This window comes from Anoplopoma fimbria, chromosome 3, assembly GCF_027596085.1.
Source record: "Anoplopoma fimbria isolate UVic2021 breed Golden Eagle Sablefish chromosome 3, Afim_UVic_2022, whole genome shotgun sequence".
NCBI classification, from domain to species: Eukaryota; Metazoa; Chordata; class Actinopteri; order Perciformes; family Anoplopomatidae; genus Anoplopoma; species Anoplopoma fimbria.
The window spans coordinates 20,257,366-20,329,454 of record NC_072451.1 but is presented as its reverse complement, the minus strand read 5'-3'; the positions used below and the strand labels follow the sequence as shown (position 1 = coordinate 20,329,454).

General features: G+C 38.9%; 1 protein-coding gene across 1 annotated transcript; it reads left to right on the top strand.

The window, feature by feature from the left end:
• The first annotated feature begins 29,627 nt into the window (after positions 1-29,627).
• On the top strand, positions 29,628-71,776 carry st6galnac5a (ST6 (alpha-N-acetyl-neuraminyl-2,3-beta-galactosyl-1,3)-N-acetylgalactosaminide alpha-2,6-sialyltransferase 5a). The gene is made up of 5 exons (XM_054596510.1): positions 29,628-29,704; positions 30,533-30,742; positions 57,888-58,300; positions 65,938-66,045; positions 71,518-71,776. The coding sequence occupies exons 1-5, from the start codon at positions 29,690-29,692 to the stop codon at positions 71,774-71,776; spliced, it is 1,005 nt and encodes a 334-aa protein (XP_054452485.1). The 5' UTR covers positions 29,628-29,689.
• The last annotated feature ends 313 nt before the right edge of the window (positions 71,777-72,089 follow it).

The window sequence follows — 72,089 nt, the reverse complement described above, 5'->3', positions numbered from 1 at the left end:
AGGAAGATCTCATCTGTCTCTGTTTTCCAGACCGAGTAAGGTACCTGAGAACTTACAAAGAATGACCTACAGCTCAGGAGCCGTTGTAAGTCCCCCTATCTGACAGGAACTTCAGCAAAATGTAAAGCCGCCCTATTTTACATTCCAGCCGGTGGAGCTCGGTGTATGACCGTTACACAGTCCGGGCCATGGTTCAGATTTCCTCTGGGACGACACGTGTTTCGAGAAGTATGCAGTATCCCAGCAGTGCGAGCAGCCAGGGATCAATGTATTCACCTCACGATGTATGTAGAGCAGAAACGTCTTACTGTATTATTTCTCCTGTTCAGGAAGCCCCAAGATAACATCTGGGCCTCGGGAAAAGTTAGAAATTACACTTCTTTCTGTTCCCTTGGGAAAACAGCCCTTGATATTGAATTCATACAGTATGCCATGCATGTTACATGATTAACGTACATCTTTTATACATTACCACTCAGCCTGTGATTGTGCAGTCACGTGGCAGCTCTCCACCTACTGTACAGTATATCCACCATTAATTGTAAAACGCTTCACACCGAGGTGAACATTTTAAGTCCTGTTTAGTTGTCCAATGATTTTCACATGTGTTATGGTGCATTGTTTGATTTAAATTGTTTACTCACATCCTTCTATTTTTTTTTTAATGGTTGCTTTATTTTTTCTTTTGTTGATTCAGTGGTTTGTGTGCATCTTTATTTTTTCTGCTGCAGGTCTTGTGTTGCCAGTATTTTCTGCTGCTTCAGGCTTTGGTTATTTTCCGATCAACATACACTCCAATGTTCTCATCCAGAACACAATGGAAGAATACCCACAGATGTATTATACAGGATATTATGGAGAACCCGCCCTTATATAGGCTCCCATGAATCATCTGCGGCTCACTGGAAGCGGACTGCAGACACGTTCGCTATGAATAAGTAACGCTATGAATAAAAGTGTGAGCAGAGTGGGAGGCCAAATATACTTTTAATTTTCAGGGATGCATTTTTTTCAAGAGAATTTGTTTTAACTTTAAGGGAATGCATTGACATTTTAGGGAAGAAAAATCTAGATTATTGACTGTCTTTCCTGGGAGTTTGATGATAAGTTTGATGATAACGCTCTCAAGTCTGGACAGTAAAATGAAGCTACAGCCTGCAGCTGGCTAGCTTAGCTTAGCACAAAGACTGGAAACAGGGGGAACAGCTGACCTTGCTCTGTCGAAAAGTAACAAACCCCCCCTCTAAAGCGCTCTATTTCACTTGATGTATCCTGTTTGTTTAATTCTGTGTGTGGTTATATGCTAGGCTTTGTCTTGGCTCTGAGCCACTAGCTTCTGTGAATCGATGCAATCTCTGTTAGTATTTCTTTCATCCGCCTTACTGACAAAAAACTAAATGCGTTTCTCGAGTTTACCTTCCATATTTTAAAACACACATACAGTTCCTGTAAGACAATAAAATATTTGTGATTTTAACAAAGTTAAACAACAATTTCTAAGTGAGCACAGAGGAAACTACAGCTCCCATTAAAATGAAAAGAGCGTTTTGTTTTCTTTAGCTGTTATCTGGCACCACATCCTCTCTGTCTGAACGAACCACGACTTCTCGACCCACTCATGGACTCACCTGTGGTGAAGTTAAGCTCTTATATGGCTGTTGTACATGTAGAGCTTATGGGAAATTGTTATATATAAAATTAATATTTTTACTACCACTAGATATATGAAGAAAGCCGCACCACCTACTGTTCTGAAAGGCTCTGTTCCAAGGCTGGACTCCTAGTTCTTACATTTGTTATAAATTGAATTTTGAATGAGGATTTCTTCCTTCTGGAACAGAACTGCAAGTTCTGGTAATTTTGCTCTAATATTTCCCATAAAAACGGTGAATTGCACCTTTTACTTTAAGATTTTGTCCTGGTTAAACAAACAAGATATACAGCACATGTAAATTAGCGATCCAGAATAGTTGTTACCCCGTTTCCAGTCTTTTTCTTTGCAAAAACGCAAAATGTTATTCCTGAAATACTCGCCCTGAATTCTTGTTAATTTCTGATTCTGTCCCCTTTGTTTTGTATCCCAGCTTGAACTTATTTTAAATCACTTCAAGCTTTCATATTATGAGCAGTGAAGTTTGTTTGGAAACTGTTTCATTAATCCCCTCTTACCTGAAGCAGACTACTTTCTTTGTACCTTGCTGAACATATGCAAATGGTATTTTTAACTAAAAACCACACTGCTTGTCTTCAGCTGCTCTGCAGCACAAGTGGCAGTGGAATGAGCTCCGATTGTTCGCTTGTATAATGCGAAGTTGAGAATCAAATTGAAGGTCCTTTTCCTTAAAAGAGAGCTCGCTTTAAAAAAAAAAAAAAACCGTGATTAAAACGTCTCGGTCTGAAGGTCTGAGGAACAAAGATGTGAATTTCATTATTCCTCGCCGTTTAAAATGCTCTCATTATTTTTGGCTTTCTTCTGCTGTAATCAGTCGAGATAATTGCCGTCTGTTTTGGAGTTGAGAGTTCGGATTTCGTTGTCTCACCTCTTCAGTTTGCACCATTTTTCCCTCCTGACTGTTGTACTTGTTGCCATTTTCCCAAATGCCTCAAGTGCTTTCTTACAATGAAAATTCATTTATTTTCTCTTTCCCCCTGTGCACGTCTTACAATTATTTTTTGTGTTCCTTTTTTTATTTTCAGGTCAAGTGTCCTTGTGAAATGTGTAACTTTGGGTTTGTGCTGAGTTACATCGAATGTAATATAACACTAAGGTTGTTAATATGAGGGTTGTTTTTGCTAACACACTCCTTTTTATTGGTGGTAAAATAACATTCAAATGCTGCATGGAGTACTGAAGGTTATTGAAATGTATATTTCGTTAAAGAAGAAAGAAGTAGTCATTATATGTATTGTTCTGTCATTTGCTGTCTACATATTAGCTAAAATAAGATATATTGTGAATGTTCTTAATTTTACCAACGTGTCCTCTGTGTCTTTTATTCTCTGTGGGGATTAAAGAAAACCTAAAAACCCTGTGACATGATTAAAGTCCTTTCTAAACAAAACAAGCTGCATCGGAATGTCTGAAACCTGCTGAAATGTGTTCATGTTATATGAATGAAGCTCGATCTAAACTGTCATCTCAAATCTGGCGTCTCATGAGATTTTTAAAACATCAGCGGAGGAGCACAGTTGTGCTGAGTTAAGTCAGGGAGCATGAGAGTTTCTTATGTAACCTCTGCATGAATAAAGAACACGTTTTAAATAATAATGCTCACATTCATGGTTTTTATGCTACAGTAATGAATATATTATCAAGATAGAACATTAAAGAGACCGATTATAACAATTCAGTTGAAAAGCAAAGCAGCAGTCTGAGATGTCCTGACTTTTTTTCTACTTAAGCTCAAAAACACACAGCGTCTATCTTCATATATCACTCATTTCCAACAACAAATGCGTTTTGATACAAACTTAATGCTGCCTGGATAATGTTTTTATCAACATTAGTGTGTCTGAAAAACATTCACTGACAACTTATTTAAATATATTTCATATAATATCTGCAACTAAAACATAATTAATGCTGTTATGGTTATGTTTAGCTTTAACACAAAGCTCTTGGTTAAGATTGGGGAGATAGAGGTCTTGTTAAAAAAGTGACAAGAGCTGTTTGAACTTTTTTCTACTTTAACATAAAATACAATCTTACGGTTGTCTTTACTAAAGAGTTTTTGTACCCTAAACATAATGTGACGAGGTAAATCAGGTATCCTGTGTTAAAATCTTGCACTTTTTCTCTGCTGCACAAAATGTTTTCTTCAAAAGACATCAGGAAAACGCATGTTGTAGAACAAAAGTATAGAATTTAGGAGTCAGGGTGGGTCGTCTCCAAGCTCACATACTCGACAAGTAGAAAAATATATTTAACTGTTTTCAAAGGCTGAGAAATACTCCTCGTGATGAGTAAACTGACTTTTATGTGCAAATATGTCCTCTCTCATTTGGAAAACACTAATCTCTAACTGTCATGCTGTTCCCAAGATGATGCCAAGTCTTGCCTTTTGTGGTATTTTTCAAAATGTTCCACGGCACAAAGTAAGCTTGGATAATGTTGTTATATACAACTCTCCTTTTGGCTTTCATTTAGTTGATTGACAGTTTGAGTTGCTTTCTTCCTGAGCTGACCAACAACAACACAACATCTCCAGCCCTGCAGGAGGGATTCAGTTAGAGCAGCAGAGTCACATCGGTCCAAACATGATCATTTATTTCTGCTTCATTCAGCTCTCAGCCTCGGAAAATTGTGCCAGTTGTATCTTATAAGATAGTAAACCAAGGTGTCGGGCATCACTGAGCTGATCAGATAAAATCTGTCGGCTCTTCAGAACCAGAATCAGGCTTATTATTAAGAAGGTTTTCACATACTGGGAATTTGTCTTGGTGTTTTGGTGCATAACAATACACATAGTAACAGCAGATAAAAGATAAAGCAAATACTGCAAACGGTTAAACACAAAAATGGAATATAAAAAATATGAGAAATATGGACAATAATTAAAAAAAAAGACCGGAAAAGCTATAGCAAATAACTGCAGAGTGCCTGGCTGGGTGGAGCTGTAGGTGGGTGCTCGCATTGTGATCAATGGTAGTAAAGGACGAGATGTAATTTGCACAAGCTAAAACACCAACAGAGAAACAACGAGCAGTTTGGTAAATGGAAAAAATAAAAATAATTTTTCAGTATCTTACCTTAAAGAAAGAGAAACAATCAGTTACCTTGACTGTGTTAGACCTCAATTAAATTCCAGCCCAGCCCCATATTTACTTGAATATTTTTTTCTTTCCGCCTTTTTTGGGGGTTGTTCCACTGGCAGCCGGCATGGGTAAGTGTTTTCTGTTATGTGCACAGTTTAACTGAGCAAGGTCAACGAGACAACTGGAATCTTTTCAATTCATTGTTTGCAAATTTGTTCTTGCACAACGTTTGACCTCTGGAACATGTTTGCAGGAGGATGTGCTCTCCAGATGGTGCACTCTCGTAGCTTAGGGACACATGCGGTGGTAATTATAAACCGTAAGGAAGAAAAGATATAAGGAATGTTTGCTCTCTATAGCCCTACACTGTCATGTTTGAAGCACACTTCTGTTACTTTTCAGATAAATAAAAACTCCTAGCCGACATATCCATGAAGTAAAGAAATTATAATAATACATTGGCATACTGACATATACTTTAAGCTTGAAATATAAAAGCCTTGGCTCAATTTTCAGTCAGTCTTTTCGCAAAAAAAGTCGTAGATGATAAAAGTCGGCAAAATGTTTTTGTTTTGTTGTCAGTCGATGCTGTTATTACACAAAAGTAATGTACATTCATTTCTTGTTTACTAACTGTAAAAACAGTTCATTATAACAATAAATATATACATACTGTTTATTAGAATTATGTTGTAGATGAGAGAATCTGACACTGAAGCCATAGCAACAGGTTGCAAGGCTCTGATCCCCTCACATGTAAAATAACAATTAAGCGTTTTGAAATATACAAAACGATTTCCCAAAATGTCAAACATTTCATGGATGGATGAAAGGTGTTAGCTAAATGCCTAATTAACAGCGTTCATAAGCTGGCAGTGATTATTATGGTTTCACAGGAAGTAATGCTGATTCTCTCATTTTTCAGGCTTCTTAGAGTAGCCCACTGTGCTGTTCTCTGTAACGTTTTATCATTCATGTCATTTTCTAGCCTACAAGTATCCCAATTAAATCATGAATCCATAATAACTTCTTGTCCATCCATGAATTATATCTGTACAAATCACCATTTGCCTCACAAGACCGTTTGTACCCTGAACGATGTTTTAATAATGATTGAACCCAATTATTCTTGTTTCTGACATTACATTCAGTCCAAGTAATCTGCCCTCTTAAAGGACAATACATCTTACATCTGCCTCATGTTTTACTGGTCTGGTTGCTAACTAAAGACCACTTTATTGTTTGTTGACAGATGCAGCCAATTATCAGGTGTATGTGTGGGATACATCAAGTCCAAACACATCGTACCACCTTCCCCGGAGCTATGATCTGTAGAGCTGTGTACGAGGTTCAAACTGTGTTTTTGTTTGTTTGTTTGCGCCTTTGAACGTTTGCAACCCTGTTTCCACTCATTTGCATGTTGTACGAGGACTATGGACGAAAATTGAGCACTAACATCATGCTATTTAGACTCTGTCCTGCCCACTATTCGCTTCACTTGCCAGATCCTGTTAATTTGTGTATTTCACTGGTTTCAAAGTGTCCAACCAGTCCAGAAATTGTGTCCGCTCTTCCCGTTTGTAGCAGAAATTAATGAGAGGATTCATGTGGGAGTGAGCAGCCAGTCCTATTTTTCTTCCTTGTCTGCTAACTCTTTAAATTACCTACAACATTGTAAAAGTCCATGAAAGATGGAGGAGGGCATTGTGTTTTAATTAATTCCATACAGGCTTCTTAAAAGCTCTTTAACAATACACCCCTGTAGTCACTCTGGTGCCTCATTAATGACTTGCATGGAGCAGACATCACTTTGATCGCCACGATTTTACACCCACCTCCCTAAAGAAATATGAGTGTTACACTAATTGCCTCATGTTTATATTGATTACATCCACCTCCTCCAGTAGTCGCTCATCCTCCCATCTTCAGTTTCTCGGAGCATATCGAGCCTGTCAGGAATCAGTACGTTGGAAGGATAAAGTGTACGGGCTGGCACTAAATGTCAACAATTTTCTGATTATCTGAGGCAACAGAAAACATTCGACTGTGACTAATGAGCAGCCGTAGCTCTGACAAAACAAATGTCTGTACGGTCGTGGAAAGCTACAGTTTGTATTTGTACTCCCTGGAAATTTTCTACAACAATTTAAGCACTTTAATAGCAAGAAATAAGTGTTTTTCGCATAGACTTGAATTAGATTGTGTAGTTTACATAACCACAAGCTAAATAATGTTTCATTTAATGTCCCTGTTTACAACCGTCTCTTCCCATCCTTTCATCAACCTCGATGAAATCAAAGTTTATAACATCCTACGTTCTCTATGGGCCTGGAGGTAATTGAATTGCTCTAAAAGGTCTTATCTCTGGAAAGCCTCCCTTCGCTCATCACAATCAATCACCACCCCATCTGATGCCTATTTATATTCCTCGAAATACATCTGCCAAAGGTTTTATTTATTTATTTTCAGTGCATTTTCAGTTTTTATGCTGATGACGTCCTGGTTTGTGTGACAGCCGACAGAAGTGATTGAGGGCTCTGTCAAATCCACTGCCGGGGGGTGTCAGTTGCTTTCAAGTTGCATGAGGATCAAGGTGAGTGCACTCAGTGACTGGGAAGGTTTTAAATTCATACAGTTGCACACACAGTCTCCCCTGGGAGCTTCCCAGTACACCCACAAACAGCAAAATCCTCCAGTGTTACATGGGGTCATGTCAGAGTTAGAATCTGAGATGTCTGGTGTCAAAAGAGGTGATTGATTGGTCTGTTCATAGTTAATTGAACATCTGTCTTTTGCAAGGTCGACCTTTGATTATACGCCATTTAACAGCCGATGTCATCAAAAATATGCAGCATATGTTGGCAACAGAAGTATTTTGCCCCAGCCATCCAGACCAGTTAGCAACCTTTAAACATTGACGTCATAAAGTCGCTTTCTCCCTCTGTGTGTGTTGCTATCAGAGCTTTTTCTTGCTTTGTTGTTGGTTTGTTGTTTCCCCCTCAGGTAAACTCTTTGGTTGGTTCACAATGTCTTTTTTAATTTATTTATTCACAAACAAAAACAAAAGATACACAATTAATCATCATACAAACGAGTCCTGCCATTTCAAACCCGTCCAAATCAGTATGCTAAATCAGCTCTTTAACAATGCACCCCTTAAACAATATCAGTCATATCATCATATCAACATTAATACTTTCCTTACATTTTCACTGTACTTTGATCTTACAGCACAGGTAACATGCAATGTTATTAATGTAGAACAGCACTGACAGAAAAATGTACTTGACAAATATTAATTTAAATTACTTTTCTTCCTTCCTTCCCTTTTTTTCTCCTCTACCTTCCTTTTTATTTCATAGTGACATTAAGTACTTTTCCACTGTCGCCAATGTTTTAGCATATTCCATCTCATTATTTTGCAGTCTGAAAGCTACCACTACCGCTACAACTTAATAATTTCATTTGTTTCAATGATCCATTTCTTCTGAGTTAGTGTATTGAAAGCGATCCAGTTTTTTTATTTTTTTTATGTCTTTTGTGCAACAGAAGGGCTGCCTTGAGTTTTCCATACATCACTCCAAGAAATATCTTCCTCTATTTTATGGAGGTCCATGATCGCATTTATCACACAACATATTTTGACTATATTTGAATTGATCATGTTAAAAAGTCTGTTTTTAAATTTCTGTGTCAGTGTTCAGTTTGTGTATGGGACTATTATTTTTTAATATAATGCTCTAGAGTAATGTAATTGAAGTATTCACTTTTTAAGTATTATGTGTGGCGATAAATTCATTAAATGTTTTGAGACAGTTATTAGAAAGTACTTATTAGTTGGAGGGTTAGCTTAGGGATTTTGTTTATTCCATTACTGTTGTTTTTTAATTCTGCGGTTTTGGATAATTTATTCAGGTAGCAGTTTTAATTGCGAGGACCTTTGTGCATGATTTCAAGGTTTGTAAGTTTTTAAACCATTAATAACCAGAAAAAAAACAATACAGCACACAACCTGTAAAACTCTATCCGACAATCAGAGAGCACATGTTATTCCCAACACTGGACAGTTACATAATGCATTAAGTGGGACAAAAACTGCAACCATTATTTCAGTTCTAACATAGTAACAGAGAATACGTGTGCTCTTTTTCCAATATAGCATTTGCTCCATTTATATCTTCCACCCAACACAACGCTCTGATAAACAGAACAAGCGAAAGAACCACAGATAATGGTCAAGGTAATTTGCAGTGATTGCTTTAAGGGCAGTATCCCTGATCTTTCTACTGTAGGTTTAAAGAAATATGACCCAAAAGTACCCAACGGAGCACGAAAATTATTAATATCCATAGTCCACCTGGTCAGGGCAAAACATGAATAGAAGAAAAAGGTACAAAATACAACAAACCCACGATGAGACTCTCAGAACCATTCATTGCAATTTGGTTTTGCATGATTTACTCTTTCCTTTTTATAGACATTTTGTTTCAATGTTTAAGCTTGGTAACATTTTATAGGGTGGATAATAAAGAAAGAAGTATGGTAGCTGTAGTCAAACTAGACATCCTTAAGGGTGAACATCTTGCCTTTTCCTCCTGCCATATGGAGGTTGAGATTATTTTACAAATCTTCAAACCAGGATTTTTGTATCGTGACAGGTAACATCCGAATGTGACTGACAGTAGGAAGGTTCACTTCTTACTTCTTTGATGTTAGAAACAGTACAAGATTTCCGCCTGTCAACTGAGGACCAGCTCAAGAAGCAGCTTGAGGGAGGAGCCTTTTCGGAGGCTTTATCATTCCTTATTCACAGCAGTGATTAAGCCAAGTGTGTTTTGCAAGATGGAGACACAAGACCTGGCGCGCAACCCACAGGGAACCCCTCATGTGCTCACAGTCTTTACAATCCTTTTTTGTATGTGAAAGAATCAGTAAGTGAATATTAAAAGTTCTGTTATTTGGTATTTTTTATGACAAGCCTTTTACAAGCTGGCACTAATCACATTTAGTATTTTGTGTATTTGTTTGTAACCGGTGAATAAATACTTCCTGCTGATGTTTGGTGCTGAAAACCTCCTCAAAGATGCTTGAAAGGTAGGATGCACCCTTCAAGCCTGAGATCACTGAAGAGGCAAAAAAAACACTTGACTTCATCAGCTGAGGTCGTGCCCCTTATGAAAGCAGCTCCAACACGATGACACTTAAAACAGTAAGCATACATGTGATTCACACTATTTAAAAGTTTATAAGTGCTTATTTAAACAGATCCTGTGTGTGTGTGTGTGTGTGTGTGTGTGTGTGTGTGTGTGTGTGTGTGTGTGTGTGTGTGTGTGTGTGTGTGTGTGTGTGTGTGTGTGTGTGTGTGTGTGTGTGTGTGTGTGTCTTTTATTGCCTCCCTGCTTCTGCTTCTCCATCTCTCACCAACTCCAGGTTCATTGATGCTGAGGACAAACTCGAGGTAACAAACAAATGTAAAATTTTGTTCTGCAGCTTTTCATGTCTGGACTATTGGGACTCGTGACTTACACTGACCCAACATCCTGGGAATTATAAGATGTTTAATGCTCCGTAATGTAATTCGGTGTGGAGCTATTTAAACGTACGCATCATTGAACAGAAAACTGTGATGGGTAGGCTTTCATGCTCCACTCCTATGAAATAGTCTCATTACGGTCTCATTGTGATATTTCGTGCGTTTCAGTCATGCAGCAGCATTGATGACCACCTTAGGGGGTGACAGGGTCAGCAGCTGTCCCTCCTTTGCTGTATGGCAAAGAACAGAACTGACATTTACAACATCGTAGTGGACAAACAGCTCATCCCCTGTTATCCAACCAGCTACCCAGCTGCATTTGATGAACAGTTTAAATCCTACTTCATGTTCAATCTGTCTTATGAAGAGGCCCCGGCCCAGATATAGATCTTTGTGCAGACAACCGTTTATAACGTTAATGTTGGAACAGCAACTGAGACCCCTGGAGTTTGTGACCTGCAGGCAAAACTGAAAGTAAGCAATGTGAATTTCACGGTAGTTTGATGTTTCATTTCTCAGGCCTTGAACATGAACAGCCAGTCACCGGTATCTCGGTATTAAAAAATGTGTGGTTTCTATCACAGCTCAAGGTTGAAGCTTATCTGGGCACAAGTGTTACATTTTCTTTGGCTTCAAAACAAAGGGATGCTACTCCAAGGATGTTTAAGTGTTGCCCATGCAGGCCTTACTGTTAACTAATATAAAGGTGCAGTGTGTAGGATTTATGAGCATGTAGCTGTGAGGTTGCTTTCGCTAAAGCCAGTGTTTGGTTTGTACTATAGAAACATGGCGGTCCAACATGGCCGACCTTATGAAGAAGACCTGCTCCCTTTGTAAATATTAACGGCTCACTCGAAGCAAAAGAAAACACAATGATTCTTAGTTTCAGGTGATTAGTCACTCATGAAAACTCAGTTATATTCCATATCTGTCCATAGATCCCCTTATATTCATGATGTCAAACAGCAGTTTGCAACAGGCCAGCACATTTAACAGTTAACATTTTAGCATAATACATTTTGTGCCGGATTCTAAGTGCAGTGAATCATTTAAGTGCAAACACATAAACATTAAACAATAATACACAATTCCACAAGTCTACAATATATACAGATTAGGTGACCTTATGTCCTCATACGATAGAAGTTGGATCTTGAACACCTGCGTGGTGATGAATTGATTGGCTTTAGGTTTAAAAAACGTGATCCTGAAGCTTGATGACTATTACACACTGGTTCCTGTGCCAAATGTAGGAACTGGAAACTCTATTTGTTCGACTGTTAAATCTAAATCTAAATCTTAATACTTTTTCCACCATTCCCTAAACTGATGATCAGTTGCTTTGGTCTCCGGCACCGCAGCAGCCATTTTTGAGGCAGTGAAGAGCATTTCTTGTACAGTAGAAATATATTAACTAGCAGCAGTCCAACTTCATAGACCAGTTGTGCTCACCATTATACTACAGCCTCCAATCATCAGAGTGATGAGTATGATTTTACAGGCAGCGAGAGGAGATGTTCACAGTGCATTTGCAGCCATGCCAGGCAGCTGAAGACATGAAAGATTTCACTGACTCTGCTCCCCAACTTGGTGAAATTTTGGAACTCATTGACAGTTTGATGAATACTTACTGCGCTGGAAATGTGCCATACAGCAGCTTATTTTAGTCCTGAAGCAAAGTGAAATTGCTGTGCGGCCCCACACAGCCGTTGTTCTCCTCCTAACCAAACATTTTAGGAACACAGTTAGAATTTCTGTCTTAGAAACCCAGCGTGTATGTCGAGCAGTTTGCTTGTCTCTGAGGCAACACTGCACTCTCTGGGGATTCTCGCACTGCAGAGACAGAGATGCTTTCAAAAGCCTCCTGAAAATGAGATCTGTCCAAACCAATCACATACTGCGAAAGACTACTTCCACAAAAAGACCTGTGCAGAAAGATGAAAGGATTCGTGGTTCTTCAACAGCGAGGCTTGTCTATCTGTAATGTCGCTCTGTACAGACATCTGGAAACTCATGAACTGTGATCCTGAACAACACAACGCAGGAAATGAGGCTGGTGATTGACAGTGGCTTGTTTTGGTGCTATTTTAAGGGTCGATTCACCCAAAATGCAAAACATATTTCTCTTTTCTTTTTCTTTTTTTTAAACATATATCTATTGGTTTTATACATTTAACACAATTTACATACATAAATGACCCTTCCCCCAACCTGAACATATGGCAGTATATAAAATAACAATAAATAATACAAATATCACTTGGAAATAAATAATGGCTAAATTATGAGTTAAAACATAAATTCAAGAAGGACCAAGATTAACAATGAAAATATTAATTTAGTTGAAATAAATGAATAAATGAAAATAACGTAAATAAAATAGTCACAAACATGGAGCAGAGTACAGCACACATTCCTCCCATCAGATTAGTAACTTCACATTTCCAATGCCTCTTCAATGTCACCATTTTTAACAAATTCCAAAAACATCTCCCAGATATTGTAAAACTGAGAAGCTTTCTTCCTAACTATATACGTTAGTTTCTCAAGAGCCAAACCTGATGTTAAGTTTTTCAGCCAGTGGCCTAGAGAGGGGCAACGAACATTCTTCCAACACAGAGCGATTGAGCGCCTGGCCTGTAGTAGACATAAGTCAACCATTTTTCTTTCTCTATTAGAAAGAGAACAATTGACTGGATACATGCTTAATATACAGAGCGTAGGGCTTAGAGGTATTGGAGAAGAGGTAATTTGAGAAATATATTGTATCACCGATCTCCAAAATCTTTGAATCTCCTCACATTCCCACAAACAGTGATATAAAGTCCCTTGATGAATATTACACTTATAGCATCGGTCAGGAATATTAGGATCAAATTTGTTTAACTTCACAGGGGTGATGTACGTTCTCATTATCCAATTATATTGTATTAATCTCAGACGTGTGTTAATGGTTTGTGTATGTACCTTTGAACATATTATACCCCAATCTTCCACTAAAATGTCCTCTTGTAAGTCTTGTATCCACTCCTGTCTCTTACTCTCAGAGTTGTCTTTATGGTTTTCCACCAATATATTATATAATTGAGTAACCAGCCCTTTGCTGAAACAAGTTTTTGTAGAAAATATCTCCAGTGTGGACATTGGAGGTTGTTGCATTGAATTCTTTAAGCATTTCAGAATAAAACTTCTAAGTTGTAGATACTTAAAGAAGTGTTTCTGTGGTACGTCATATTTGGCTTTCAGCTCGTCAAACGACATTAGAGTGTTGTCCCTATAGAGATCTAGTAGTTTAACTATGCCCTTGCTTAACCATGCTTTAAACCCCATGTCATTCTTAGCCGGGCTAAAGTGTTCATTGCCCCAAATAGGTGAGAAACAGGACAACACTGGGAAATCTCCCAGATATTTATGCACTTCATGCCAGACAACAATGGTATTTTTCACAAAGTTAACTGTGTTTTTCTTAGTTTCTTAAGGGGAGCAGAGTATAAAAAGCTATCCAGCATCAAACCCTTTGAAGACAACAATTCAATTTGTAACCAGGGCTGAGCATCCACTTTAGAAAACCAAAACATTGCAGCCCTCAATTGTGCAGACCAGTAGTACCACTGTAAGTTTGGTAGTTGTAACCCTCCCCTATCATGAAGGCAAATATAAAATAAAAGAGAGAGTCTAAGTCTTGGCTTCCTGTTGTTCCAAATAAAGTTTGAAAGCAGCTTTCTCACTTTAGGAAAAAATGAAGGTGGAGGAGCTAATGGGATTGATTGAAAAATGTATAAAAGCTTAGGCAATATATTCATCTTAATTATATTTATTCTTCCCAGTATAGATAGAGGCAATGTTGTCCATCTATGGACATCTTCTGACAGGTTGGCTAGCATGGGCTCATAGTTAGTTGCACTAAGGGTGTTTATCTTTGGTGTTATTTTAATACCCAGATAATTAAAGCCGTCTATAGCGTTTACAAATGGGTGGGATATTGTTGGTTTTCTTCTCTCTTGTTCATTTAGAAACATAATAGAAGATTTATCTTTGTTCACCTTAAAACCAGAGAAGCTACCAAACTGGCTGATCAACTTTAAGAGGGATGGTACTGATTTTACAAGATCTGATAAAAACACAATGGTATCATCTGCAAACAATGCTATATGATGCTCCAGATCCCCTGTCTTAATACCACAAATTGAAGGGTGTGATCTTATTGCTATTGGTTCCAATGCTATTACAAAAAGTAAAGGTGAAATTGGTGAGCCTTGTCTCGTGCCTCGAAAGAGCTTAAACGGTTGAGAAATCAAATTATTAGTAGATACTACTGCAGATGAATCAACAAACAGAATTTCAACCCATCTACGAAAGTAGTCACCGAACCCAAAACGCCTAAGCACCTCTAGTAGAAAGGGCCATTCGACTCTGTCAAATGCCTTCTCCGCGTCAAGTGACAAGATGGCAGTGTCAGGGGCCCCTTCACATACATGAACTATGTTGAGAACTCTCCTCACATTGTGGAACCCCTGACGATTTTTAATAAAGCCATTTTGGTCTGTGTGTATCATGGGAGGTAGGGCGCTCTCAAGTCTCATAGCCAAGGCTTTAGCAATGATCTTTGTGTCAGAGTTCAAAAGTGAGATTGGTCTGTGGGAGCCACATTCTGTTGGCGGTTTACCTGGCTTTAAAATAAGCGTGATCAAGGCACTTCGTAGCGAAGGGGGAAGGATTCTGCATACATATGTAACAATGGGGCTATTAATTTTTCTTTAAATAATTTGTAAATGTCTATTGGGAGCCCATCGGGGCCTGGCGCCTTCCCGCCTTTCATGTTAAGAATGGCGTTAGAAACATCCTCTAAGTTCAGATCTTTATCTAGCTCAAGTTTTGTATCTTCAGGGATACAGGGAATGTCCAGTCTATCTAGGAAACTGTTCTGATTTCCCAAATTTATTGGATAGTCTGATTGATAGAGGGTCTTATAGAACGAAACAAAAGTATTGTTAATTTCCCATTGATCTGTAGTTATTTCCCCCTGTTCATTCCTAATTGCATTTATGGCTCTTTCTGAGTTAAGTTTTTTTATTTGCCAGGCTAACAATTTACCGGGTTTTTCACCCTGGTCGTAAAAAGTTTGCTTAAGTCTTATTAGACTGTTCTCAGCTTTTAGTGTGGAGAGCTCCTCATATGCAAATAATTCTTGTTTAGTTTCTACCGAATTATCAATGCTACTCACTCTCTCTAACTCTCTGATTTTTGAGTCCAACTTGTTCATTTTCTGTTTGAATTTATTAAATTTGGAACTAGTGAAACTAATCATTTGCCCTCTAATATATGCTTTAAAAGCCTCCCACCTGATGGCCACAGATGTTTGGTCTGTATTTATTGCAAAGTAAATGTCTATATGCTCCCCCACAACTTTTATGAAATCAGAATCCTGTAACCATTTAGGGTGTAAGCGCCAACTAGAGGAACCTTTGGTTAATTGTGAATCGTTATAAAATAGTGAGGTGGGGGCATGATCTGATAAAACAATGCTATCATAAATGCAGTTAGTTATATTGGGTAGTAGAGAAGTAGAGATTAGAAAATAATCTATGCGAGAGTAGGTTTTAAATGATGAGGAGTAACATGAGTATTCCATTTTATTGGGGTTTTGAATCCTCCAAGGGTCGCAGAGGTTCAGATCTTTTATGAACTGTTGTATTTTCTTTCTACTTTGAGAATGAGCGGTGTCCAACCCAGATGAACGATCAAGCCTTGGGTCAAGAGTGCAGTTAAAATCACCTGTCATCAATACTTTACCTGAAAGGGAGGCAATCCGTAAAAATAATTTCTCAAAAAATGAGGGATTGTCATCATTTGGTCCATAGATATTAACCAAATTAATGTCCTCTCTCAAAAGAGTGCCCTGTACCACCAAATATCTACCAGCTGTATCAAAAATAGTATTATTCACTTGAAATGGCACAGACTTGCGAATTAACACCATAACCCCTCTAGTGTGAGAGGAGAAACAAGATGCTAGTACCTGGCCTGGCCATCTCCTTCGCACCTTCAGTAAGTCCTCTCTAAGTAGATGAGTCTCTTGGATAAAAGCAATAGATGAATCAAGCTGCTTTAGCCTAGTAATAACCTCAATTTAGTCATTTTAACCCTCCCCCTTACATTCCAAGAAGTGAACTTTAGATTTTTGTTTGTAGTAATCTTAAACTAATGTTAAACCAGATTGTACAGATATTGTCTGCTCTATATTGTAGCAAACCTGTTGCTTCGTTGTGGGAATTACAGTGTGCCATTGTACAAAAGTTATATTGTAAAAACACAGACATACATGAAAAAAAAAGAAATTCTGCCATAAACAAATCCCCTTAGCCACCAACACGAACAGGACAGCCTCACGTACCCTCCCCCCCCTCCCCCTTACATTGGGATGTAGTTAAGTGCACAAAGTGATCCAGTGCAAGCAAGGGAGCAGTTAAACCAAACTAAGCTGTCGGTGTGCTAAAAATAAACAACATCAAAAAGAGACTTCTGTGTCTCCTGGCAAAAAAGAAATAAAGAATAAAAATAAAAAGGGCTAGTTTTCACGGCCGAACAATTATGAAGTATTCAAAGTATCCTCTCTTACAGTGTAGGTCTAGTGCTTCAAAGACAAGCTACAGCTACTACGGTGAACCTCTCTGTTAATCTAAATGAAAAATATCAGCCCTCATGAGAAAAGCTAACATCATAATAACTAGGTATATGTAAAACAGAGCAAAACAACAATAATGAGGTAAAAAACAAAACGTTACCCTTTACATCTGTAGGTTACACCTATAGGCACCAGGCCAACCAATGTCACTTCTTACATGGTGCTTGACATTAATGGAAACCTCCACAGTTCCATGTTTAGCTCCTCTGTGCGTCTTCTGTGCGTTGTATGTCCTGAACGAAGCTCTCAGCGTCTGCTGGGGAGTCAAACTCACGCATTTGTCCATTAATTGTCAGACGGAGCCTGGCTGGGTACACTATTCCATAGCGAATGTTCAGGGATCTCAGTTGTTGCTTTACCCCGTCGAAACGCCTCCTCTGCCGGTGCAGCTCCGCCGATAAGTCCGGGAAGAACATGACCTCCTGTCCTCCGCACAGAACTTTGCCCTTGGCCCTGGCTGCTCGCATTGCTCGGACTGTATCTTGAAAGTTCAAAAACTTCACAATAAGGACTCTCGGTGAGGAGGTTCTTCCAGACTGGGCCCGACCGGGGAGTCTGTGTGCTCTCTCGATGACAGGTGGAGCAGGAAAGACTGCAGGCCCCAGTGCTTCAGGTAGCCATTTCTCGAGGAAAGCAATTGCGTTATTATTTTCCACTTTTTCGGGCAAGTTAACCAGCCTGAGGTTGGATCTCCGCAAGCGGTTCTCGAGCTCGTCCAGCTTGTTTGTGAGGAGAGCCACTCGTTTAAGCAGCGCTTCGGTCCTGCCTTTCTCTGAGTTGACTGTGTCCTCGACCTCGCTAATACGTTTCTCTGCCTCATCCATGCGACCGGAGAAGTCCCGCACATCCCTCTGAACATCTTGAATTGCCTTCAGGTTTCCATCAATCTTTGTGGCAATATAATTTCTTATCATGTCGAGCTTTTGAATGACATCCACGTTATGAACCGTTTCAGCAGTCGCCCCTTCTGCCTGGAGGGTAGCGTTATCGTTACCTGTGGAGCTATCCAGGCTGATAGCTTGGCTGTTAGCATCCAACTCGTCATCCTCCTCAACTGGGAAAAAGTTTGCTTTAGCGGTATTCTTTGCCTTTTTCAACGGCATATTAACGATTATGTACACTGCAGAGTTATTACAAACGACTGGTGTTCGTGTCCGTGCTCTTAAAGGATAATGTACAGGAATCTATTCGAAAATCGCCAGGAGCTCACAAAAAGACATGTGCCTAGTTCACCGCCATAACCACGCCCCTCCATATTTCTCATTTACTTCAAATGGTATGAAGCCATTCAAATAGTTTTGGTTTTTAGAGACAGTGTTACATTTACGGATTCAGTTCTGAGAAGTATTAATTTTAACTACTTTATACTGAAGAAATAGTAACAAGGAAAACTGTCTGTCTGTCTGTGAATAGTCACACCGTTCCTGGAAAGAAATGCAACTGTTGAATTTTTCAAATGCAATATTTGACTAATTAAATTCTGTATTATTATACCAAAGTTAAACTTCAGAACTCATAGACTTATGTTTGATGAAGACAGCTGTACGTTCTTTCATTTAATGTAGGAATGTTCTTTTGTCTCTCCAGTTTTTAGAAACACAAGTTGTCAAAAGTACTGGCAAGTGTGTTGGCATAAGCCACTGCCAAAATCTTCACGGCCATGTTTATTAAAAGACAGATTTCTCCTATCACAGAGTATATTTAAAAAAAATCCCTGCAGGAATAACGTCATTTCTCTGATCTTACTAAAACTGTCACAAGTATATATTTTTAAAGAAATCAGTTTTATTACGTTAAACATTCTTGGTGAAGTTTGGGTTTGAAAAAGAATTAAGGTAAAGTCATGGTTGGCGGTCATTTTTATAAACCAGTGGTATTTGCCCAGCTTTATTCTGTTATCTGTTCTTCAAGGATTTACTGTTAGATGGTGTCTTGTGTTGTCTTTGTGCGTTGGAAAAGCTGATGAAAAACTTCAATCACAGATGAATTTTATTCACCTCTATTGTATCCAATTGGGTGTCAAATAAAACCAAACATATTTGCATGACTAGATATTACTACAGCAATGTTAAAAAAGGAAAATTGTATGTAAATTGGTTTCCAGATTTAAAAAAGAACAAAAAATGTATACCATCGGCCCAAATCACATATTGCTTTTCCCACTAACCGTGAAGTTACAGACAGAGATGGTGGACTTTACGCAGGCCAAGCTTTTGTCTTCACTTATGGCGAACCTTCTGCCATTAAAAAGAAGAAATTAGTAAAGAGCTGCACTCTTTACTAAAATCAAATTACAGGATTTCTGTTGATGAACACCCTAACAATTAAAAACAAACCACTGAGTGATCCCTTTTTGAAGATCCAATTAAATTTAACATTTACAAAAAGGACCGAAAACAATGCATGACACATTTCAGTACGATATATTCCTGAAAGAATAACTGTCATCTTAAAAAGCAGCACTAACTTGGCTTCTGCACTCTCAGACAGCTTTACAAATGATTTTCAGACTTCCTAGTTTTCAGTCCTTCACTCCTGACCTCCAATAGCTCCCTCACCACCTAGGAAGCCTTCCCCAGCATCTGGCCCACTTGCTCCCCCCCTGTGAGTGCGAACATGTCGGGGCAGACTAGTGGGCCTCCCTCCGGGCCCGGATGATGAGACAGTGCATTTACATTAGCCTAGTGAAGCAGGAGCAGTGGCGCCGTGCCAGCTCTGAAGCAGAAAGGCATGCAGCCAGAGCATCTGGTGGGTTTGTGCTAACGTCGGCCTGGTCTGCCTTCACACAGACTCACCGACGACGCACAGGCAGGCAGACAAACTGGCACACAGTCAGATCATAAAGTCAGATAAACAGTCATATTCAGGAAGTTAATTAGCCATTACTCATTCAGCCAAACCGTTTGTCAGCCAAAGAGAGAGGCAGACTTCTGGCCTGCACCTTAGTCAGTTATAACCAGGGAATGGAGTTAGAGAGGAGGGGACGGCTTCATTTATGGAAGTCTGGCCTCCAATTTCTTGGCTTGGACCGCAAAGAGACCAGGTTGTTTTGTTCACAGGGAAATTAGGGCGGAGAGAAAGTCACTCATTGTTGAAATTACCTTGGAAACAACCTAAAATCTGCCTCCCAGCCCCCAACCATCAAGAGAAGAATTTTCCTTGGATTTCAGAGTGACTTTCAATAAAGATTCAAATGGAAGGGGCTGGAAGGGACATCAGCAGAGCAGCACTTTTCAAGAGGCACTTAGGTACCCTTAATGTGAATTTCCATTAGTTGGAATGGCGGATGGGCACGTTAATGGCAGTGAGCACTGCAACATTTTTGGAAGGTTCCATTACAACTAGCTTTACAATAACAGAGAGTGGGAATAATGCAGTTCTTTACCTGAATTGGGCTAAAAATGGTTGTTCACTATAGCTGAAACAAGCAATAAAAGTAAAGCACCAATTAGCATTTATTACACTGCAAAACGCAGAACAGAGCAAAAAAGAAATTGACTGCGGATAATGTAGAGCAGCTGCTTGTGAACCCTCATCACAGGTTAGGGCTCTTCTTTTCACACAAACATAACATGTAACAGGGCAGATACTACAGCATTCAAGCCTTATTGTAGTTTGCAACATCCTTCTCATATACACAAAAAAGTAAATAGAAGAACATATACAGAACAATCCAAAACAAAAGCAATGCTAGAGTATTACTATTATTAGCTTCTTGAGAACATGGTGAGACCTTATCCTTCTCCTGTCCAAAAATGTTAACTGCATGATGACTCTAAAGACCACTGATTCTGCACGGTCAGTTTACTCATCATGGTTGTTAGCTTGTGAAAACAGTTGTATTATGTCTTCTGTGGCTCTGCAGGACCTTTTAGAGTCTGTCTGTGTAACAAACAAGAGGTGTGGTGATTGAAAGAAGTGGCTCTTTAGGATGAAATATCGGGTCTAACAAAAGGAGCTATTTTGAGTTGCATCATGGGGAATGTCTGAGGCAGTGTTTTTGTTTGAGCTCTGCTTGGTAACAGACAGATAGAATTTGTGGCTGAGATGACAACAAAAGAAAAGGGGCGTAAATAAGCGTATCTACCTGGACGCCATGTTTCCGTCACTGCCGATAGGAGCAGACATATGACTCACTGTAGAGTCATATGTCTGGAGAATAATGCCGTTTGTAAACATGTAATACAAAAGCAAGATTTTAGTGGGTGGTGGTGAGTATTTCTCCAGTGTGAAAAGGGTTATATATAGAATAACATACAAGCCATTGATGTGGAGGGAGGACACTGATGCATCGCCACCGAGCTGCTTTTCTGTTTGGCAAAATGCTTCTGTCTTACCTCCACCACAACAAACCACCGGGTCTCCCTCTGTACTCGTGGCCCAGTCACCCCTGAAACTAGATTCCCTCTTCCATCATGCCTGAAGGAACAATTTAATTAAAAGCCAGCTCAGAGCAAAGGACACCCATCACCCTATTCTTGACGTGTCCACAGTCAACAAACATGGAGAGCAAATAAATCCTCTTGTGGACAAAGTCCCAGTCCTGCTACACTAACTGTAAATACACACCAAGTGAACAGATTGTGGAGTAATGACTGTAATTCACTGGGTAAAGGGGCAGGATTAAATATTGTTTGGGCTTCGAGTCATTTTCATAAGAATGATCGTGATGATTGACGTTAGTTAATTGAATCCCGTCCTGGAAATCTTTTCTGTTTTCTAATTTAGTCCAACCTGAATGGGCTTCACTTCATTCATTTTTTTGTCCCATCTGGTAATACAATCCATTCATTTTCTTCTATAATGACCTGTCAGCTGTTATTATCACGTTAACAATGTGTTTATTACACAGAGAGCCAAGCTCACATTCCTGCAGAGATTGAAGTGGTCGAACTTTAACTGTGCGTCTCAGTTTCAAATACCACAGGGTCCAACTAACTGTGCAAGAATCCTGCAAGTACATCAACTTAAAAATCAAAAATTCTTATCTACTTCACATGCTACATTTAGAGACAATAAGCCCAAGAGATTATTTATTTTATGTTATTTGTGGGCTAAGGTTGAGTTTGAACAGAAGAGCTTTCAGCCTGGCACAAAAGATTTGTAGAGTTACTGCTGTCCTGATGTCAATGAGGAGTTGGCTCCATCTTTGTGGAGCCAGCAAACAGTCGAGACTTTGTCAAGTGATAGCCAGGCCCGTTTCGTAGTGAGGGAGTAGCAAGTCAATTGGCAGAGCGTAGTGGACGGGCAGAGGTGTACAGTTTGACCATGTCCTGGATGTAGGATGAGCCTTAGCCACCACAGCACAGTAGGCAAGTACCAGTGAATCAGATTCTGCAGCCACTGGCAGCCAGTGAAGGGTACAGAGGAGCAGGGTAGCGTGGGAGATCAAAGTTAAAGGACCATTTTTAAAGATTTAAGTCCTAGTTAAAGGGAAACTTTGCCAATCTGCCAAAAAGTTGTATATGTGACATAACTTGAGGCATGTACATTGGAAATACAAATTTAAAAATGTGAATTTCTTTTACTGCTTTTTCTAGGACATTTTCTATCATAAAAAAAAAAAGTAGTTCCATTTGCATGTACCCAAAGACTAAATATAGTATTTTAATAAAACGGCTGTATCTCAGAAACTAAAAGGAGTACAATCAATGAACTCATAACAGGTTGAATATCATAATAAAATATGCACACGTATGCAATGTAAAAAAAAGAATGTGGAAGGTATTCAATAAAGACTTTAGACCAATCAGAACAAATGCTTTAGCATTTTCCCTAATCATACTAAAGATAGTATTGGGCACAAATGGGTTAAATTACTTTTATTAACACCTGTGTTAGGGGACATTTGGAAAAATACAGATTCTAAGGAGCTATGTATTACTTCCTACATTATGTACATATCCTCATTTTCATTTTCATTGGGTGAAGCCCGAAAATGCTGTGTACTTTACTTTAGTGGTGACCATGTTTTAGGCATTATAAGTCGGTTCCCTCTCCCCATCTGGCAGCCATTGTTTCATTTTATCACAATATGAAAATCAATTAGCCGACCAAAAACCTTTTATATTAGCTTGAGTTGTATAATCCATCACAGTGAATATGTTGCCTCCATTAATTTGGTGGGAGTTACATCTTTCTTTGTGTGGAAAATGCAAGTGTAGTCTCGACTGAAGTAAGAAGCCTGCCCTTTATAACCTCTTAATGGCAATGTAACTTTTTCTTGTCTGTTAAGGCAACAAGCTGTAAATGCATCAATGGTAAATTATCACCTAATTAAGTTGTTGTTTTGGCTAAGAGCCCAAATCGTAAATGTTATCTGGCCATTATCTGGCTACTAGATAATTCTACTTTCTTCACCAGCTGGCTAATATTTTATAAATGAAAAAAATCATGAAACAGTTGCCTGACACATCTGGAAATGAGAACAATGAAAGTGAATCAAAACAGTCTGCAGACATGTGAAACCAAAACAAGAACTGAAAGATGCTAAAAATGCACATGAGCTGCACAGTCAGTCAATACTTGTCTTTGGGTTCATCCCTTTCAGAATGAACCCCTTATTCAGATGAATTATTAATTATTTAAGCTTTAAGTTTATAAATAAATACAGACTTGGGGTTATGTGTGATGGATTCAGGCAAGTTTTTAAGCATCTTCTAACTGCCACAAAAATAAACTAAACAGATGGTGATATATGGAATAATTTGAGAGCAGTGGCTGCTTGGAGGAAAATATATATTTTTTTAATTCAAAAGACGCCATAATAATTAGCAAATTGCTTATCAGTAATGTAAATTGTATGCAGGTTACAGTAAATGTGCTTGGTGGTTCTAAAGTGGTAATTTATATCTCACTTCAGTTCTCTAGAGAAACATGCAGATATTTTCTGATAGAATAGGAATAAGAAAAGGAATTCCTGCTTGTATTTCGTAGTAATGTGATAATTGAACTATCTAGCAAAAAAGTCTCCCATCTCCCATCTTTTTGTATGCAGCGTTGCTTGTTCACCCCGAACAGGACAGCCAGTGAGCCTGCATTAAAACGGGCCTCCTCATCATTTCTCACTGGGCCCAGGGGGTAATGAACGGGGTGAATTGGATGTACTCTCTAATTATGAAAAGGACAAAAAGCCAGTCAGATTCCCTTGTCAAGGTCCCCCTGCTACAGCACCATCGTGAGCAGCTTTCACTCATAAATCAGATCTGCAGAGGATTAGAGAGAGCATAAAAAGGGAGAAATATAGCACCATGAGGACCCTAGACAATCAACCATGTAACGGGCTACGACAGGCAATAAGTAGGTGGCTGAGACCTCCTGTGTGTTATAGCCATCGTAAACACCTGCTGATCAGCATCCACCATCGTCCACGAGCTCAGCAGCAGCAGCCATCTTTCACAGTGCTCTGAGAGTGTCATCACCTCAATGTTACGAGGCCCATTAACATCGATCAACACGCTGCTGGGGCTGCTGGCATGTCAGGTTGCTTGTGTGGTGATTGGATTTTTAAATTTGTATGACTGCTCACGGACTAACTGTCATGGTAAGAGTATAGAGCGCTGAGCCGCCCACGCAGCAGTGATCTGCACTGGCCCCTCATGAATACTCACAGTGAAACTTATGAAAAAAATGACGTTGAGTTAAAGTTCACTAAAACCGTAGTTATTTTGTGCACATTTTTTTCTGAATGCTATCCCCTCAGGTCTTTGTGTGTTTGAAAAGTAGTTCTAAAGATAGATTACTCCAGCAGAATTACAAGCACAGAATTTTAACAGTGTAAAAAAACAGGATTATTACTCTAACTCTGACTTCTCTGTCTCTGGTTTTATTGAGTTTATTTGGTTTTACCACAAACTCACACTGGAGGTTTGATCCTTTTATCTTACAACAGACTCATGTTTAATGTATAAACACCAGCATGCCATTTGAGCTGTAGTAACCAAAGAACTGCCTTTCATTTAAATTCCTTTTGAAGTATCAAATACCACAATAAACCACACTTATCATTGAATGTAGAACCATTAAGTAAAGCTGTTCGCAGCCACCTCATATTCATATTATTTAGAAAATGTGGATTCATTTCCATTTTCAAATTTCATCCCTTACTCTTGTTGAGGGACTTTAGATAAAAATAACGCAGTCTATTAACTCAGGGGGAATTAAAGCGCTGGTGTTGCCATGTAAAAGTGCTTGTTGAACTTTTGGTACACTTTCATTCTGTTTCTCAAGAGGAACTATAAACATTAAAAAACAAGCTGAGTTCTCTTTAAGGTCCTTTACTGAGTGGTCTGGTCATTGTGTAGCTGGAGCATATTGCAGTTTTATGTCACAAATACCTAAAAGATCTAAAAGAAATCCTGTTATTGCCTATTTGCAAGATTTTTTAAAATATACCCACTAAAGCTCAGAGAGATCCACATGCCCTTTCGCTGCCCTTCAGTAAGTGCACACTTCAAAGACGGCCTTTCTTTGAAACGTTTTTCTAGTGTGTTGTTGTTGTTGTTGTTGTTGTTCCAATCTTCCAACCTTACACTGTGTTATCGCACATTATTCTCCTGTGACTCTGATGGGGACACAGATGTGGATTATTGCTTCTGGGATGTCCCTCTTGCATCTCCCATGAGAACCTTTTTTTCAGAAGCAGATTATGCACACACTGCAAATGAGGCTGAAACATGCAGCAGATCCACTCCAGTTTTAATGCATTGTTATATGAGGGTTTAACTGTCCATTGTGTGGTGGATTGATGTGCGGACACCACAGTCAAGGCAACCAGAGGAGATACATAGTAATGATATTGTTATATGAGCTATTTAAAGGATAAATCTGTAGATATTATGTGTTTTCTATTAATATGGCGTATTCCTGTGAGCAATAGAGCTCTATTAAGGTTAAATTATTCTTCCTTCAATAACACAATCACAACCACAGTTTTTTATGATTCAATCCCACAGATATTATCCATTTTGACAAGGGAAAAAAAACTCAGGCAAGCGTAAAAACTTTCAATCGCAGTTAAGGAAGTTTTATCGAGTTTTGCCGTTTCGATACAGCTTTTCTAATACGCGCATAGAAATATGCGCATTTTAAACAAGTCTATTGTTGGCAACTTGGTGAGTTTGTAGTTGGTTTAGCAACTTTTGGAGCTAGTGCTGCTGGCTAATTTCATTGGAAAAGAGTTGGCAACACCTAGTTGGGCTTTTTGGTTGGATACTTTCAAAATCTAGCTAACTCTTACTGGTTTTCCTAATGTTGCCGGACATTCCCCAGCTTCAAAATCAACAACAAAACAAGCAAACATTGTAATTGAAAGTAATTTTTCCAGAATCATCCACTATCAATCCATCTTGATCTGTCACATCTGCTAAAAAACTGTTATTAGCTGTTTAAGGAAATGATATAGCCTTTTAAAATAATTGAACTTCTAATTTGTGACCTACATTAAGTGCTTTATTTTTTGGCCACTTAGGGGCAGCAGAAACAAGCTGTTAACACAACTGACATATAATCACCTCATAAAGTTATAGTTAGAGTTCTAAACATCCAGGAGTGATGGAGCAATATTATCATTTGTTTTCTGGTCACCTGATGAATGTATTCATGAACATTGACCTTTCAACTCTGTTTTGCTCGATGCTCAACCTTCTTCCACAGCTAGTTTCTAGGCTGCTGTTTAGTGCTGAGCAGGTTCTGTTCAGTGGGTTTCAAGAGCTTTTTCTCTGAAAACAGCAGTTGAGCTAATGAGAGCAGTGAGAATGTACCTAAATAGGCACTTTTGAGGCCGTAAAACGTTAACAATGATCTAAAAGACGCTGAAAGAGCGCTAAGGAGGGCTACAAAGTGATACTTGATAGTTCTCAATGTTTCCTTGTTCTGGTTTGGACATGAGCCTTTAATTGATAGTTTTCAGCTATAGTTTGAATTTACAACTGCTTATGTAAACCTTCCTACGAATTTCTTCGTCTATGAACCGGAAAACTTTTTCCAAAATATTTTTTCTTATCCACTGATGACCTGGTTAAGGTGAAACATGCTTTTATGTCATCTTTAAAAAAAAGTACTTCTCCATACTTCTGTCTGAGTCAGAATTCCCTCTCCCCTCTCCATTTAGTACAGACTGCAGCAACAAGACTTCTAACTCAATCTACAAGACGTGACTGTATTTCTTCTGTTTTTAGCTTTGCTGAGCAAGTCGATTTTAGACTCATCATTTTTAACATTTCATTGATCACCTTTAAAGTCTTGTGCTGGACGTGGCAAACATCTCATGTTAAATCCCATCACTCTTTTACAAACATGCTGTTACCTCATTCTTGTTCTTCACTCACTCTGCATACTGGTTATTTTATGTTTCTGGTTTCACTATTTCTTACAAACTTGGTACATTTTTCTATGTGGTTAATTACGTGTATGTACTGTAGATGCAGAGACACAAAGGGAGTTGAGATTTGACTTGGACTTGCAAAAAATGACTTGAGCATCTCTGTGTTTATGAATATACAGATTCTGAACATGTTTATGTATGCTGAATATGTTTGGGTTTGTACTGAATGTATGGATGTCTACTCCTGCGTAGATATTTATGCATGTTTATCTGAGTTTATGTACTGTATACATGTATTTCTGTTGATTACTAACAGTATTAATGTAAAATGATTTCCCTGGTATTTTATGTTTATGTTTTCAGGGACCGCATCACTATGTTTGTTGGGAAATTTGATCAATTGGTAACTGGTAATTAATAATTTTCTAATAAATTCCTATGAAGTTTCCTCAAAATAACTATGTCATTTGGCACTAATTATGTTCAAATTTTGCACCTCTAAATTAATGGACCATGTCTACAGGCGAGCATTCAGTTCCACGTAAGCTGTTCTTTGAAGGAGCCTCTTCTGGAAATCAACAAATGCTTTTCAACTCTTCTTCTTTGTAAATGAACTAAAATACTAGTATTATTACTCTTTTCCTCAACAATTTGAAGCAAATCGCATAGTTATTTCTAAATAGTTTTCTAGAAATGAAAAGGAAGTAACAGACCTGTAAAGCAAAGTGTTATAAAACTAGTTACTGTATAATAAATATATTGAACTAGGTATATTTTCTAAAATTGCTTTTTGCAGAACTATAAGGTGCTGTCTCAACAGTTGTTCTGATTGCCCATCAGAAAGTCTCTGTGCATGTCCCTGCAGTGTTTTGGTTTGGTAGTTGTATCTCTCTGCAGCTCTGTGAAACCCTTTGAACTTTGTTTTGAAAAGTATTCTGTAGCTTATATAAAGTGTATTAATATGTATGCAGAAATGCTGTTGCAACTGCTTGAAACATTAAGTTCCCAACTTTCAGGACTCCACACAGAGAAAAAAGAGCTAAAAATTGTTATATATTGTGCTACACGTTTACTTATAGAGGACTTTAATACACAGACACAGTAGGCAACAGCACACACAGCATGGATATGTACACTACAAAGACACCAACAATGAAAACAGGAGCAGCACAGACTCAGCATCAGAGCTTCATGCTGCATTAAACCAACACTGAAAACTATTCACTTTGCGTTTGTTTTGAAGTGGAAATCCATGATGTTTATTCAGGTAATGTACTGTCTCATTTTAAGGTTCAATTTAAAAAGGAAATAATTGCTTTTATATTTTTGCCTTTAAGAATGCATTTTACATAAAAAAGGAAGAATTATTAAAAAAAAGAAAAAGCATGAGTACAATATACCTCAGGGGTGTTCAAACAAACCTTATTTATCCAGCCCTTTTTAATTTATGAAACAATATCAGACAAAATGAGAGAATTAAACGTGCATTGAATAAAGGAGAAAGCCCGACAGAACCAAGAAGAACTGGATCAAAAACTGTTGACTGATGCATTAACAGCAGTGATGGTTGGAAGTTAAAAATATTTTTTTACAAGTGAAAGTAATGTATTGAAAAAAGGTGTGTGCAAAAATGTACTTAGAAATATGAAACGTAAAAAGACTGCATAAGTGCATAAAACTGTGAGTGTTATATTGATAGATCATTATCACTGGTGAAGTGTAAGCAGCATTATACTTTTAGTTACAATATTCCCTGAAATGTGAAATGTAGTAGTGTAGAATATGAAGTGGTCTGAAATGGAAATACTCAAGTAGTCAAGTTGAAGTACCTTAAATGTGTATAGAAGTGCATTACTGGAGTAAAATACCTGGTTCCATCCCACCTCTCTGATTAACAGAGGCCCAGTGTTTGCTCTCCAGGATATAATCGCTGCTCTTTAACTCCTCTCGCATTCATGAACCACCTCACTCTTTACGCAGCAGACGTCAGAGGATGACATGGCGTGGGTTCACTGTACTCCAGAGTAATCCGAGCAGAGATTTACATCAAATACTGCTCAGCACGAAATAACCGTTAAACAAAAAACGGCCTTATCACCCTCTTGCAGGTAGTCTCTTTTAATTAACTGCGCTGCGTCTCTCCACTCATCAGCCCCTTTGGAACTCGGGGGGCTTTAAGACCCAGCAGAGGTGCAGTAGTGAACATCTGTCCCCTCGTTTCTCCCACACTATGAATCGCGCCTGGGCTCCGGTCTGGAGACACACAGGCGGCAGCAGGCGGACTGGCTGAGCGCGGACAGAGTGGAGTGGATCCGGGATGCGAACAGATGCCGCTGGACGATGAGAGAAAGTGGAGACAGACGCACTGAGCCATAAGACAGCGCGCCGCAAAATGAAGACCCCTATGGTGAGGGTTTGTCTGCCGCGCAGCACTACATGCAGTTGTTTGTATTGGCTTTTACATCCAGTATTGTTCAGTGAAGTGCACTCCAATTGCCGTAACGCTGCTGTGTGCACTGTGTCGGATCAAAAGATTAGGATATGAACAATGGACATCCAGCTGTGCGCTCTGTTTGGCTCTAAGCTCCGGCTTTTCTTATAATAAATACTACAGCGCGCCGGGTGTTTGCTTTTCCTGCGCTTAATGCAGTTGCATAAATCTAAAAAAAAAAAAAAAAAAAAAAAAAAAGTGCATGATGTTTTCTTTTGTGCTTTAATATTTCTTGTATTAATGCATGTTGCGAAATAGAAAAAAAATGATAGAATAATGATGCACACAATTAAAACAAAACAAACCAAAAGTGTCACTATCTGCTTACCTTGTGCGTCTGTGATTGCATATGGTGAGTCATAAACCTGGGAGCTCAAACTGGTGCACCTGTTCACTTATAGGGTCATGATATTGATATGAACTTTACTTTATCGTGTATTGTAACCGTGGAGATGCATTCAAATGTATGCATGCAAAGTAAGTAAAGATTACCACTAACTTTTGTCGATGTCACCATTCAGCATGTGCCCTTAAATTAATTAATGAATTAATTTTTTTTTCTGTTGTTGTTGTTGTTGTTGTTGTTGTTGTTGTTGTTGTTGTTGTTGTTGTTGTTTTTTAAAAGTTTTGCTCGCACCTGACATGACTTCCAGGAAGTTGGGGTCGTGTTGACAAAGCAATGATGGTGCAGGCCGCTGCTACAGGAATAATTAGACAGCATCTGTTTTTGTATCTCTGTGTCAGCGCCATGGGATAGCCGTGCTCCTCGTGCTCCTCCTGTGCGCGAGCTTGTTCCTCGTGTACAACGGCAGCTTCAACGGCGCTTCCAGGGACGCTAACGACACGCGCATCCGACAGCATGAACAGCTGCGGGGGCCCACCGAAGCCCCCGTCAGGGTGGCCAAGCCTCACCCCCCGGTCCTCCAGGGATACAGCGGCATCATCGACCATAAGGTAAGCAGATGTGTTTGTGTGCGTCTCCGTGAATGCAGGGAGGAGGCGGATGAATGGCATCAAATGCTAAATGTCTAATACGCTGCAGAGCTGGAGCCAAAGTGAAGCCAGATCCACTTTCCCCCCTTTTTAGATACTCATTTGTGCAGTGCATCTTCACTATCTCTTCCTAACACACACACACACACACACACACACACACACACACACACACACACACACACACACACAACCTCTCCTCCCGTCTAATGACCAGCAGACATCTCTCTGCACAGCTCTTTAAGGAGAGTTTCACCACTCTGTCATTTATCACAATTTTCTCCAGCACAGTGTTGCGCCACACTCAATACCCACCTGTCGTTACTAATAACAGTTTAGGCCACAAATGTAATTCCCTGGCTGCATTCTTGCGCTGTAATTGGTAAACCCAGGAGACCCGCAGTGATGTGAACCCTGACGTCACAGCAAGGGGTGTATTGACTTCCATCGATTTACCAAAGCCAGGAGAAAACAATCAATGGGAGTACTGGGGAGTGAAGGTGCTGCAAGTAAAGGCTTATTTTTAATGCAACATGCAAGATGGCGAGCTTCTCTGCAGGCAATTTGGTTGATGGGCTGTTGGGCGGTTTGTGTACCGGTCTGCACCGATGAGCCAAATGATGGATGCAACAGTTCTCCAACCGTTGGATTTGAGATGTTTAAGATTTAAAGAAATGGAGAGTTTTGGTCAGACTCATTTACAGATTATGAGACAATGAGCCCCAGACTGTAAGGGTCACAAAATGAATCAGTTTTTTGTGTCTTTGCTGTAGTTTTGTGTCGCTCTTTGTGGTCAATTTATGTCAGTTTGTTTTGCATCTCTATGGATTCATTTAGCATTTATTTTACAGTTGGTTTGCATCTCTGTAGTCTTTTCGTGTATTTTTTGTCGTTTTGTGTTACGTCATTGTCCTTTTGGATCTCTCTGGGTTCGTTTTTGATTCCCTCTGTAGTCTTTTGGGTCTCTTTGTAGTTGTTGTGCGTCACTGTAGTCATTTTGTGCCTCTTGTAGCAAGTTTGTTTTTTATTTGTAGTCGTTTTACATCTTTCTGGAAATATTTCGTTTCATTAAAGATGTTTTGCATCGCTGTAGGGATTTTGTGTCTCTTTGTAGTAAATTTGCTAATACATTTTGCTTTTCTTTGTAGTTTTACATCTCTTTGTTGTCATTTCGTGGACTTTTTGCCAAGAAAGGTTAACAGTTACTTTAACCTGGGGCCCAGGAGCCTTTTACCTGGAGCCTGTGTCCTGGAGGTCCATTCAGTAATCCATCTATGGCAGGACTGGTAACACTTTGAATGACAGGGCTAATTAGTGCTGCTATTTTTCAAGAAAAACATGCTGAAAACATGCATTAAATCATCAGATTATGTCACAGTTTGATTTGCATATGAGTAATTTGACAGCATGTCCCCGCTCAAGAGGCTGTTGCTGTTTGGAAGAGACAAATAAGCAGCATGAACATGTATCTGCTCGACAGATTTAGGAAGTAATTGTTTGTGAATGTCAGATAAAGTAGCCCGGTCGGGAGATGAACTTTTGCTAAATTAAACACCAGGGGCTTTGAAGAGGCACGTACTCTTTTGACATAGTAATGAAGTTTGGCAACAGAAGGTGGAACTATTATTCATTTAAAGAATTCTCATTGGTGCAGAAACCAGCAAAAGTGGAAACCTCTAATGTTGATGACTGTGAAAAGTTTAATCAGGAGAAACGCTGTTCGTCTGTCAACTTAAGTTTGCCTTCTGAGTCTCTTGGCTCCGTCTGTAGGAAATGCATGCTGGTGATGTGCACTGTTCACTTTATGTATGACACCCTGTACTTAACTATACACACACACACACATGTTCTTCATCATGTTTTTGTAGTTTTTGCCACCATTTAATCAAAGTACATAGGCATTTGAGCATTAGTTTGGCATTTCAACGTAATTTTAAAGCTGTACTCAGTGGATTTGGGGATGTCAGTGAAGGGCATCAACACAAGCCGTCAGAAAATTATACACATTGTAGCCAAATCCACCATTTGGCATTTATTACAGTTTGTTACAAACATTTATAGATTTTGCAGATTTTGATTCAATGTTGACCTTTACCGTACTGTTCTCACTGCTTCTGTATTTTAACCTGTCTATATCTATCTAAAAGCTGAGTTTTAGACCTTGAAAGTGAGGATGCTTTTAAAAATATAGTTTAAGGCATTTTATATCTTACAGAGACAGCATATAGATAAACTGAGGGGGGAGAGAGACGAGGAATGAAATGCAGCAAAGGTCCCCAGCTGGATGAAAACCGGGACTCTGTGGTTCATGGTCAGCACCTTCTCCCCTCGGCAACCAGAGCACCCTGAAATATTTATTCTTGAGGCTTAAAACTTTATTAGGTTGGGATTGGGTCAGGTATGTAGCTGTGAAGGTTAGAATAGTTACTTTTTGTGTCCACACAGCCATGGAGGTCATGACATTAATCACCATACCAACCATGATGTGTGAACATGATATGCTATATATATATATATATCCTGTGAAGAATTTGGTTAAGATATTTGGTTGAAGCTGATGTTTTTCGCAGCCTGTTTGTCACTCAAGTTACATTAATGGACTGGTGGGTAGTACGGGTCCTGTGTCGAGATCTCAGTAATTATGTGATCTGTGACTCTGTTTATGAGTGGCGTGTGGGTGATGGACTTGGTGTGAGACAGAATTTTTTTTTATTTTTTAATCCAGTTAATATTTGTTGGGGCCAATACACCAGAGGCTGTTTCAGCTTTTGGTCTTAGAATCAGAATTAATGCAGAGCTAAGTCTCGCAGTTCTTTCAGAATTTGATCGGCGCACAAATAAATTTGAAACGAGTCATTCATATTTTAAGACAGCTGACGGGGCTCACAGCAGCATCTGTTTTCTCACTGCCTGAAATGCCAATATTCAATGACAGTGTACGTTTTGATTTGATGAGGATTTGTCTGTAATGCGTCAGTAAACCCAGCTTTGGATGAGAATTGATTTTCCCCCTCTGACGGGAGCAGCCGAGCACCATGAGTAAACCACCAATTTATTTTTCTCTTGGCAATAAACGTATTGACATTTTAGCGACAAGGGACATCAATTAGGGCCACGGCTCCACTGAACATCATTTATGCTTCTTCAAACCTTCTATTACATCCCCCTTGACATTCAGCCTCTGCAAGCTTCAATCAATACTTTATGATTCGAATGCACTTCGCGGCTATGGCATGTGGAAGTGCATAATACAGTTCAACCTTCAAATACTTTGCATTCAGTTTTTCTGAGGCATTGTGTTTGACAACATGGATGAACTTTCTCAGTGCATATCGAGAAGTGAAAAAGCATTTGTTCTCCTGCAGTGCTGAATGATTGGTGCTTTGAAAAAAAATAATTTGACATGAACATTTGTCTTTTTCATCTTTGCCTGCTGCCCTCTCTGCCATATTGATCTTTCCAAGATATCAGCTGGCTGGCGTGCAGGGTTCAGTGCCAGTCGGCCTTTGACCATTTCACTTTATCTTCCTCCAGAGTATTAAAATCATCACAACCCAGAAAACATTTTGAAGCCTTTAAGTTTTTTGTGGACTTTTGGCCAAGATGCTGAAGCTTTTGCAACATTGTTTTTTCTCCTCATCGGGCTATGAACTGAAATATTAAGATTTTTTTGTAAGTTACATACATTATTTATGCATTTGAAATCCATTTAAATCCTTTGTACCAAGTATTTTCAATGCAATATGTTTGATTTTAGGTCGGATTGAAGGGTAATTTATTTCCAGTTATGTAGCAGCATTGGTTGGCCTGGACATTTGCTGTGAAGACTGTAGGAGGAGGGACGAGATAAGCGAGCAAAGAAAGAAACTTGGGAAGAAGATGAAAAGGGAAAGAAACTCTTGAAGAGTAAGGCAAAGAGAATGAGAGAAGAGGACAAAACCAGGAAAGGGTAAGGATGGAGAGAAGGATAAAAGAGAATACAGGACCCGGGAATGGTTCAGACTGCCAGAATGAGACAAGAGATTGAAGGAGGCAGAATATGAGAGTGAAAGATAGAGTTAGATCCCATGGGGGTTCCTTTCTTACAGCAGGATCCTGAGTTTTATTTTTCTCAGTGAGGAGGGGGAGGAGGAGGAGGAGGACAGGAAATCACTCTCATCCGTCTCTCTGTGGAGATAGAAGGAAGAGGTGGCGTAACCATCTCCCTCTGATTGCCTCCCTGACACCGCTATCATGCAGATTCCCAACTGATATCATGCGAGACAGGTGGAGGCGAAGTAATGGAGGAGGGTTTGATGCAGACGAGGGGAGATTTATCAAACCCTGATGTCACGCTGGAAAGCCATGAACTTGGCTGAGTTGAAGCGTCTAACAAGACACAAGATGTTTCCATATGATTTAAGTTGAACATTTGGTTTCTAAAGGGAGCAATATACGACATTCAGAGCATTGAGGATGGAGTCGCTCTTCTTCCTTGCGTGTTGTTATCGGAGCGTCTCTGTGCTTTTGTTTTTGCCGGGCTGGCCGTGCATGCTGTAAGTACTATTTGTGCATGTGAGCGTGCCCCACTGGTTAGCGCACGACCACCGCTCTGCAATGCTCTCATATGGTGGTTACAGATTATATCACCAGCCCAACCGACAGTGTTGTCGCAAAAGCATACCAATCTCAGGTTCTTCCTCAGATAACAGTTAGCTCTGTTAGCACGTTCTCCGTTGTTTGTACTGCGCTGTTTGCACTGCGCTGTTTGCACTGTTAGCTACGAGCCACCGCCCATGATGAGAGGCAATAAAATGCTCACAATCTTGTATTATGCACTTTTAACAAACAAGACAAAGAGTTCTCCACAGATTTAGCATTGTACTCTAACTAGTCGGATTCACGAGGGATGGTTAGAAGAAAAAAAGATATATAGTGATAAAGCAGAACGAGAGATTTTGAGTTTTTGCTCCATGCATTCCTCTTCTGCAGTGACATGTCATTGATCACCCAATACACTACATATCTGTCACACTGTAATGCACCTCTAATGAAATGCATTTCAGGTTGACGCAACTTCAATTTTGTTGTGCTTGCATAATGACAATTAAGTTCTTGATTGTTGCTCATGTATAGCAGTTACTATTCACCAAGTTCATCATCTTTGTTTAGCGAGTTAGTATTCTACTTACTGGGATATCGTTAGTTTTGCGGGTATTTAGTTGTAAAGAAAAGTATTTGACAAATCGTAACTTTTAACTGATGATGGCACATGGTGAGTCAGTGGATCACCAATGTCTTAAGGATTCATCCTCTTAGGTGCGTTAATGTCGGATCCAAATTTTGTGCCAATTCATTTGGTAGATGTAGATGAGCTATTTAAGTGAAAAGGTGAAAATGTAGACATGTTTGCAGCTCTTGTTTAAAAAGTCAGGTGTTCACTAAAGTTTGTATGATTTATCTTTCAGATGAATCATAATGTATTGTTTATGTATGTTTGTCCCAAAATGTAATGGCAATCATCCAATAGTTGAAATAAAACAATTTCAGTCTGGATCAGAGCTGTTGTGCATCCGCAAAAAAACAAAACACTGAGATGACACGAGAAATGTACAAAACAGATATTATTCTGCACAAACTCTGGACAGAGTTGGTGTGAGACATATCTGGGCTCTGACTAGGAACACTGCTTGAAGGCATAAGCCAAGGAGAACAAAGCCATCTTTGCCAAGGAGGCATGACATCCCTCTCCGAACCACAGCTTTACTGACAGCTGGAGAAGTGAGAAGTTTAATATTTCATCTCAGACAGCCACATTCTTCTACGCTTTTCTCTAAGGAACAAAGCCATTTTTCACCGTTCATTAGGATTCTGCTTTGCAATCAGCCAGCTGGATAGCGAGACAAAAAAATCCCCAATTAGACTGTTAGGCCAAAGACTTCTTGGGCAAACATGGCTTGTTACAGTGGTGGAAGAAGTATTCAGATAATTTACTTAAGTAAATATTATGTTTCTGGATTGATATTAATGGATTGATATTACTTCTGCATTGTGTATGTTGCATTTTACTGCTGTAGATGTTTAACGTTGAGCTTCTTAATGTACTGTTGGGTAATTTAATCTACAGCAATGCATCATATTCTCTGTAATCATCATATGTTTTTAGCGTCGCTGTCCTGTGAGAGCCACGTATCTCTAAAAAGTCAACGCTTCATGAGCTCAGAAACACAGCTCTGTTGTTAGCTTTGTGACAATTCATTTTTCCAGCTGATCAAAGATGGTTTATAAAAAGCTTATTAACTTAAATTGTAAATCAAGACATCTCGAGATAAATGGTTTTTCATTGGACAGCAAAAGAATCGAAAACTGTGATCTGAAAAGCTGTCAGATAAATTTAGTGAAGTAAAATATGTGCTTTGTGAGATATAATGGAGTGGAAGTAGCAGGACATTTAATAATAAATAAGTAACTTTGTATTTGTACTTAGGCAAAGTACTTGAACAATTGTACTAAGTTTAATTCCATCACTGGTTTGTGAGGTCTGCAGGGCGCTGTGCATGTATGTGTCTTTGGGTTTTTTACAATTTGGAGTTTTAAATTACAACGCAAACTTTACCTAACATTAGCCACAGATAACCACTATTTTTATGCAGAGGCCTTGTTAGAAAACTGAAAATGCTCCGTCTCGACTAAGAGAAGAGAATAGTGGTTTTGTTATGCCACAGTGGTCCCAATTGGGGTATAGTCTTGGTTTTCAACTTATCTCCAGTGCATTCTGCTACCGCCAAACATAACACAGCTTCAGGCTCTCTCCAATGCGGGCCTGGAAAGCAATTATGGATGAAGAGTGGGACGGGGAGGAGGGCGCTGCCTCTCGATAAGCATTCCCTCGACGGGGTAATCTCACACTCTGTGCCTTTTGGCATTCTTTGGTTAAGGAATCACTGGTGAAGTCATACATTTTCAACATAAAGGAAGTGGAGGGAAATTTCTTGAGACGTGTGTCATGAGCTGAATGGTGATTTCAAGCCTTTGCATGTTTTAACCTTTGGCGCTCGGTAAGCTGTAGCCTGTGGGGTACTCTCCTTATATGGCCCCTGAGAGACCTGTGAAGGATCTGAAAAGGTTAAACTATGATAAATGAATGATACATTTAGGCACAACGTCGGGAGATAGATGACAAGACGCCGCCGGCATCCGCTTCATTGAGGGCAAATGCAAAGAGACGACTGGCAGGAAGCATCCAATAAAACAAAATTTCTTTGCTTCTCCTTCTTCGTGCTCCACAGACCTACGAGGCGATCTACATCATTTGCTCTTTAGATGTGATTAATGAGCATGTCTTACAAGGTGAAGTGAAGAATAATCAAACTGTAACTTACATTTTGGCATAATCTCTTTCTGTATGCCGTGAGTGTCCCCCAACCCCCAAGATTAGAAACATATTGGATACCAAGGATACCAATGTGTTTCTAACCTAACATACTGGATACCAACGTTATTAATTACAGAGGCCTGGGGTTTCCCAAAAACAATGAGCTGCTTGGGCAACAAAAGAGCAAAGGATGAGCAGAGTTACAGTTGGCAATGTTTTCTTATAAACAAGAAATAATGAGTGAAAGATGTAGAAGAAAACACTACTGTAAGCGACTGAAGTGTTTTGCTGATTTGACATTAAATCGTTGCATGCACCAAGTTATCTGCCTTCAGTCGTAACAGTCCCAATTACAGAGCGCACTATGATGTATATCCCATCACGAGGAGACCGTGTCATGGTTGTTCATCCAAGATTCTTTGGTCTCCCGCTCTCACTGACGAGCCGGCTGATTACACCTCAGGAGTAAGCATTTTTTCCCCAGACATCATCCTGCACTGCTTCCGCCTCCTCTTCTTTTCTCTCTGCTGGAGGGACTCTACATTAATTCAGGTGATATCAACAGCAGGATGTTTCATGGGACCCCAAGTCTCTGTAGTGTAAAACAGGTACTGTAGAAACTCCGGATACTCTCTCAGAGCAATTTCAGACGATGCGTTGTCTCCTACACTGGAAAAGTCACAATATACATCCAAACGGGTAAACAAATGAAATGAGAAAAATCTGAATAAATGAGTGTAGAAACAAATGCAGATTCTTGACGGCTCCCTGAATGGTTTAATGAGTATGAACTTTATTTGAATTGTGTGCTGTGGCCTTCATAGTCATCAGATCCCAACCCAATTGGACACCTATGGGAGGTTAAAGTGTAACATGTTTGACAGCACCATCTTTGAAACACCACATGAGGGAATCTGTGTAGAAGGAATAGTGTTTCTCCCTCCAGTAGACTTCAGACACTCGTTGATTCTTTGCCAAGGAGCAGTTAAGCTGTAGGCTCGCAGTTGCTTGACAATATTACTGATACCCCATTTACACTTTGCTACTTTGCAAGTCTTGGTTAGATCACATGGCTATCATATCTCAATCAAGCAAAGTGTTTATAGCAGGTTGAGTTAAACGGACACATTCTGCTGAGAGTCACCAGTTAACACAGTCAATCATTAACCTGAAACACCTATTGGTCTGAAACAGTTGTGATCCTGTCAGAATTCTGTACATAACTTGGGTGTACATTTTCTAACTCATCTGGTTGGCTGGGGCACACATCCCTTCAATTGCCACATCTGCTGCAGTAATAAGTAGTCTATTAAATGTAATCAGGTTAAATATCCAGATACATGTCTAAATACTATCTGGATACAAGACACATCTTAATGCAAGATGAAAAGGCGTTCTTTGTAGCCAGATGTTGAAAAGGTCTTAATGCATACGTCTCTTCAAGATGCACACGTTGTCTTTAGTCCTTCTCAAGTGTAACAATATCAGTAAGAAACTTAGCCACACACATGTGTGAATGAAAGCATATTAAACTGCACCTGGATGTAATCAGGATATGGGGCGCTTTAAATGTGCGGTGAAGATGGGATGGTGGAGATGAGTATGATTCCAATGTTATGTCATCAAGACAGTTTTGAAATTTGAGTAGGGGTTGTGTCAAAACGTACAATAAACAAAGTTGAATATGTTTTTTTCCTTTATTTTGTCCACTGTGTTTTTTTTTCAAGAGAAGCTAACTTTGAAAAGGCTTTCAAAAGCTGGTCCTTGTAGCGGGAGGGAGCGATAATATTAATATTTTATTATTATTTTAAGTCCCATTATCATTATTATTGTTACTGATACCATTAATGCTTTAACCATCATTATTATTCTATTATATCCACTGCTGCTGTTATTATTAGTAGTCGTAATGTTTTCCTCATTATTCTGCTCACTAACTCTATTATGTTATTCACACTATACACATGGCATCTATTGCACTTCTCTCCATCCTGGGAGAGGGATCCTTCCTCCTTTTTTTCCCTCCCCGTTAAATGTTTTCTTTGGGGAGTTGTTCTTGTTCCAATGCAAGCGTCCTGCTATAGAGGATGTCGTATGTATACAGAATGTAAAGCTCTCTGAGGCAAATTTGTGATTTTGGGCTCTACAAAATAAACAGAATTTAATTTAATTCAAAAAGTATAAAGTAAACCGGCTTCAAAATATGATACTTAATTTGCACATAGCACACCTGTAGAAAGAGCCATCTCCAGGTGATTCCTAAACATGGAGCGAATGTGAGTCTGCAGTAATCTGTCCTGGTAGTTCTGTCTCTCCTCTGATCGCCTGCTGTCTCCACTGCTGCCACAGCACAGTTGTTTGTGTGGTTCTGCAGTGAACATAGAGGAAGGTAGTAATTTGAAGAGTGTGGAGGATAGAATTTGTCCGAACAGCCTCCCACACACCGTGTCAGTCACTGTGGAAAAGCGGGCGTGACTGTTGTTTTTATTTGTTTCAGAAAGTATATTTCCGCCTGCAGATACAGCAGCACCTCTCTCACCCCCATCTTCCTGGAGAGTTGTGGAGGATTGTAAACATCGCAGTGTTCGCCTCAGATTTAAACTGCATTGAGATCTTGGACAAGCCTCTGTGGCAAGTGGGTCACAGTGACATGTAGGTCAACAGTGCAAGTTTCCATGATTGTCAGTACGCCTAAAATGTTTTTTAGGCGTACTGACAAGTGGCGAGTAGTTGATGTGGAGTAACCTTCACCTTCTCAACTCAATCTCATCAAAAGAGCTCCTCATCTCCCGCCGTAAAATAAAGAATGGATATAGATGTGAAGTAGAAGGAAAATTGTTTCTTCCAACAATACCCTCATTGTAACTCCTGGATAATCTATAACCTTAGTTTTATGACCGCAAGTTTTAAATCTGTCTTTTTGGCATGACAGATGGGTCTTAATACTACAATAACCATAAGCCTCGGCTGCCGTTGGGGTTGTATCTAAAGTCTCTAAAGTCTCCCTGATGTTTATATGAACACAATCTCGTGCCTTCGACTTTTTATCGAAGATATTTTCTCATGCAGTTGTTCATCTTTTGGACTGATGATCTGACGAGGAGAGTTTAATATCGATTTAAGCCGTAGAAGAGCTATAAATCACGTAACATTGGTCATGGGACTAATGCATGGGACTTGTATAAATGGAGACAGGGATGCCATTAATAAAACAATTTAAAAAGTATTCTGTTTAAAGTTTCAGCTGAGCCACAAGAAATCTAAAACTCTCACCACACTCTTTTCCACTACTTCCACTAACACGTTGATGTTCTATAAAAAGATTAGGAGATTAATTTTAATACTGTACACAGTCAGGGGACACATACAGTATCTAAAAAAAATACTTCATGACAGTTCTGGTTGTTATTTTTGTCTACGTCTGAATCAGACAGGGTATGTCACAGCTGCTCAAAAATGCATTGCCTAGAAAAATATTGTTGGTGAGTACTTGTTCTGTGGTCTGTTTTGCTTCTGCAAAAGGTTAATTAACCTGCAATGAAAAAATAACAAATAAATTGGAGCCCAAAAGCTTCTTTGTAGAATCAATTATTTGCGATAATAAGCTTAATATCAAGTGTGATTTGTGTTCATTAAGAGCCAGCAGGCAGGTTGCTTTTTAAAACAGGTTGCTCAAACTTTCATGTAATAAATTAAATTCAATTAATTGTTTGTCAAAACAATCTGATAAAAACTGAAATTGTTTCCTCATTAAAACTTTTGTAACAGCACTTGATTATCTTTTTATTCATCAGCAGGGATTCACTTTTTATTCATGGAGGAAATCTTTTGAAACTTCTTCCCCTTCTCAAGCTGCAGTTATTTGCAGTAGAGATGAACAAAAGGAACTATGAGTGAAGTTGCTTCAACGCTTGTCATCACTCAGTTGTTTCAATCAAAGCGCTATTCTTTGGTTAATAGAAGTGGTCCCTAAATACCTAAATTTCCTCCACATCACTGTCATGCTTTGAAACTCAAAAAAGTTAAGCTTCAAATCTTATCACTGAGCTTGGAAGAAAAGTTGTGGAATAAAAAAGCTTTTAACACTGAAAATGCTCACTTTTGCAGGTGAAGAATAATGACATAAAGTCATTTGACTAAAGGTAATAATATGAACAGAATTTAACAGATGCAGGGGCTCATTCCAGAAATGCTAAAGAGTATCTGTCTATTTATGAGCTGAAGATGACTCCATTTCCTCGGCTCGTAATCACAGTGTTAATTCTGTCCTCCATCATCATCTCGTTAATAATGCAACGAAAGCCTTGATGATGATGATAGCATCAGATGCTCGGCTAATAACCGAGAGGAACATTATCAGCTAAAGCAAAGGCGTTAATACCAGTTTTAATGCTTCTAACAAACTTCTGCCGCAGAGCCGAGGGGTAATTTGAGTATTTTTTCATTTCATGCTACTTTAAACTTCTACTTCACTACATTTATCTGACAGGTGTAGCATAGTTGCTTTTCAGATTGAGAATTATATATGAATATAAAATACAATGCAGTGTTATAGATTAAACCAGTAGTTTCAAAAACGCTGTGTCTATCTGGGCGCTTGGTCAAATGTTTCACAACAACATTACAGTTCAAATAAAGAGTTATTTCCCTCTAAACTTCTCACATTGAGTTATTTGTCTGAAGCTAAACAAGGAAATAGTATTCAATGTTTCACTAAGGAGTAAATATTTGAGAAAGCTCTGAATAATGAACGGCGATTTGTGAACCTGAACTTTGTTATTTTCATCTTTTCCCCTTCGAATGTATCTTGGGCCATAACCCATGTTGGGAACCAATAGATTAAACTTTTTAATCAAGTAATTAGTTTCACCTAAGTAGATACAATGCTGTAAAATGCTGCATAATCATTGATCATTATCAGTATACAGGATATTTTTCTGCAAAATGAGCATTTTTACTTCGACACTTTAGTGCATTTTGCTGATAATACCTCTTTTGCTTGACTTTTAAATTAAATACTTTTATATTGTTGTGTTGGTACTTTAAATGTAGTAAATGATCGGGGTACTGTGCGACGCTCACCTTTCCTTCAGTGTGCAGTAACGTGAAAAAGGACGATCAGCGCTCATTAGGAGATAAAACGTTGTGGGAGCAGCTCCGCGACAAAAGGCTGTTAGCATGCATGCGCACATTGTTTGTGTTTTTTTGAATTCCTGCTAGGCAGAATACACCCAGGATTAGACTAATGAGCCCGGTGTTTGTGGGGGAGGCTCATCACCTTGGTGAAAAACTGAGAAAACAACCTCCAAACAGCCATTTACCGATGTGAGGAATTATTTATCTCATTGTGAAGCTCAACCCGTGTGTATGTAACGCTCATTTGAATATTTCCAATCACCAGGTTTGGTTATTATCACATATCAGGTGTGCACCCATTAAGTAAATGAAAAAGGCATTACCTTGGCAATAAACATTAGCGATGTGATTCATTTCATTAGTGAGTCCTTGGGAATCCAGCTGAAAAAAACATCAGCAATCAAAATTATAGATAGATAGATAGATATTTTTTATTTCTGTGTCATGCACAAAAACGTGCCCAACCCTCATGGGTTTACAAGACACCAACAGTACAGCTGCAGTGGATCCACATCTCATCAGGTCACATTTGATTACAAAAGAACAGGTTGCTTCACCGCTCAATCTTAAACAAAACATTCTGCCTTCTCTCCCAGGCCTGGCAAATAAAAACTGCTACAAAGAAGGTTCCTTTCCTAAAACACAACTCAAGTTTTTCATCCCTTATGTCCTCGTAAACAGGACAGTAAAACAAAAAGTGCACCTCATTTTCAATTTCCCCGAGCTCACACAACAAACAGATTCTGTCCTCCTCTGGAGTGGAATGAAACCTACTGGTCTCTAGGGCTAGTGGTAATGTTCCTGAGCGTAACTGTGCACATAGGGATCTTTGTTTTTTGTTTAAATTGTACTTAACATAAAGTTCTGAATTATAGTTGTTCTTTATGAGACAATAAGTTCGTAACTTTGGTTTACACCATATGTCAACTGACCATTTTTCTTCATGCATAAGAAACAGTTTGGTCCTAATATCCTGAATATAACAAAGTATCCTGTTCTGAAAAATGAAAGACAGGTCAATCATATAAAACAGAGATTTCAAACCCTTAGCCCAGGGATGGCCATGCAAAATGTCCCAATGAAATATCTTTTTTGTAAGTCTCTGATCAGACATGTTCACAAGTCTATTCCAAAGTCGAAGCGTCGTATTAGTCGTTGCACTTACTGTATTCATTACATTACATTACATTACAGTCATTTAGCAGACGCTTTTATCCAAAGCGACTTACAGGAAGTGTATTCAACATAGGTATCAAGAGAACTACTAGTCACCAGAAGTCATAAGTGCATCTCCTTTCTTAAACAAGCATCTTAAAGCATAAACCAGAGCAAAAGTATAGTGCAGAGGCAAATTACTACGAAAACAATAATTGCAACAGACTAATATTGACTAATAATACGAATACAATAAGTGCTACAAACTACTACGAATAGGATAAGTGCAGTAAACGAATACGAATTCAATAAGTGCAGCGAACTGATACGAATACAGTAAGTGCAACAACTGATACGAATGCAATAAGTGCTACGAGGAAGGCTCAGGGTAGTACTTCATGAAGAGGTGAGTTTTCAGCCTGCGCCGAAAGATGGGCAGCGACTCTGCTGTCCTGACGTCAGTGGGGAGTTCATTCCACCACTGAGGGGCCAGGACAGAAAAAGCTGTGACCGGGTGGATCGGCCGCAGGGACCTCTGAGCGACGGGGCAACCAATCGCCCCGAGGCAGCAGAGCGAAGTGGTCGGGCGGGGGTGTAGGGCTTGACCAAGTGTATTCGTATCAGTTCGCTGCACTTATTGAATTCGTATTCGTTTACTGCACTTATCCTATTCGTAGTAGTTTGTAGCACTTATTATATTCGTATTAGTCGTATTAGTCTGTTGCAATTATTGTTTTCGTAGTAATTTGCCTCTGCACTATACTTTTGCTCTGGTTTATGCTTTAATGCTTTGTTTAAGAAAGGAGATGCACTTATGACTTCTGGTGACTAGTAGTTCTCTTGAATACCTATGTTGAATACACTTCCTGTAAGTCGCTTTGGATAAAAGCGTCTGCTAAATGACTGTAATGTAATGTAATGTAATGTGAATCACAGTTATAATGACATACCATTTTAACATCTTCCCCAACTCCACACTACTTTTTATCGAAGATATTTTCTCATGCAGTTGTTCATCTTTTGGACTGATGATCTGACGAGGAGAGTTTAATATCGATTTAAGCCGTAGAAGAGCTATAAATCACGTAACATTGGTCATGGGACTAATGCATGGGACTTGTATAAATGGAGACAGGGATGCCATTAATAAAACAATTTAAAAAGTATTCTGTTTAAAGTTTCAGCTGAGCCACAAGAAATCTAAAACTCTCACCACACTCTTTTCCACCACAAGTCAAAAGGTTTAGAAACCACTGAATAAATCTATAACGGTGTGTTGTATTTTTTAAGCTCATCAAGGTTTTATGAAAGCTTCTTTAGTCAGTAAAGTAAACAGTTAAGGCTGTCGGATAAATGTAGAGTAAAAGTGTAACACTTCCCTCTGAAGTGTCATATAGTGTAGTTGAAAGTATTTATACTATAGTACTCAAGTACTCTACTTAAGTACAGTACTTGAGTACATGTAATTAGTTACTTTCCACACAAGCACAAAGAGATCTACTCTATCACGTGTCCTGCTTGCAAATATGAAATCTGTGGCCTCCCAGGAGATTCTTCTACTTGAAGAGTGTTGTCACTGGCAGCTGGTGTTTTAAACACTCTCTCACACTTCTACACACACACACACACACACACACACACACACACACACACACACACACACACACACACACACACACACACACACACACACACACACACACACACACACACACACACACACACACACACACACACCCTTTTTGGTAACTGTCTCTCATCATCCTCTGATCCAGCACATAATGGACAAACTCCAACTAGAATATTTAGCATTGAAAATGTTTTCAGAGGGAAGCAGCGCTTTCCTCCACATCGGTACTGTAGTAATGCCGATGTATTATTGATGTCTTCTTTTTGTTTTTCTTTGGCTTGTCGTTATTTTGTGAGAACACAACAGTAATTGCTCCTTTGGGATTTATCTTGACGGGATTTATTACACTGGCACTCCAAGATTTAACAGCCGGTCTCCAGTCTGGAAGAAGAAGTATCTTGCGTTGGTGTAAAAATTGTCTGTTTGCCCTTGTTCACAAATAACAAACTGTCAAACTCATCTCAAGTTTGACAGTTAACAGTTCGCCTGAGTTCCATATTTAAATTTCCTCCCACTGTCCCTCACAGAGCATATACTCTACTTCACGCTAGGATTATACTGCACCTTTTATCTTTCAGTTTCATTTTCAACTCACTATATCTTGTGTCGAAAAAGAGACTTTTGCAGTGCAGGGTTGGACGTGATGTGAACGTGAAATAGTGGCGCACACCGTGTGCTCACTCCTCCGAGCCATTACTCTCACCAGAATTCTCTTAACAAGATCATCTTCTCGTTATCAAATCAGTCCACTGTTTACCACTCGGCTCGTGCCAACACCATGGCCCATAATTCCCAACAACTGATCTGAGAGAATAAGGGGAACATATCAGCCTGCCACATCAATAAACGGTGTTACGATGAAGGCACCCGCGAGTTCACCTGTGAAAAATGTGAAAAATCTTCCACAAATGCAGACGTCAGGTGTCTGTAAGCGCTCAGCAGGAGAAATCCTGCAGATGTTTTAATGATGTTTTCGAGGCCACAGCTTCGCATAATGACCTTATCAGAAATCATGACTTCAATGCGCCTGTGAAGCGAGTGTGCATTTCTAACTTTTCCGTCATCAAAAGATGCCCCTGAAATCCCTCTTATGTCTCTCTGAAGGCCCTGCCCCAGTTTTGTTGGTCTCCAAAGTGCTTCGTTCTCTGACAGCCACTCCTTTTTCTTGCTCCTCTTTTTCAACTATCAGATTGCCTTTCATTTTCCTCCCTTCCTCAGCCCGCCTCTGTCACGTCCTCCCCCTCTCTCTTTGTCTTTTTTTGCCTCCCTCTCTCCTCCTAATGTCCTTCTGTCATTTCCTCCTGGCTTTCTCCCTCCTCCATCTTCTCCACTCGCCACCTCCTGCTAGATATCAGAGCCCAGAGAGTGAGAGATTCTTTGGCCTGGTAAATTGCACCTCATGTTTTGTATTCATGCCAAGGCAATCATTCCTACGGGGATGTGTCTGTGTGTGGTCCTCACAGCTGTAGCTCTCTCCTCCTCTATCTGGGTGGAGGTTATGGGGACAAACAGTGGCTACACCATTGTATAGTCTGCACCAGTGACTAGCAGGCTGATATGGAGCCAATTAAGGCAAAGGAGTGTGGTATGTAACAAGGCGCAACCCGATTGTCTCCACACTCCCACTGCCTTGACACATCGGCTGCCTGGGCCTGGTCTCTGTAGCAGCTCATACTAATAGAAACTCGCTGCAAGTGTTTCTCTTCTTCGGGTCAACCTCCCCGGGCGAGGTGAGGAAGAAGAGGAGGAGGTGAGGTTCAAGTGTTATCAGGGAGAAAAGAGAGAGAAAAGAAACAAGGTGCAGCATTCTTCTTTTCACCTTCTCGGCGCGGGTGGTGAGGAGAGTTAAGGTTTAATGACACAGAGTCTTGCCTTCAGGGCAGAGTCGGGCTGTCCGTCTATCTCATGATCTGCAGAGGTGTTTGCTGTTTGGGATACAAGCACATTTTAGATTGGGCTGGCCTCGCAGCAGAGTAGAGCGTGAGACAGAAAACGGAGCTACGGATTCAGTGTGGGTGGACACAAACAACAACACCTGTATAATAAATAATAAAATGCAACTCAGTGTAGTACAAGTCTTTCCACTGTGGTGTTCTTGTCACAGAAATTATGCTACAACTTTGTGGTCAACTTTAAGGAGAAAAATTGTGTTCCTGGATTTTTCTATATTCTGCATGTGTAGTTGTGTCAACCTCCTGCATATAGTATCTTAAAACAGCGGTTCCTTCATGTTTCGGCTTGTGACCACTTCATATGAAGCAAAGTCTTCTTATGAGCTCTCGTCATAAGTTGCATGTCTAGAAAGTTGTGAGCAGTTCAATCAACATGTTCACTAATTTCACTTGAATCATTTGAGAGGCCAAGAAGTTTAACACGATTATGTTGCATGAAAAGATGCAAATATTAGAGAAATTTAATATAGCAAACTTGTTTTTTGTTACCTGCCTGATAAATCATCTCATGTAGAGGTCCTGACCTCCATGTTGGAAAGTTTGGTCAGGGAAACATTGCTGTTTACATGCACAAAATATTTCGTTCTATACCCTTATTGTAAAAAAGAAAATATTGCTATTCACCTGTTTACATGGCTAATGATAATGAATGTTCTACTAATATTTCCGTTTACATGCAGCTGTGCATACTCCCAGCCTCCTCATTTTATTCCTTCAAACACCTTTAAATATGTGTGCATATCCAAAAACCTGTAGGTATCCAAGTTTTGGATAATGTTTAATAGTAGACGTGTTTTTTTCTGCCGACCAGGAATGTATCATTTTCTCTTAGGAGTGCAACTCTACCTGAGCCAAGCAACCTTTTGGCTAGTTAATATGTCTACAACGCGCAAAGTTGACCATTAACAGGCAAGAAGTTGTGTGTCGAAATCTGTGGTAAAAACCCCTGATTGATACACACATTACAAATGCAGCTGTAGACAGGTCTAAAAAATGCTCCTGAAACCTGCATAATGTCAGAATATTCCACACGACTTAATCAGAAAATGCTACATTTAGATTAAGGCCAAATACGTAATATCCAAACAGAATATGTGAGTAATAAATAAATATTGAGCACAGCAACTGAGTGTAAACGGTGTATTTGAGCAATTCTGCAGATTATTAATAATAATAATCAATCCTTTATTAGTCCCACAATGGGGAAATTACAATTCTCTGCATTTAACCCATCCCGGAGGAGCAGTGGGCTGCTAAGAAGCACCCGGGGAGCAACTTGGGGTTAGGTGTCTTGCTCAAGGATACCTCGGCATGTTGACTGTAGAGGGGTTCAAACCACCGACCTTGTGGTTGCGGGACAAGCGCTCCACCTCGTGTGCCACAGCCGCGTGATATTGTACTAAACAGTGTTGTGGTACTTACAATGTTGACTTCTCCATCTCAAAACACAGTGCCTGAGTGTTTCTGTTGGAAACTGAAAAAATGTAACATTCACTTGAATTTGTCCTGGTACATGGTTAGATGAGAACCAATGAGAGATGGAGCGAAGACTCACCGGTGTAATGCGACCAGACCTTGACATGTTTTGTAGCTTTCTCCATAAAACATGTGTTATTGTTGTTTTATTCTTATTACCTGCACAACGTTGAGAGGTTGCTTGTCATGAAAAATGTAACCACAGGTTGTTTTGAGTATTTTATCAAACAACAAATAGTCTAGTTTTTGTACTCTCAAAGCTCTACTGTCTACTGAGAGGCTGGGAGCCAAAGTTGCCATCTTCCTTATTGTCGATTCTTGCTACCTCCACAGGCTTGATGCATGTAGGAAAACTACATGTGAAACCTTTCCAAACCAAAGTGATATTAATCCTTAGCTTGATTCACTTTTTTAAACTGATTTAACAGCCAACACTCAGCTTTGGCTCCCTCATAGAGAGGATGCTTCATGAGAGCAAATCTGTTGCTTTAGTTCAATTGATTTAGGACTCGTCTTCAATTAGTCTGTGGGAAGTCACTCGCCTCTTTGCTAAATAAATAGTGGCTGCCATTTTCCACTTAAGAATTGATTCAGTTTAATTGACGCCAGGTAACCATTAAGTTTGCACTGCCATTAACAGTTACATCGTATCTGTTTTTGTTCACACACTGTTTTAAAACTTTATCCTGATTAAAGTATTCTCTCCCACTCAGGCTACAACAGTTCTCTATTATATGCTTTAAAATAAAAAAATGAACAAAAACAGCATGAGGTTCTGGCTTCCACTCGTAGTACTGCTGAACTGTCCCTTACATTTGGGAGTCATTACTGATTTTTTTCTGGTTGTGGCCTTGATCATACGTTCTGTTGAAGAGTGTGCAGTCATAGTGCCAGATGTGTATTTTGTGTGTTTTTGTCCTGTGTGTGTGTGAGAGAGAGAGAGTGAGAGACTCTGATGTCCTGTAAAGTGTTGCATCCCTCTCCAACAGCCGTGCACTTTCAATCTCAGCGCTGTCTGTGTTGAATTTCTCTCTTTTTCTGTCACACACACACACACACACACACACACACACACACACACACACACACACACACACACACACACACACACACACACACACACACACACACACACACACACACACACACACACACACACACACACACACACACACACACACACACACACACAGTGAAGAGCCCTCTTTACAGTCCCGCTTGCTTTGAGGATCAGAGCTCGGCCCACAATCTGTCCTCTTCCTCAATTGCTCTGGGTGTTATCAGCTCTTGTTTCAGCCAGAACCAACCGTAGATCATCAACCATGTCACTTATCCAAAAAAGCCAAACCCTCTACCTTCATTAATTAACTTTCAGTAGTTTCTTTTTAGGCCAGATGCTATTTTTTTTATTTTCCCTCCATCATAGATGTCTTCTTTTCAAGGTGCTCACACAAAAACTCTGCCCTAATTAAGACCAGAGCATCAGAGCAGCAGGAGCTGTCAACCTGGAGTACCACCGCTGATCGCTGGAATCCCTAATTGCCCCTGTTTTCGATATCCACCCTCCCTTTCTCTTCCTCGCCCCCTTCCCCGTCTTCATTAGTCCTCCGCAGCGCTCGCTCCCCCACCTCAGCTCTCTCTAATGACCGGTCAAATGCGCATGCCGGACAAACAGCTCCAAATAAACCCTCCTCCATCGACTGTGGCCTGCAGCACTCAGCCTGTGTGTACTCATCAGCACAGTAGAAGCAGGCCTCCTCTAAATAGAGCGCCTTTAACTGAATTCACTTCCTCTCTGCTGTTTTGCCTCCAGGTGTTGAGATTTTACTCTAATTGGTAACAGTACTCGTACCGCCCCTCGCACCCGCTCCTCCTGTGCAGCTATCGGCTCACAAGGCCGTTCGGTTTCTTCATTTGTTAATCCTCCATTCATTCACTCTTTTACTCCCTCCCTCTATATCATTTCTGTATCCTCCCCCCTCACTTCTTCCTCTGCTTTGTATCATCAATTGTACATTTTGGCTCTCACAGCAGGAACTAAATTAAGAAATTAACTGGTTTTGTAGGGCATTTTCTTTTCTTTTTTTAACAGATTTTACAGCTTTCCCTTTGTAGTTTTTTCACTGGAATTTTACTAAAGGATGAAATAATACATTAGCATTGTTAAGATCCTTTAGATTCACCCAAGTGAGATTTAATTTAACTTAACCCCGGTCTAAGAAACAGCTGGGTTTGCAAAGGAGGGTGTTCTATCGGTCTGTCCTTCATTTAGTTATAAGATTTTTGGTATTGGTTGTTTTATTTGTTGCTGCTGGAGGCGTATACTGTTCAGCATTTTAAGAAGTCATCAGATTATATTGAACATTCCAGTCAGTTTAGTCTAAAATATCATCGTTGTTGTTATTACCTTTAAATTGTAAAGTGTAGTCCTGATTTGACGCAGCACAGGAAATTAAACTGCTGCAATCAAAAGAAAAAACGCAATCTAATATATTTTATCTTTTTGGTCAAACTATATTTGAGCCTCTTGTTGCATGTTGTAGTACTTAGTCACAGTTAGTGTTTAATGACGTTGGTCTCGGCTATATCTCATCGCATTCATGGAAAAAAGGGTTGTTGACCAACTGTAACGACTGGGGAACCACAGGAGAAGGACTCAAATGCACGACTCAGAGACAAGGCTTGTGTCGAAAGAATAGTCTTTACTTTCCGGGGTCGGTACACGGGTGATCAGTCAGACAGGCAACCAGAACAGACGAGGAGCAGGCAAAACAGGGTCGGGAATCAGGAGCAGGATCAAAAACCAGGAATACAATAACTAGGAAATCGCTGGAACGCTAGACAACTAATGGACTAAGACGAACTGGCAATGAGGGAAGAAACACAGGGACTTAAATAGACTAGGAGGAGGAGTTAATGATGACCAGGTGAAATTAATCAGGGCGTGGTAGAAATCATAAGAGCGGGAAACACAGGGGCAGGAAGTGGAGACTCTGAAACGAGAGGAGAGGTTAGTAACAAAATAAAACAGGAAATCACTGAAAAGAACATGGGACAACTAAGAAGCAGGGTGAGACCTCACACCAACATATTCAGTCATAGTTTTTCTTAGTTTGTCTTTTTGTTAATTAACACTGCTTTAGCCATCTATTTTGGCCGTGTGGTGCTACTATTTTGATCTGCTATGAGCTTCGTCTTTGGTTATTTTCTGATCAAAACTCGCTTTGTTTCTCCTCTCCCATGGAGAATGTGACCCATGGGCCATGGAGGACAAAAGCTCCAATCACAACCCAGTGAGCAACACATGACCAGTGTTAAATGCAATATAAAAGATACTTGTATGTATATTGAGGTCAGAATTTACTCCTTTTTTCTTTTCATTTTTTAGAACTTTCAAGAGCATTTTTTGCTTCAAGCCATCATTAACTTCTGACCATGAGAAGAAGGCTTCTCTCTGAGTAGGCTTCAGAAAACAAAGGAGTCTTTGGCGAGTCTAAAGGTCAGGCCTGAGGCTCGGCGGAGGCGGAAAATGTTCTGTTCTGTTGTTGTATCTCGATACCAGACAGTGAGACAGCATCCTGCTGGGCTGCATGATTGCCGCCTCTCAGGCCTCACATTTACCAGCCATATCCTCAGTTTCGCATCCTTGAAGACCCGGCATCCCCACTAAGCCCTTGCTCGATCCCCCCATCCTGCTGCATTCACCCACACAAAATCAATAACAACACTCAAATGGCATTTCTCCACTCTGAGGGGTATGGCACACGTCAAGCGTAATGGTTCTCTGCAGTGTGAGTATGTCTTTTCCTCAAGGGACCGAGCTAAGTCAGGGAATGGAGAGGGGGGAGTTGGGTGAGGAATTAAAGCTGATTTCATGCTCCCTCAAAACCCATGTGAGTTTAAACCATCAATTATTGCCTGTGTTACCCATGGGCAGTGAAGGGCTCCTAGCACTGACTACAAAGCCAATCAGGCCCGGCCGAACTGCATGATCTTTTCCAACTACAATCACAGTAATAATGTGTGATTATATGAGTCATTATATTCTTTCCTGTTGTTTGATTACACACACTTGACCTGGAATGCCACTCAACGATACCAGGCTTGTCTAGAACTGCCTTAATAACACTGCAAACACATTTTCAGAGGCGAGCATCACGTTCATTCAGTGCTTGAATCAACACCGGAACATTCTCTCTGGTCCCCACCCGCCCCGTTCCCCTCTGCTCTCAAGGATACTGCCTCCCCAGGTAGTCTCGGACTTGAGCTGCCTCTCACTTACATCCCCTCCACCATCTTCCTCAAGGTTAATCCAGGCAGCTCTGACAGCCATGCTTTCCTCGGGTCAGGAAGTCTGGCAGGGTGAGCGGTGGGCAGGCAGCGACGGTTTATGCATCCCCTGTGAAGGACTGGCTCGCTGGAAGCAGAGGAGGGTTCGAAATGCCGACCTGAATGAGGAAACAGTGGAGGGCGACCCTGGCTGTCTGGGTTGTCGCTCCAGCAGGCGGAGCATGGATGTGACTGGCTGTCGTCTGTCTGCATGGTGGTGTTTTTGTACCTTTTTACTAGGCCGCTGTGGATGGATGGGTGGGCTTAATGAAACCAGGACAGGCTCCCCGTGTTTGCCACAAGTGGGACAAGGTCACCCCTTAGGCTGGAAATCTCATTATGGAATAAAAAAACGATTTAATCGTGTTGTGTGCTTATAAGTAAGTTAGTTGATGGGTCAAGCTTCTCAAATGTGCAGATTTACTGCTTTGTTCTATTTGACATGATAGTAAATAGAATTTTGAACCCAACAAGATTTTTATGGGAACCTGTGATCGGCATTTTTATTATTTTCTGATATTTAGAGGCCAAAATATTATTCAGCTAATCTTGAAAATAATCAATGGATTAATTAAGAATAATAGTTAGTTGCATCTTTACAACTTTCACATATTTTATCTTAATATCTCATACGCACCTCTACAGTCAATTAGATAATAGATGGACTGTCTTTTTTTGTCCCTGGAGGGAAATTTATTTCCAAAGCCTGCACATGTTTATGTCTCATGTGAGAAACTATATACAGCTGACATATGGGTTTTTGTACACATATTGTGCCCAACATGAATAAGCTTCTTTTTTTTTTTAAAGGTCTAGTTTTAAATGGATGGTATATGTTACACTGGTTTGCATTGTAACATATGGCCTCAGTTTGAAAGTTAGGTCAGACGGCAATATTGTAATATATATTGCAATAATGTATTATTGTCTATTTTTTATGGAAAATGTTTACCCTTTAAAGTAATTAGTAATAATAGCTGTCGAAAAAAGGAATTCTGAAATGAAGTATACAGTAGCATGAATTTTAAATACCCAAGTCCAGAACAAGGACCTCAAAATTGTACTTAAGTACAGTTCTTTTTGCAAATACACACACACTAACATCTACTTGTGTAAGCGAGGCTATCTTGATAGATTGAGGCATATAATAGATAGACACTTGATTTGTAGAAGAAACGGGGACTCATGTTTTATTACAATGAAAATAAGATAATTTTGTTCTTTTTGTTAGATATCTGAAAAATAAAGATGGCTTCCTGAAAAAGTCAGTGCAGATTATCTGTTTTCTTCTAAAATGTGTCACAGCAGATAAACTACTGTTTTGTTTTTTGAAAACCTGAAAAACATCTCCCTTCCTTTCATTTTCTTCTTTGTTATGTCTATTTTTATGCCTCCAGTAAGTTAAACATAGCCTAATTTTTATCAGGATACATAATTTAGTTTGGATATATTCACTTGGGTTACATTACTGATTGCAGCTTTGATCAGGTGATGTAACAGGACACTGTTGGGAGGACACTTTTAAAGAACCTCAGCAGCCAGAGTCTAAATGCAGCAAATCTTTCAATTATGATCAAAGGTATTTTGTTGTTTTTGAAATCGCTGGCTTTGTTCTTTCTAACGCACTGAGTTTTGTCGAGGATAAATAAAATTTGTATGAAATGTGCAGTTTTCTAGGATTCATAAGTTTCTTTCGGCCAGTTCTTAGGTAATTCCGGCTGAGATGGAGAGCCTTGTCCAGACCATCCAGCCGATTTCTTGGTAATAGCCTGACCGAGCTCCCTGAAGTGGCCAATTCTGGCCAGCAAAGCCCACTTACATTCTCTGTGAGACAGAGGAAGAGAGAATAGCGTCTGTGGAGCCACTTAAAAGCCCCTGGGTGAAAATGGGATTTCTGACCTGCTCCACTGGCGCTGCAGCTCTACAGCCAGATTGGCTGTCAAGGCGCTGCCAGGTGGGAGAGGGGAAAGGGTGGGGTGTGGAGCAGATGGAAGGAATGGATGGATGCTGCTGCTGGTGTTGGTGTAGACCGCTAGGACCTCATTAGCTCCACAATTCATCAAACACTGTGGCACCGGGGTGACTCTCACTGCCTCTATATATCTCTTTCTCCTTTGCCACATTCCTTTTTCCTTGTTTCTAACACTTATTTTCTCTCTTTCCCACCGTGCCTCTCTATCGTTGCCCGCCTGCTTCTCAAGGTCTCATTAACCAGATGAGGCTGTTCAGCTGGTAATCTGCCACTAAGTCAAAGTCAGAAGATGAGGATGATAATGACACATTTACACACACAGACACACACGTCCAGCTATAATCATTTGTTCTTGTTAATGCCATGAAAATGTAAATGTGTTATGGCAATAAGAATGTAAATAACCACCATAATTCTGTTGGGGAGATATTTCCGGGGGCATTAGAGGGCTGTGCAGAACCCGGTTTGCATATCATTGCTTCTCAGTGCAGGGGGAAAAGCACACACACACACACCCACACACACACACAAACACACAAACATAAACACCACCAACATGCAGAGCAGCTTAACATACACAAATAGGTTTATGTTAATGATTTATGTGCTTGCACATGTCGTTCTGAAGAGAAAAAGAGGCCACATTCTTAATGAACTGCCACAAATGCATGACTGGCAATGCAGTTTCAAACAGTGGCTGGGTCTACAACAACAGGGGGTGAATGTTTGTATGACAGCAGAATAACCAGGAGACATGTCAAAACACATACAAATCATATGTTTTTACTATTACAGCTATAATTCAAATCAACAAACTACCACAAAATGCTTGTTGCATTTGGTGGAATGGCTGGGAGGCCTTTTTTTAAAAAAATGTATGTGACCTTACAGCTCAGTTCTATGGCTGCAACTGTTATTTTCCTTACTGATCAATCCGTCAATTATTTTCTAATTTAATCGAATTGGTCCATAAAATGTTTTGTCCGGCCAACAGTTTTAAAAAACCCAAATATATTCAGAATAATAACATGTTGTATAAAAAAAACAAGCAAATATTCAAAAATGAGAAGCTGGAATCAGACATTGTTTTATTCTTTTTATAAAAAAATGAATTATTAATTGATCACTTTGCCCCCCTGGGTTTGTTTGAAAATATGTGACACAAATATTTTATTAAATCTGTTTAGTGGCTCTGGCAGTTTTGTTTAATTATAAAGATTTAACAACACAGGATATGAATAACAATAAAAAGAAAAAAGGAGACGAGAGAAGACTGCTCTCACCAATCGAGCATAAAGAAAAACAAAGAACGTGAGGCCAAGTAAGTTCATGTATGTTTGTTCATAGGAACCCATGTGTAAACTCATTTGTACCTACATGAAACCAAACAAAGACATACCGAGTCAAATAAATCCCCTGATCAGGTGTGTTCCATCATGTAAGTTCATAAAGTAGTAGAAAAAGATAAAGTAGTAAACAGGTTTGTGTTTAATACACATATTCATCATGTGTATTATGTTATTATCATATTTCATAAATATTCTAAAGAGATCCTGAGTTTCAAATATATAATATGCTGAATACTTTATAGGTTCATATTTGATAAGAATTCAACATGAATTTTGTGTACCAGGACTGTTGTTTGGGAGGTAAACACACATTCCTCTGTTGTGTGCGAGTGGGAGAAAGATGTAAGGTGAATCCTTTGTAAGACCCCGGGGTTTCTACCAATCGCAAAGCAATATGACAAGCTGCATATCCCCTGGAGGCTCTGTCGCTACCCATTTGTCAACAAAGCATTTTCTGCCTCAAACACATAGCGAACCAAAGTTCCCCTAGGTGCACATTTCTGTCTGCTTTGCATATTTCTCTTTAAACTGGGGCTAAACACAACTTTCAGAGCAGTTTTGACTTCTGGAAAAGAAAACATAGTTTGTAGAGTTTTCTAACAAATATGGTGAAAAAATAAAAATAGTCTGCTGGCAGTGCTGCGAGTGCTTCCTCAGTGAATGATAATGCCAAATTCTCTAATGCACAGTTCATATTTGTATGAGAAAGTAATGTTCTCTTTACGTCATTCTTGTTTTTTTGCCATCAATCAGCCTCCCAGGATGCACTGCCAGACCTGCGCCCTGGTGACCAGCTCAGGTCACCTCATCGGAGGCGGTCGGGGTGAAGAGATCGACCAGGCCGAGTGCGTCATCCGCATGAACGACGCCCCCACCGCCAGGGGTTACGCCCGAGACGTCGGCCAGCGCACCTCCCTGCGAGTCATCGCTCACTCCAGCATGCAGAGGGTCCTGAGGAATCGCCACGAGCTGCTCAACGCCAGCCAGGACACGGTGTTCATCTTCTGGGGCCCCAGCAGCTATATGAGGCGCGACGGGAAGGGCCTTGTGTACAATAACCTGAGGCTGATGAACCAGGTGCTGCCCAAACTCAAAGTCTACATCATCTCCTGGCAGAAGATGCTGCAGTTTGATGAACTCTTCAAGAAGGAGACCGGCAAGGACAGGTGAGGAAAAAAGATGATCACAATGAGTGTGCAAGAATGCGTAAAGGCAATCAGGAATTTTAACTATGAGATGCATTGTGGAAAGCGTATTTAGTCTATGTTTTATGAATAGAGTAATAGATCAACAGAATTAAAACCAACAATTTTCAGGGGAGAGTTTTAGATTAAAGTTCTTTGAGGAAATATTCCAAATTTTTGTTAGTTCAAGATTCGCGAATGTGAGCATTAGCTGCTTTTATTATATCATTTAAATTAAAAGTATCTTTGGAATTAACGGTTGTTATGTGACAATGAAACATCACCATCACACTCAAGGTTGGTACCTTCTACTACATATTCTACCACATCATCACTATTTTGTACTATAAAAGAGTCATTTGTACCCTCAAATGAATAACTTCTGTGAAAGATTCATGCTACCGATTCGAGATCTGACTGTAACCACAAAATACATATTTTACTATATTACACCTCCAAAGGTAGCTGTTTCTTTTATTTAAAACATGATGAAAATCAGCTTTCATAAGAGACAATCGAACACCTTTAAATATTCTTTGACTTGCACATGGTGCCCTCAGCTGTAATAATAGAAACAGGGATATTTTATTAATTACAAAACAACAGAAGCACTAACACTTTTTTGATTTCACATATATTTAATTTATTAGTTGCTAATAATTCTGTGACCCTCATTTGTATGATACTGTCCTTCATTTTGGTTAATTAGCGACTTGTTTCACATGTAAACAAGATGTAGTTGTGGCATCCACTCACCAGGAGACACCGCAGAATGCGATTCAACTACGTAATCCATCAACTTCAATTGTTAGTTATGAACAGTTGGTACTTTTACTGCTGGTGGGAAGCCCCAAATATCAAAAATATGAGTTGGCTGTTGAAAAACCCGACAGTGCATTCATAGTGTTTGTTCTTCCTGAAAATCAAACTAGAAAAACATCAGTAAGTAAACTCTGGTTTAATGAAAATGTACGATGTTCGAGTTTCCTGCTACCCTTTAAATGCATCACGAAGGTTAATGTTTCCAAGTGAATGCTCAATTTTAAAATCGTAATGTGGCGAACAAAAAAACTCTGCTTCTGCGAACATGTGATGAACAAGTCTTTGTTTCTGAAAACCCTTTTCTCGAGCTGCCCAGTGGTAAAATACTCAAATTTAATGAGTCCAAGCTGTGTTCTCAGTCCTGTAGTTATTTATGCTTAATGAAAATGTCTGTGGGTCTCTCACTTTGCCCGGGGTGTCACTGGAAACCGAATCGGACTTCAGCTTTAAGACAGATGTCAGGGAGGAAATTGCCAAGTAGAGGATTTGGTGAATAGCTCCGACAGCCATCCTTCAGGATCAGTGCCTACTTTCGTGGTAAATGTTTACAGTGAGCAAGCGGATCCTGATGTACTGTTATCCTTTTTATAGCATTAGGCATTAATATCTGTGAGGCTTATTTGAGGTCATCTCTGCTCTGCTGTGGAGCGTGGGAAGAGAGAGAGAGAGTAAGCCTTAAAGTATTGCTTTTATATCTTTCTAGGAGAAAGGTTTAAAGGACGCTGTTGCTGTGAAAGAAGAATTTTTTTTAACCTAATTTGTAAAATGAATTAGACTGTTTTTTAGGATTGGGAGCCTGTGTGAGCAGCATTAATAGGAGAGTTTCTGGGTAATCATTTGTGCGATCGGAAAACCCTGCAAGCCTGTAATTGTAATTATGGGTTATGCCGTTTCAGTAAAGGTAATTAAGATGGTGTGGGTTGTTGTCACAGCCACCCATTTTAATAACACTGGCAGAGGAGCAATGAAAACAGGTGTCCCTCTGCAATCTCTGTGTTAAATTGCTGAGCCAGAATGAGCCTCAACCGGTGATTAAAGGCAAATTAGCCTTTGAAATAACCTTTTTTTAAATGCAGTATTTAAGCCTCCTATAATGAAATCACACTGTGTTGCACTATAAGGTGTCCAAATGATGCATTTGGTGTAGTTCCCTGATGTTAAATGTGTAGGTGGCGGGTTCGTTCAGTCACCAAAAGATTACAGGTTTGATCCCTTGAACAACCCTTGAAGAGCTGGGAAAAATGCCAGCTTGAGCATTGGCATTCCTGAAAAACGAATCCGCTGTGACTTTAAGGTTCAAAAGGAGGATAAGAGAATACTCAATATTCAATAGGGAACAATGCAGCAGTGGAGAGTTCAAAGATCAAACCAGAACGCGACCTCCGTATTAATCTTTTCTTGGAATTAAGTTTAGGAAAACTCTCAATTTAGGAATAAAAGGTCTCCACTGAAAGTGACAAAACTGAAATCTGCTGCTCAAAGAGAAGCAACTTTATCAAAGACATGCTATGATAATAATAAGGGAAATAAAGTACAAAAAAATAGCATGGAAAAAGATTGCAAACCAAAAAAAATGGCAGCGTTGTTCTTGCAGTATTTAACCCTGAGGAATGCAAAAAAGTGATGCAGAAGAGATCGGAGCTGTGATCAGGCGGGAAGTGGAGTGGAAGTCAACTAGATACATAAGTGAAGTACATCAAATCAGTAATCAACACCAAACAACCTCTAATCACAGAGGTCATTAAAGGAGTGTATAGATGAGCATTACACTGTACAAAAATAAATTTTTTTACTTATATGTTTCAGCTACATGTCCTCACATGAGTACACTTATGATGATGTTCAACAACTGCTTTAGCTTTAATTAACTGCACTAATCACACCTTCATGTGACCTCCACCTCTCAGCAGTTACATAGCAACCATTATAATAAACTCAATGAAAGTACACCTCTTCAGAAATGAATGCAATGCAACAACAAAAACTCGAAGAACAGCACAATTCTCTTTCTGCAATCAGCTCCTGTTTTCATAATAAGAGAGATAATCTGTTCACTTCCTGACTATTTTGAATCTATGATCTAATTTTCTCAAAGTAAATAAAGCACTCCGCCTGCAGGTTGTATTTTTCTTCCCCCAAGGCAAATCAACTTGTTTTTTGTATCAGTGCCATTATATTGAAAATCTCCTTTTATTAAACACGAGCAGAGAATAATCTCCCTTTTTAATAGAAATAAGATTTTAAGACTCAAGGATCAACACACAATTAAACTGCTCATTAACTGGGTACTTTTGCCAGATTTTCATTACCGAACTGTGTAAACACGTGGAGCAATACCGTTCTTCTGCAAAGGGATTAATGTATCTTCACACTCACAGCTTGCTTCCAGTCCTTTTAAAGACAGCCATTGAAGTTAAGAGCTTGACATTTCAAACCTCATTATTCATCAGCATGTTCATCAACAAGGAAATGAGGAAGACTTCTTAAGTGAGATTAGCTGCATGCCTCCTCACTGAGACCTTTGTTCATCCACCACGGACTGCTTGATGGCAAAATGTTGCGCTTTGAACTCTGAAGTTTTCTAATTTGCAAAAGGTATCTGTGTGTGTGTGTGTGTGTGTGTGTGTGTGTGTGTGTGTGTGTGTGTGTGTGTGTGTGTGTGTGTGTGTGTGTGTGTGTGTGAGTGTGAGTGTTTGCTTGCTGGCTGTTGGCATAGTAAAGCCCCGTGGCTGTTTGCATATCACAACAGATCAACATGTTCCAGACAACCTGGGTCCTGTCTTAATTAAATGAAAATGAGAAGTCTGTGCTTCAGCTGCGATAGCATCACTTTGGGTCGACACTGTTGTTTGTTGTCTGAACAGACTCTAATAAAGATGAAAGTTGGACAAAAGTGTGTTGTTACTATTCATCACACTGTCACTCAGGGCAGATTGATTGAATAAGGAGGTTTGGGATATCTGGCAACACAGTAAAACAGCAGGAAGCGGTGTTTTTTGATTGGTGTGAAATAATGGAAGGATGAAGAACGAGAGTTGTTGAGATTTGCTTAAAGCTTTTGTCGGTAATGTATTTAAGAAACCTTTTTTATTTGTTTGTTTGTTGCAGTTCTCTTTACATACCAATGGTAATCAATGAATTAAATGATCTGACAAAAAAAGGGGAGGCCCTAGAGGGAGGCCTGAAGGGACAGGCTGTCAGTTTTGCCTACTTGTTGACGTTCTCGCTGAATTTAGCAACTTCTGTAGCCAGCGCTGCTAGTTAAGTTCACTGGAATGAGTTGGAAATACTGGGCTGGGGTTTTCGGTCTAATCATTTAAAAAAAAAACTGTAAATATAGTCTACTCTTGCTGGTTTCTCCAATGTTGTTAACCCCAGCTTTAATTGCTGATAAAGAACAAAAATATCACTCCCAATTTACTACCCAGTGCATATTTAACGTCCGCCATTTTATTTGACCATCCAAATTCAAGTACCGTATTTTCCGCACTATAAGGCGCACTTAAAAGCCTTTAATTTTCTCAAAAACGACAGTGCGCCTTATAATCCGGAGCGCCTTATATATGGATTAATTCTGGTTGTGCTTACTGATCTCGAAGCGGTTTTGTGTGGTACACGGCGCTCTGTCAACATGTTTTAGTACGACTTTGGTAAACTACAAAGCCGCACCGCAGCAGCATCACGGCTACCGTAGTCAGAGCGTCGCGGAGTAATACATACTGTGCTTCACCATAATATTACAGTGTGTGTGTATAAGGACCCAACATGGCTCCTGTCAAGAGACACGCTTACGACGCGGACTTCAACTCAAGGCTATCAGTCACGCAGGAGAACATGGGAATAGAGCAGCTGCGAGAGAATTCAACATTAATGAATCAATGGTACGGAAGTGGAGGAAGTTTGACTGACTGACTGTTTTGTTTCGCTTAATGCGCCTTATAGTCCGGTGCGCCTTATATATGAAAAAAGATCGAAAATAGACCATTCATTGACAGTGCGCCTTATAATCCAGTGCGCCCTATAGTGCGGAAAATACGGTATGTTATTCATGCATGATATTAGTGACCTTCAAAAAGAAATCCCACAATGGGACTGGTAACATCCATGACACTGTTTGGTTCTGTTTATAACGTACTCTGAATGTTTCCTCACTTCACCTACAGCTTCCCATGCACATGTGTTTCTATTCCATCGTCCCAAAGCAGAGGAATTGTTGAAAATACAAATGCTAAACAGTATTTTTATTCAAGGGATCTGCCTGACGTGTATTCCTCCTACACTGTTCTCTCTCTGAGTAAAATAAGAGAAACACCGTTTCAAACAGCAAGGTAAACCCTCTACTCCAAATGTGTCACCCTCATCAACCAGAGGCGAGCAGGGCGTCGAGCCTGCCAGGTTGTTCTTGTCAAGACTCTTCTTATCAGGCTCTAGCTTTGTTTCTCTGTCTTGCCAAGTTGAAACCTCCGCTGCTGTGGATGCTGGTGTGTATGTGTGGTAACAGACGAGAAGCAGTCACAAGCTTTGTGCAAGCAGCAGCGTGACGAGGTGGTCGAGAGAACAGGAGATCCTGTCACACTGAGTTTGATCCTTTGCCTCCTTACTCCTATTCACATACATGACACAAGAAGAGCACGTCTCCTGACCGCGGTTGCCAGAACACAGCCTAGTGTACAACCTGCAGCATCACATACGGCGGAAAAGTTAGCAGCAACCCCAGATTCACTCTCATTTTTGAATAAGCTGTGTTTGCTTGAAAAACAAATCCACCTCAGCTATACTTTGTGTTGAGTGCAAATTAGCAAATGTTAGCATGCTAAACTGAGATGTTTGTGGTAAATATTATACCACATTATTATATTTTGCAAAACATGCCAGCCCATAATCTAATCTCTAAAGGGATTTTTTTCCCTTCAACCTTCACCCTCTTTCTTTGTCCAAGCACATTTACTGCAATATTCAACTATGATTCATGCAAAATGAAATGCAATATGCTGTCTAAGGTATTATAATTACTGTGGCAATGATTTAATGATGGCAATATACTACAGGTGGCACTACTAGTTATTTTATTGTGGAATGAGGAGGTTCAGTAGAATTCATTTTGTTCTTCATTGTTGATTTATTTTTCTAATAAAGGACTCAGTAGGAACAATTATGATAAAGGTTGCAGGGGTTATTCATCTTGTGATAACCCCACCATATTAGATATTTCCAAAGGGGCCATCTTAAAATGCACCTGATAACTGATGCATGAACACATCCACTGGTTAGGATTCACAATCCACAGGCAAGATTTGGTTGCGGCAGGAGGAGTATGACGAGATTCACAGCTGGTCCTGATTCAGATGAAGGATTCAAATGTATCTCTGCTGAATTCTGTTGCATCAGCTCATACTTAAATATTTTGACACAGTGTGTAAGGGAAAAAGAATAGTTTTAATTTTTTTCACTCAAACTAATTTATAAATTGATTTGATGAATACAGATTGTTCCAAAAGTGCCACGGAGCACAACGGCTAAACCTCCTGCATGACTGTGCTTGGCAGTGAGTACAACCATGGCTACAGGCCAACGAGCCAGAGATCAACATCATGAAGTTTTCTGTCCCTACTGCTTTGTGAAAACCACAGTTAGCAGCCATGATCACAGCTCTGTGAGGCTGCACGTAGGAACAGGGGTGCTTTGAGCTAAATGCAAACATGTTCATAGTGACAGGTCAAACACACCAGGTTATTCTAGCATGTTGGCATGCTAACATTTGCACAAAACAGCCGAAACTGATGGGTTAGACATAAGTTTTGCAGTTATTTTATTTAATCAAAAACCAAAGTTTTAGGAAATGTGAACCGTCAATTTGATTTATAATATTGTTCAGGCCATCACAAAGTTTGCGGTCAGTCGATCATCAGGTCTTCAAATCACTTCCCAAACGCATGTTGGCATGTCTTTAATGTATGGTAGTTTAAAAGAAGAAAAAAAAGAAGCTTCTGATTAACATTTCAGTGGATTTTATATTTCAGTATTTTGTCATTGCAGCATATTTCAGTTAACTATCATTAGGTCTTATTCATTAAGTTTGCTGTCAAAACCCCAGAATCCCGTACCACAGTTTTATTTATTTTTTTGTTTAGTTTAAGTTAAATGTATTTCACTTTAAACTGAAGGTTTTAATGTCCCTTTTAGAAAGAGTGTTTGAAGTTGTATGACTTTGGAGCCCAATAAATATATTCACAAACAACAAGGGAATCTTAAAAAATGTATGGTAGTCAGACTATAATATTTTTTTCATCTGACAGCAACCCTATGAGAGACACCACTTTGATGGACATTTAGATTTAGAGAGATTTCGTAATGCAACAGCATATCTCAGAAAACTGATAATTGCTAGAAAAAAAAATCAGGCATGACAAAAAAAAAGGCTGTGTGAAAGCAGGCAGATCGCTCTGCAGCTGAAGCTTTGTCATCTATCTGCACTGAATTCACAAGACCACTTTCTGATTAAGGGTTTGATTATTTGACAGGGTTCATTAGTATCAGTCGATATGTAGGATGGATCTGTATTTTAATGAAGCTGCGAGGGAACATGAATGATCTTGCAGTCAGGAAAATCGACCTCTAGGTTTAGATAAATCTTTATTCTGCCATAAAACGCAGATGTGAACTTTTCTGATTGTCTATCCCAGTTAATCACATTCTGAAAAAAATCTTATATGATCCATTTTTTCATCTGTGTGATTTCCCACAAATGAATTCAATCTAACTTCTTTTTCCCCTCCTCCTCCTCTTCTTCTCTGCAGAAGGATATCAAACTCCTGGCTCAGCACCGGCTGGTTCACTATGACCATCGCCCTGGAGCTGTGCGATAGGATCAATGTCTTCGGCATGGTTGCCCCTGACTTCTGCAGGTGACACAGTGGAGCTGCATGTAAAACATCATCATCAGCTCACCAACAAGCACCAACACTAACAGTTTTTAAAGAACAGTATATGCAGTCAAGGTTATAGAAATTCAAAGCAGCATATAAACCTGATAAGAAAGATTTAAATTGTAAATATATTCAGGCAACAGATAAATAAAATGTCAGTGTGGCTTGAGATGTTTTTGAGATGCTTAAATTGCCTGAATATAAGTTAAGAAATAACAAAAGTCAAAATAACAAGTTGTAACATAGGCAAGCTTTACAAGTTTTGAAACTTCACACTGATTTTTCTTTTTAACATTTGTGCATTTGAGATATGAGAGGGAGAAAAAGCATTGGTCTTTCTCTGCTCCCTTTTTCTGGCCACCTCAAATATCATTGCACAGTATGTCAGAGTGAAAAATGGCTTTGTCGCCCGTATTTAAGATTTTCTCTAAGGTCTGTGTCTGTAGGCAGGCTTCCTTCTCTAGCCTTCTTATGCAGGGAGATTCACCTTGGTCTAATTCCCTGCTACACTACTTAAGCTTGTGGTATTAAGTAGTCTCCCTTTGTTTCCCCTGGCTTTACTTTGGTTATATTTGTTTAGTTTGTCACACCATATAGCATTCCCACAGCCCATTCGTTTCTGGTAATTTATCCTCTGCAGTCACAGAATCGAAAGCAACATCTAACAATTGACCAAAATACAAAGTGGATTGATTATCTGCCACTGGGAGCTGCAGTTGTATTCCCCAAATTTCAGGCAAAAGAAGGCTTTATTTCTTGGATGAATTTGAGATAAAATGGGCCTTGTTCATCACTTATTACATATTCTGGATTATTCTGTTTTGAGATGCAGACTTCTAAAGATCCGGCCTGTGAACTGGAATGGAGCTTATGTGAAAGAGGGGCACTTATAAGAGAGATAATGCCCACATGTTTAGCCCGAAAGGCAAGCCTTATTTAACTTGAGTGATTCCACTTTCAAAATTGTATTTCACTTTTACTACTTTAAGTACATTTACATGATAATACTTCAAGGTAACATCTTGAATTCAGGACTTTAACTAATAATTAAGTATTTTTAGAATTTTCTATTATTTAAATAAAGGGTCTTAGTATTTATTCCACATTGTGTCACTGGCATATATTTTTGTTGATGGATGACTGCAAGTATAACATTTGTGTTTCAGTGCAACAGCCCAGGAATGTAATGTAACAGTTTGATAGCATTTAACAATTATGGTACTCAGTCAAATCTTCAACACAATACTATGATTAAAACATATTTGAATATTATGTTGTACAAAATGTCATATAAAGTTTCACAAAAATACATAGTACAGTATGTCGTAAAAAATATCATAAGTCATTGTGTTGTACGTCATAAAAAATCCATAAAAAAACATATTACAGTATGGTATTAAAAATGTCAAATAATGCCAAAGTATAGTATGTCATCGAAAAATATGCCATATAAAAGTAATTGTATCGTATGTCATTAAAATTCATAGTATAGTAATGAAAAGTGTCAAAAAGTAATTCTATAGAATGCCTTTAAAGAAGTCAATATAAAGTAATATGAAAGTATTTTATAGAAAATGGCATAAAATGTGATATGAGTATTGTATGCCTAAAAAATAATGTCATAAAAAATAGTTACATTATAGTATGCCATTAAAAATGGTCACAAAAAGTCATAGTATACTGTGTCATAAAAAACTGTATCTTAAAAATCAAAGTATCGTATGCTGTAAAAAGTGTCATAAGAAGTCGTAGTATAATGTTCCTTAAATAAATTGTCATGAAAAATGTCGTACAAAAGCCATAGTATAGTATGTCATAAAAAACGCCATCAAAAAGTATTATGGTATGCCATAAAAAAGTTCCAAAAAGATTCATAGTATAGTTTGTCATTAAAATATGTAAAAAAAAAAAAAAAAAAAAAAAAAAGAAACCTTATGAAAAAGAAATAGATAGCCATAAATTTGTCTTAAAAAGACTCATAGTTTAGTGTATGATAGTATAGTATTGCGTAAAAAAATAATTTTAAAATAGGACATTTAAAAGTGTGAAAAAAGCCATAGCATAGTATGACGGAAAGAATGACATAAAAAAGTCATAGTATAGTATGTCATGAAAAAAGGCATACTTTAGTATGGTGGAAAAACATGTCATGCTATAGTATGCCATGAAAAGTGTAAAAAAAAAAGGCATTTTATAGTAAATCATTAAAATGTTTCATAAAAACTAATATTAGATATTCTATGCAATAAAAAAAGTGTCATACAAATAGTCATAGTATAGTATGCCAATTTAAAAGTCTGACAAAAAAGTTAAAGTATGGTGTGTCATAAAAGAAAATGTTTAATAAATGTAATGGAATAGTAGCCATAAAAAGGGACAAAAAAGTCATTGTATAGTATGTCAAAAAAAATGTGTTCTATTGTATTCTATGCCATAAAGAAGTGTCATGAAAAAGAGTTACAGCATAGTATGCCTTTTTAAAATAATTCCATAACAAAATTCAAAAAAGATTCATAGTGTAGTATTGCTTAAAAAATGTCACAAAAAGTTATATTATAGTATAGCAAAAAAATTCAAAAAGCCATAGTATAGTATGATGTAATAAATGTTATAAAAAGTATAGTATGACTTAAAAATGTCAAAAAGCATAGTATATATGACGTAAAAAAGTGCCATAACAAGTCAAAGTATTTTATGTATAAAAACGTAAAAAAAATAGTAATGAAAAGTAATATTATAGAGTATTATAAAAAATGTGATGGAATAGTTTGCCATAAAAAGTGTCAACATAGTTATAATATAGTATGTCGTAAAAATGTGTCTTAAAAGGACATAGTATAGTATGCCATAAATAGTGTCAAAAGATACTAACTGTCACTGTAAAAATATGATTAAAAGTGCAGTAGTATAGTTTATCCTAAAAATGTAATAGCAGTATAAAAAGTGTCACAAAAAAGTCATGGTACAGTATGTCATAAAAAAGTTTCAAGCTCTTTATTCTCAAATGCACAATTACAGAAAAGCAGTTGTTGGCAGTAAAAATCTCACTCTCCCTACAACAATGCTCATTTTAAATGTTTAAAAAGACACGGAAATACAGTAGTGCAAAGTCAAAATAAATGGATAACATGTGTCATGTATGAAATAATATATATTCATGGTAAACAGTTATGTGAAGAAACTGCCCCTGATAATCCTGTCGGCCTTCTTCCTAGACCTTTGGGTGTAGAGGTCCTCCCTGGATATCAGCTTGGTCCTGATGTTGTGCTGAGCAATTTTCACCATCTTCTATAGTACCTCACTGCTGAAGGCAGATAACAGATAGGGCTGCAGTCAGTCAGGAAACTCTCAATCGGGCACCTGTAGACATTTCCTGGAGTCCCTGTTGAACACAGACATAGTATACTGTGTCATACAAGGTGGCATAAAAAGCTATAGTTTATTTTTTTCCCAAAGAATGTCATAAAACGTTATGGTATAGAATGTTTAAAAAATGTAATAAAAACAAATCCATAGTAAAAAATGTCATTATAATATGACTTTAAAAATGTCATGAAAGTCATAGTATTGCTCAAAATTATCATAGTATAGTATGCCATAAAAAGGTCAATAAAGCCTAAGTACAGTTCAACATAAAAAATGTCATAAATAGTCATATTTAAGAAGTGTCATACATTGTTTTTTAGTATGGTATGCCATAAAGTTTCACAAAAGAGTCATAGTACAGTACGTCATAAAAAAGTTGTCTTAAAAGGTCATAGTATAGTGTCCCTAAAACAATGCCATAAATAATGTCAAAAAAGGGGCAAAGTATAGTATGTCATAAAAAATGTGTCTTAAAAAGTCATAGTATAGTGTCCCTAAAAAGAATGCCATAAATAGTGTCAAAAGATTAATTATAAGTTTTGCGTAAAAATGTAATTTCATAGTATGACATTAAAGTGTCAAAAAAGCCATAGTATAGTATGAAGTAAAAAAAAAAGTGCAGCCAGTCAGGAAACTCTCAAATCTGCCCCTGTAGACATTTCCTGGAGTCCATGTTGAACATAAACACATGGTATAAGGTGTCATAAAAAGTAGCATTAAAAGCCATAGTATATTTTGTTGTAAATAATGTCAAAAAACGTTATGGTATAGAATGTTAAAAAATGTCTGTATTTCACAGATAAAATCCACAGTAAAGTATGCAATAAGAAATCATTTGTCACAAAAAATGTATGTATGCCATGAATTATCGTAAAATCATCCAATAGTATGTCAAAAAAAGTTTTGCCATAAAAAAGTTTTTAAAAAAATGTCATAGTATACCATAAAATAATTCATGATAAAGTATGCCACAAAAAAGTCTGTCCTATAGTAAAAAGTGATAGCATAGTATGAAATGAGAAAATATATCATATTGTACTATGTAACAAAAATGTTTTGTGAAAAAAAGGCATAGTATAGTATGTCATAAAAAATGTCATACAAAGTAATTGTATAGTATGTAAAAAGAAAAAGTCATAGTATAGTAGTTCGTAAAAAGTGTAATTAAAAGGTGCCATAAAAAATCATAGTGTTGTATGTCGTAAAAAGTGTCAAAACAGCCATAGTATAGAATACCCTTTTAAGTCAGAGTATAGTTTGTGATAAAAATGTCCAGAAAAAGTGAGTAGTATAAGTATGCCCAAACAAAAAGCCATAAAAAATGTCAACAAAGATTCATGGTATAGTATTGCAGAAAAAAAGCCATAGTATAGTGTGACGTAAAGAATGTCATAATATAGTAAATAGTAGAAAATGTCATGAAATAGTATGCCTTTGATAGTATGGCTTTAAAAAAATATTTGTATGAGAATGTCATAAAAAAGAGTCCTAAAAGTCATGGTATAATATGCCATAAAAGAAAGTGTCATAAAAAAATTGTCACAGAATAGTATGCCATTAGAATTGTCACAAAGAAGTCATAGTATAGTATGTCAGAAAAAATGTGAAAAATGTATGTCAGAAAAAAGCCATATATAGTCATAAAAATGTCTTAAAAAGTCATAGTATAGTATGCCTTTTAAAAAATGCAATAAAAAATGTCAAAAAAGATTCATAGTATAGTTTTGCATAAGAAATGTCATAGTATAGTATGCCATAAAAAGTGTCAAAAAATCCATCATGATTACTAAGACATACACGATTAGATGATGTACTGTGTTGAACATGTGGCGTTTTGCAATTTTCAATAATTCATACTTAAACTTCTTTATTTCTTTTAATATGTTTTGAGCTACAGGTGGCAATGTAAAAGTTATTAAAATGTGCATAATTTGGCTGCGTAATCGATGCAATGACAAACAAGTGCATGGGAACAGACCCTTTTTCTTTCTCCCTTTAATATTAAAAACACTTTATGATGTTGCATGAAACTCATTGAAGCATTTTTAAATGTCAACTGTCTCTCTTCTCTCACTACTACTGCAGGGAGCCTCAGCACCACTCCGTCCCTTACCACTACTACGAGCCACGTGGTCCAGATGAGTGCGCCATGTACATTTCTCATGAGCGTGGGCGGCGGGGCAGCCACCACCGCTTCATCACAGAGAAACGGGTCTTCGCTAACTGGGCACGGACTTTTGACATCCACTTCTACCAGCCCGACTGGAGTCCACCGCCTCTCCCAGCTAACCAGACCATTGACGGGACAGTCACAGCGACGCCTCTGGTACCCCAGAAGACGTGACCTGTGTTGGGGTGAAGAAAACTCCTTAGAGATTCATCTAAGAAAGACTGCGGATACGGAACATTTCCATAGAGGGCTACTGGACCCTTAACAGAGAGGATAAAACATGAAGTAGGCAAGAAAAATAGTTACCACGGACGAAGACTGAGTCTTGTTCATCCTGCTGGACATTTGTTATGAACATCTCTCCAGCTCCACCACTGCATCTCCGGCAGTGTGTTCTGTTAACTGAGGTGAACCTGTTCAAAGTTGTACATCCCTTGTTAAGTAAGTTTAAACAAGGAGGGAACATCATAACACTCCACTTTCAATG

Coding starts and splice junctions, on each gene's coding strand:
- st6galnac5a (XM_054596510.1), top strand. Junction 30,743..57,887: donor GCGGCATCATCGACCATAAG/GTAAGCAGATGT, acceptor GCCATCAATCAG/CCTCCCAGGATGCACTGCCA. Junction 58,301..65,937: donor AAGGAGACCGGCAAGGACAG/GTGAGGAAAAAA, acceptor TCTTCTCTGCAG/AAGGATATCAAACTCCTGGC.